The sequence below is a fragment of the Ostrea edulis genome, chromosome 5 (assembly GCF_947568905.1).
Source record: "Ostrea edulis chromosome 5, xbOstEdul1.1, whole genome shotgun sequence".
Classification (NCBI taxonomy): domain Eukaryota; kingdom Metazoa; phylum Mollusca; class Bivalvia; order Ostreida; family Ostreidae; genus Ostrea; species Ostrea edulis.
Window position 1 is genome coordinate 75,877,224 of NC_079168.1, and position 72,089 is coordinate 75,949,312.

General features: G+C 35.4%; 1 long non-coding RNA gene across 1 annotated transcript; it reads left to right on the forward strand.

Annotated features, from left to right (window-relative positions):
• The first annotated feature begins 34,855 nt into the window (after positions 1–34,855).
• On the forward strand, positions 34,856–37,337 carry LOC130054769 (uncharacterized). The gene is made up of 3 exons (XR_008803099.1): positions 34,856–35,101; positions 36,647–36,815; positions 37,113–37,337. It is a non-coding gene; the product is annotated as an uncharacterized LOC130054769 (long non-coding RNA).
• The last annotated feature ends 34,752 nt before the right edge of the window (positions 37,338–72,089 follow it).

A 72,089-nucleotide genomic window follows, 5' to 3' on the forward strand; every position in this document is an offset into this window, starting at 1 on the left:
CATTGTACACCATTATTATTTACAATGTACACAGTTATTACTTACATTGTACATCATTATTATTTATATTGTACACCATTATTATTTACATTATACACCATCATTATTTACATTGTACACTATTATTATTTACATTGTACACCATTATTATTTACATTATACACCATTATTATTTACATTGTACATCATTATTATTTACATTGTACACAGTTATTATTTACATTGTACACCATTATTATTTACATTGTACACCATTATTATTTACATGGTACACCATTATTATTTACATTGTACACCGTTATTATTTACATGGTACAGTTATTATTTACATTGTACACAGTTATTATTTACATTGTACACCATTATTATTTACAGTGTACAACGTTATTATTTACATTGTACACAATTATTATTTACATTGTACACAATTATTATTTACATTGTACACAATTATTATTTATATTGAACACATTTATTATTTACATTGTACACAATTATTATTTACATTGTACAACGTTATTATTTACATTTACAACGTTATTATTTACATTGTACAACGTTATTATTTGCACAATTATTATTTACATTGTACACCGTTAATATTTACTTTGTATACCATTATTATTTACATTGTACACCATTATTATTTACATTGTACACCATTATTATTTACATTGTATACCCCGGTTACGATGCGAACGCTCTACCACCGAGCAATGGCCTCCGTGGCCGAGTAGTTAAAGCATCGCGCTCAATATCACACGGCCTCTCACCTCTGTCGGCGCGGTTTCGAATCCCGCTCGCGCCGGTAAGTGAGAAAGTTTCCCCAGTTTACTTTCGGAAGGTCGGTGGTCTCTTCCCAGGTACATTGTATCTGGGTTCTCTCTTCCACCAATAAAATACTGGGCGCCACCAGATAACTGAAAAAATTTTGAGTGTGGCGGAAAACATCAATCAATCTACCACCGAGCTACCGCGACTTTAAATCGTTTGACCTTAAAGGGGGAAATAAAGAAAAAAGATAAATGTAATGAACTAGTATATCATCTTTAAACTTCTTAACCATGATAATACATTATTAGAAATACAACATACGAATAGAGGATTTTCGAGTTCTTCCGTTCTGTGCATATTTCGTGTTTTAGAATCTACCTAAGTTACGTTATTTGGCAATTGTTTTAAAGGCATGCTTTTTTCCGGTTTAGCTAACAATCAGATGATTTCGTTTATTTAATTTACTTACTGGTTTTGATACCGAATTCCAGAATTAGTGTCATTGGTGTGCGGCAGAGAGATGAATTACGGATTTGCGGAAGGGGGGGGGGCAGGCACCTAGCGTCGTTTTTGAGATAGAGAGAGAGAGAGAGAGGGGGGGGGGGAGTAGCCAGAGAAGATGTTTTCACAATATAAAAGCCTGGACAAGAATAAACATATATATCAAAACAAACAAAACCTAGCATGTTCTTTTGACTGATATTCAAAATCGTCCAAGTTCCAAATACATCGAGGAGGGTTAAGTAGTGACATACGACTCATTATACCTCATACATGTATATATTTTTCACATCTTTTAAAATTCAAGGGAGCGGGGTAGGGTGGTAGTAGCGTATCATATATATTGCCTCAGAAAATCCCCCAAACTTTGAATCGTGGGGGAGACCACATGAATTCACTTCATAACTTTGAAATTGCATTCACATCATTCACTTCTACGGCCATAAAAAGTCGGATGGGGTGATTGTGTCACGAAATATATCCTTATTTGTATATATGTATAAATAATAGAAAATGATTGTTGTTGAAAGGTGAACCATTCCCCCCCCCCTACCCTGATTCTACGTGTATGACTCGGAAGTACCCATATGTCCATTATCGGATTTGTAATGCCTAAGTCGCTGTTCATTCCAATGGTGCCCAATATTTGTAAAGATAAATCATGACATAATAATTTTCAACAGCTGGTATGTCTTGATTTTTTTTTACCACATTTTCATTGATGATTTCCAACAATTCAATAAGTTTTCTTTAACGATCGGCGATTGGACTTTCAAGAGCTTAAGATCAAAATTTTTGTATTTGTAGACTACACCAACATTTTTAGAAAGAATTTCTAAAATCATACATTACGCCGGTTTCGAGATAAATCCGAGTTATTTCCCTTTGGATAACTCTCGTATATAGTGAGGCGCGAAACAATTTGTTTACACGCGGGAGTGGGACTAATATTCATCACTGCGTAAGTGAATGTACTCAGTAAGTTTCTCATACACTGTTTGATCACCCGAATTCGACTGATACACAAACTAAGTTATCAGTATTTAGGGAATAATTAAATACATAGAATTCTTATCATATCACGTTATTTCGTTGGTCATAAGTACCATATCTGACTAAGATATTACTTGCAAATATGACATTGTTTTTATGTTTTCACTTTAGTAAAACATTTCTATCGATAGTAGTTTGTATTTCCCACATTTACATATCAAACGAGAAGATGCTTTTAATACATTTCATCGTCTTCCTCGCTGACTGTAGGTCCACTCTGTCCCACTTAGTCATTCAAAGTTCCACTAATTACACCTCCTACACAGAAGAGTTCGTATCTCGAAACTGGCGTATTGCAAACTTGCATAGCCTTTGTAGGCTAATTTTACGGGAAAAGGAACAAGAAACACTCATCTATAACAAAATTTTCTTCAATTCGATTCTTGCTTTGAATCATCGTCCATTTTAATAGACTATACACATGTGTATTTACGTTAACGACGATAAACCGGAAATGAATATGTCTTTAAAAAAATGACGTAATTGTGACTAAATGCAGAATAAACACGGACATAAAAGAACTCGAAAATCCCGTATTTGATACGTTTGGTTTTATCGTTCTTCACATACTGATTTTGATTACGGATTACTCCGCTTACCTGATCAAGATATAGGGCTCACGGCGACTGACCGGTCAACAGGGGAAGCTTACTCCTTCTAGGCACCTGATCCCACCTCTGGTGTGTCCAGGAGTCCGTGTTTGCCCTACTCTCTCTCTCTCTCTCTCTCTCTTTCTCTCTCTCTCTCTCTCTCTCTCTCTCTCTCTCTCTCTATGAGATTGATCACTGTTCGTTATATTCGCTTGTTCGTGTAAAGAATACTTGCACCATCCTGAACATTTTCTTTTTAAACAATCACAAAAACATTTACATGGTTTTTGTTTTAATGTAACGAAGAAGCGGTTCAAGGCATCATGTGAAAAACTGCTTACCTGACCTAGTTTGAAATATTGCAATTTATGTCTGAAATTACGCAGTATTGTATCTGAATAATGACAAAATCAATTTTCATAAGAAGCCATCATTGACACAAGCCATAAATGTCATCAAATATCATATGAAATATACTATTGAGATTCATGAAAAGAATTTCGTGTATTTTGCTAGCCTGAAAATACGGATGTGTATTTAATTGCTGTGATAAAATTTAGAAATTCATTTCAAAATTAAGGATTATCTCCCTCATGCAAAGCTCTTATCCTTAGACGAATTTGACTTCACTTTTTTGGCACTCTGTTTTTCCCTATAATAGCTCTAGCAAGTTTATCGTTATTTCGGATTTCAAACATTTCGGTTGAGCATCACTGAAGAGACATTATTTGTCGAAATGCGCATCTGGTGCATCAAAATTGGTACCGTATAAGTTTTACATTCTTATGATAAGAAGCACATATTTTCATAAAGAATGCATGTACATATACGACAGCAAAATGAAAAGTTTCCGGAATTGCATGATACGATGCAAGGTACCCTGGTATGACCATTTCGTCCTCAAGCTTTAATCAACATGATCCTGCAATGACGATTTCATCCTTTTCCTTCGACTCTTGATATGAAATAATTTCCATTGTTTATCGATATGGAGATGTTGGAGGGAAACAGATGTGTAGATGGACGCCATGCCACGTGTCGCTTTCGTCGAGGCTGTCTCCGACACTACTACTTAACGCAGTCTTTGTAGTCCTTACATTAACGAACTGCAAAAATTCCTCATTTTTAGTTTTATTTGATTAACTTGTTGTACATAATTATAATTGGTATCGTCTCCATAGATTTTAGAACAGTAGGCTCTCCCGTTTTATGTCATATTTTTATGTTTTTAGCACGCGCTGTGAGCCCTCCAGGAGGAGTTTGTTTGAGATGGGACCCGCTCCTCTAGTACTGCTTGTCAATAGAAATATCATATCATATGACATTTAATTTAAGACTTTCAATTAGAATCCAAACATATTGAAATTCGAAGCTGTAATTGATATTCTTTGAAAACTATAACCAATATTAAATATATAAAGGAACGCACTGCCGAAGGATAAAATAACGTAGTGTCTGCTTGTTTTAAAACATTAAATTAAAAGCATTTTTTTTCTGTTTCCAATATCGGATACTGGATTATGTAGATCGTAGAGGACTGCAGTACTGCTCTCCTAGGTAATTATATACATGTACTACCAATTAATAGCAAGCAATGCTGTAATCGATTGCTCAGAAACTCGTGGATGATATTAATTGTAAATGCTGTTTATTATCATTCGTGACGTTATGGATAAGAATACCAAACCATGTGTAGACAATTTTTATACAAAATGTCATTCTAATTTTATTTGTTAAATATACTTACATCATTGTTTTTCAGTAAGTAATAGTCGAGCACTCTTTCTTCATATGGATGCATGTAACAAGTATTCCAGTTTCCCATATTGGAAATTTAATGTTTAAAAACAATAATACAAGTATCAAGTATGTATAAAGTGAACACAGCAAGCTGTTTGAGAGTGGATGTATTAGAATAATTTCTAAAGCATATTAGTGAACCGCTCCCATCTGAGGTCCAGCTCTATCGAAATTTTAGCTGGATTAGATACTTTTGAGAGAAAAAAATTAGATACATTTAATGATTTCATATATAAGACCGAGCAATTCATATCGATTTCTTTTCATATGCAATTCTTCTAGTAAACGTTAAATATTAATAATTCGCTGTGTTGTTTGTTTTATTTTTCACACACGAATAAATAATCAAACGAAGTGCTCTTAAATTTACATCAGTTCTGACAGCGATTTAATGCATTTACTGAATACAGCGCATCCGGCGATGGCTGTTGCATAATTTGTGTACAAAACCGTTGTATCTATTTAACACCTTATGTGTTATTAAGAGGTACGCACCACCACACGATTACAAATACCACTACAAATATTTCATAAAAGTCAAGTGGCACCCTTGAGATTTTCCTTTGGTTAGAGAATAAACTAACAATTCGACTCTTCTCATTGAATGTCAGTCGTCCTTCAGAGCTTATTTTACGACAAGTTTTAGCAAATTACCGATCGCCTTGTAATGTCATCGCCCAATCTTTACCAACTACGTGTTTGCCTCCTGAAATAAAATATTTATCTTTCAATTACCTTAATTACTAAAGAGTCCGCTCAAAAAGGGGAGGTCACCCAATGGGACTTCAACCAATTTTAATCCATCAGAGTCTTTGGAAGGTAACTGAATTTTATCTGTTTTGTAGTTTATTAAGTATCCTCTTGCATCATTGAACAGTAATGAATCACTACCGCGCTGTTGATATAAGGGAATTAATTAAGATAATTACTCTTTCTAAATAGTTTTATCAATATATTTCACCAATGAAGGCGATGAAGGACAAATTTCGCGATGCGTTATTTCAGGAGATAATGGGCCATAGTAAAGCCCTTCCACAAATTTTACACTTGTATGGGTCTTTTTATTTTATAATAAAATTGGATAAATTGGTCTATATTCGAATGATTTTTTCATAAAGAAAAAAAGAAACAAACTTCTCACTTCAACAGTTTGAATAAAACACAAACTGCCTACAGTTTGCTCACAAATTAAGTCGGTTCTCGATTCATTTCCTAAAATTTGTAAGCTCAACAATCGCAGACGAACTAGTACAATAAATGGCGGTAAATGCCGCGATCACCATATGGTGACGCGAACTGTCTAATCAGCGCGCTTTAAGGTGCCTAATCCGCACGGATATCTCGTCTTTCATTACATGCATTACCATATAGTGGGCATGCAAATTATTTTCATTAAATGAAATGAGTTTCGGGTGATTAGATATTAAGTATAGATGGCATATAGGAATAAATCTCACCCCATATGAATATAGTTTCCTTTGTTTTATTGCGAGATTGTTATAACCATGTTGCTCACGACAATTTAAATCATGATATGAAAAGTACTTTACATTGGCTGACCTCGAGCAGTATCCATCATATAATTTTGAAAACTAAGAAAAGTAAAAATAATTTAATCTAAATGGATACTGTGTCGTCCGGCTATTAATGCAGAGAAAGAAAGAAGAAAAAAGAAGCATGGCATGATTGACCTGAATTTCCTCGAAGTTTGGTTTTGTTACGGAGTATTATTCTTTGCTTGGATCCTCAAAGGATTTTCTGAACTCTTCAGACCTTTTCTGTACCATTCAAATGATTTTTATCCAAGATGCTCATTTTAAAAAAGGATATGCAGCATTTATTTCATAGTTTATTTTATTTCAAAATAAAATTTCCACATTTTCTACTAAATTAAGGTATAATGACTTCAGTAAAGGCATTCGACAGTTCCAGTAGGCACTAGATGTCTAGATAGTTCCGGTAGGCACTAGATGTCTAGATAGTTCCGGTAGGCACTAGATGTCTAGATAGTTCCGGTAGGCACTAGATGTCTAGATAGTTCCGGTAGGCACTAGATGTTTAGATAGTTCCGGTAGGCACTAGGTGTCTAGATAGTTCCGGTAGGCACTAGATGTTTAGATAGTTCCGGTAGGCATTATATGTTTAGATAGTTCCAGTAGGCACTAGATGTCTAGATAGTTCCGGTAGGCACTAGATGTCTAGATAGTTCCGGTAGGCACTAGATGTTTAGATAGTTCCGGTAGGCACTAGATGTTTAGATAGTTCCGGTAGGCACTAGATGTCTAGATAGTTCCGGTAGGCACTAGATGTTTAGATAGTTCTGGTAGGCACTAGATGTTTAGATAGTTCCGGTAGGCACTAGATGTCTAGATAGTTCCGGTAGGCACTAGATGTTTAGATAGTTCCGGTAGGCACTAGATGTCTAGATAGTTCCGGTAGGCACTAGATGTTTAGATAGTTCCGGTAGGCATTATATGTTTAGATAGTTCCAGTAGGCACTAGATGTCTAGATAGTTCCGGTAGGCACTAGATGTCTAGATAGTTCCGGTAGGCACTAGATGTTTAGATAGTTCCGGTAGGCACTAGATGTTTAGATAGTTCCGGTAGGCACTAGATGTTTAGATAGTTCCGGTAGGCACTAGATGTCTAGATAGTTCCGGTAGGTACTAGATGTCTAGATAGTTCCGGTAGGCACTAGATGTCTAGATAGTTCCGGTAGGCACTAGATGTCTAGATAGTTCCGGTAGGCACTAGATGTCTAGATAGTTCCGGTAGGCACTAGATGTTTAGATAATTCCGGTAGGCACTAGATGTCTAAAGAGTTTAGTAGGTACGACTGGAGATGTGCAGAAGGCGTTTGATTTTTAGCGAGTTCAAGAAGGCACTACATTTACAGACAGCAGGCACTGGATGTCTAGACAGATCCATGAGGTAGTACTAGTAGATATCTAGACAGATCCATGAGGTAGTACTAGTAGATATCTAGACAGATCCATGAGGTAGTACTAGTAGATGTCTAGACAGATCCATGAGGTAGTACTAGTAAATGTCTAGACAGATCCATGAGGTAGTACTAGTAGATGTCTAGACAGATCCATGAGGTAGTACTAGTAGATGTCTAGACAGATCCCTGAGGTAGTACTAGTAGATGTCTAGACAGATCCATGAGGTAGTACTAGTAGATGTCTAGACAGATCCATGAGGTAGTACTAGTAAATGTCTAGACAGATCCATGAGGTAGTACTAGTAGATGTCTAGACAGATCCCTGAGGTAGTACTAGTAAATGTCTAGACAGATCCATGAGGTAGTACTAGTAGATGTCTAGACAGATCCCTGAGGTAGTACTAGTAAATGTCTAGACAGATCCATGAGGTAGTACTAGTAGATGTCTAGACAGATCCATGAGGTAGTACTAGTAGATGTCTAGACAGATCCATGAGGTAGTACTAGTAGATGTACAGACAATTCCGGTAGGCATACTAAACTTCAAGACAGTTCTAAATGGCAACGTAGACATCAAAACAATCTAGACACTTGAAGTCTATAGACAGTTCTGGTGGACACACTATATCTATAAAAGTTAAGTCGGCAAAAGAAGCGTCCTATCAGTTCCATCATAAAGTACCTGAAGCCATTGTATAGCTCCAGTAGTCAAACTTGACGTCAAGGCAGTTCCAATTGGCATGTGAAAAGGTGAAAATAACGATTGATTGATTGTATATTGTTTAACGTCGTCCCTCTCGAGAATTTTTTACTCATATGAAAACTTCACCATTGCCGGTGAAGGGCTACAAAATTTAGACCTATGTTCGGTACAATTCCGAACCATTCCGACCATTGAGCAGGGAGGAATCTTTATCGTGCCACACCTGCTGTGACACGGGACCTCATCCGAAGGACCGCCCCATTTAGTCGCCTCTTGCGAAAAGCAAAGGGTACTAATATAACGAACAGTGATCAATCTCATAACTCTTACCAAGAATACAATAGTAATAGTAAGATAAATACGGTCCCCTGGATACGAAAGGTGGGATTAGGTGCCAGGGAGGAGTAAGCATCCCCTGTCAACCGATCACACCCGTCACGAGCCCTATATCTCGATCTGGCAAACGGAGTAATCCATAGTCAATACCATTTGAAGTATCCGGATGGTTTCAGTAGCCACGTTTGTATAGTTGCAGTAGGCATAACAGGCACGAATCCAATAGATCTACACTGCCTTCAAAGGAGACGATACCTAAAGGTACATGTACATTGGACGTCCGGAATGCTTCTGTAGGCATACGAGATGTCCAGACAGCACCTGAAATGTCCACAGAGTTCCAGGTGACACACGAGAAGTCAAGGCAATCCTTATAGATACATGAGGTGTCAAAACATTTCCAATAGGCATACTGTACGTCAAGACCGTTCCAGTTGGCACATGAGGCATCAATGATACAGTAATCCCTCAGAGAGTTCCAGAGAGCGCGTTAGCTATCCAGAGGGTTCCAGAAGGCATATTAGATGTCGAGAGTTCCGACAGGCACAGCTGTCCAGAAAGTTCTAGAAGGTACAGCTGTCCCGAGAGTTCTAGAATATACATTAGCTAATTAGAGAGTTCTAGAAGGCATATTAGCTTTTCAGAGAGTTCCAGAAGGCATATTAGCTGTTCAAAGAGTTCCAGAAGGCACATTCGATGTACAGAGACTTCTAGATGGTAATTAGCTAACTAGAGAGTTCTATAATGCACATTAACTGTTCAGAGAGTTCCAGAAGGCACATTAGCTGTTCAGATAGTTCCAAAAGGCACGTTAGCTAATTAGAGAGTTCTAGAAGGCACATTAGCTGTCCAGAGAGTTCCAGAAGACACATTAGCTGTTCAGAGAGTTCCAAAAGGCGCATTAGCCGTTCAGATAGTTCCAGCAGACACTTGGAGCCGTTCTGAGAGTTCCAGCAGACACATTAGCCGTTCAGAGAGTTCTAAAATGCGCATTAGCCGTTCAGAGAGTTCCAGCAGACACATTAGCCGTTTAGAGAGTTCCAGCAGACACTTGGAGCCCCAGGGAGTTCAAGTAAGCACTCTAGACGTTGACATCACTCCAGTTGGCAGAGTCCATTCCAAGGCAGTGATTCCTTCTAAGGCATATATTTCTTACTTTGTTTAAAAAACATTAAAATGGTAAATATAATGTTAATTTCTGAATTTTAACTAGTAGAAAATATTTCTCTGTGTAGCATCTAACAATAAAAACTGATAGCATGACACCAAATGAATTTTCAATATAGCTGACATTTGAACGCACAGTGTAAGTATGACGACCAAACTAGAAACTTTCAACTTGGAGAAAATAGTTTGTAAGAAGGGAAAATAGACCATATTAATCAGCATACAGAGAGAAGATTCTGTTTCCAAGTTTTGATTGAAATACAAGAAACTTATGTGAATGTGATATCCATTTTTAAAACGGTATAGGCTTCTTAGCGAAATCACTGTACAATGTACCGAGGGTAGACACAACTTGGGTTTTGCCTGTTCATTTCATTAATTATGGATTCTATTATACTGTTTTACATTTTGTGTTGAAACAGCATGGTATATCTAAGAAGATATTAACAAATAATTTCAATCTCAAGATTATAGAAATTTCTCATCAGATTTAACGCTACATCTTTCTTCGAGCCATTGTCAGCCAGATTAGTACGGCAATGTATTCTTTTTAACACCAACCAAATCGATATATACTGACAAAAACAAAGATTATTCAATAACAACGAAGCACCACAGATACAAAATCCTGAAACATATTTTATTTTTCTTAATCAATCAACAATTAATTGAAGTAAGCCGCTTCCACTGCGATGTTATTAATTGCAACCGATCTGGAACTGTTGATGAAAGGTTCTAATCATATAGATGGGCGAGTAATAATGGACCGACACTAAGAATGTGGCTTAATTTACATCTAATTGTGTCGTTAATTGAAGCCGGCTTTCTTCCCGTGTAATCCGCTTTTCTAAAGTTGTCTGTCATTTCGCATTCGATTAGGGTTCGAATGAAAAGAAAAAAAGGTCCCACGTCATGGTAGAGAGGATTCAGACCCGCACTGTTGGGTTACCTGACAATAATTAGGCGTGCGAGTCCCAGGTAATCACAGCATGGTTTCGTGTAGAAAAAACTTTCTAATTAGCAAAATGTACCTGATGGGTGTTGACTTTAATTTTTTAGTAGAAAATCTTGAACAAAATGTTATTGAATACAAACTATGATTCTGGGGTAGTAAATCTTCAGCTTGAACAATATTCTTGCTGTGATAAGAAGAAAACCTTCCAGAGACAATGTCGAAGGGATGATTGCTAGCTATACAGCATATTTGCATGATTTGTATTCATCTTGACTTCAAAAATAAAATTCAATGCCAATTCGATATGACATATGAAGTGAATGCTGTCGCGGTCTGTCTTAATTAGCAGGGATAATTAAAGGGTACGATATTTGTAAACCCTGATGTGTCCAGGTACGCACTGTGGCAAACGTCACCCCGTCATTTCGTGTTACACCAACTGCGAAACTAATCGAACACCACCACAACATTTTAATTCGGTTTCACACAACAGCTCTAAATGAAACAGAAGTTGGTGTATAGATTTAAAAAATCCTACGTTAAATTCTTTCTTTACAAAATAATTTTGAAAAGACAAAGCTCTGTTATAACAATCAAAGAGGACCAGGGAAAAGCAATCGTCAAGGAAAAGTAAAATTGGATTAAAAAATCAAGTCAAGATCGCTCACTTTAAGAACATCCATAATTTCAAGGATCATCTTGACAAAAGCTTAACACTAAATACCTTTTGACCCAGTTCATAATAAAAATTCAATATTGTCGATCGACTTTTATCGATATTGTAAAAAACACAACATTCAGTAGATGTTTTTCACATTGATGCATTTTTTGCCTGCGTCATCGACATCGACATTGTGCTGTCTACGATGTAAATACGACATTGTGCTGTCTGACGATGTAAATACGACATTGTGCTGTCTACGATGTAAATACGACATTGTGCTGTGTACGATGTAAATACGACATTGTGCTGTCCACGATGTAAATACGACATTGTGCTGTCTACGATGTAAAGACGACATTGTGCTGTCTACGATGTAAATACGACATTGTGCTGTCTACGTGTAAATACGACATTGTGCTGTCTACGTGTAAATACGACATTGTGCTGTCTACGATGTAAATACGACATTGTGCTGTCTACGATGTAAATACGACATTGTGCTGTCTACGTGTAAATACGACATTGTGCTGTCTACGATGTAAATACGACATTGTGCTGTCTACGTGTAAATACGACATTGTGCTGTCTACGTGTAAATACGACATTGCGTTAACGTTTCTCCATCGTTTATCTTGTGAAGATACCATGTAGTGATTTTACAATGTAAAGCGATATTGTGTTTTACATTACACAGTGCTGGTTTAAGAAATATTCGTTTTTAAAAATGCATGAAGCCATGAGCTGCGGCGCTTTGTGTCAGCATACTTTATGAAGCGCGTTAGTGCCTCATGAACAGTATACCGACGTGAAGTGTTGTAGTTCTAAAAATATCCTCATGTAATTCAATTTTTTTTAAATATGTACATTCTACTTTCATTTCAGTTGGAAATCCCAGCTGTTAAAATAAATGCACTATATTCATCAAGATTCAAATACGCACGATGTTCATATTTACATCACATTCTTGAGGAAATGGCTATCATTTCAATTAGTAAAAATACCGAAGGCAAATAAAAACAAAAAACAATGGATATGTAAACATATTTGCGATGTAGAAACGATATTGTGTTAATGCTGTATTCTAGGTCTCCATATCACGTGGACTGCAATATAACAGACTGAATAATACATGCGATATCGACATCATTCTACCTGTCTATTGCAAGTTTAAAATTTTACCATGTGAACGATGGCTTCACTGTACAGGACATAGTGTTGACGCGATGATTTTGTCACGATAACAAATGAATGTAATATCGATTAAACAGGGTATAACATACATTGTACCTATGTACTGTGGTTTCAAAATTTGTCGTTGAACACTGGTACTAATTTTCGTTGTTTAGGGGGGTGGGTGGGTGGGTGGGGGTTGTATCTGACTTTGAAATCACGTGTGTAACGAAATACATGTATGATATCTCCTAATAATGAGAGAATGTACGGTAGCTTTGCATGAAATCACTTAGAAATGAGACTGCGCTATGTAGGCAAATCAACAAAATTGGATAGCTACATTCAAGGTATTGTACAAATCCAAATGTGGTTAAATTTTCTGAAATAATGTCAACTACAAGTGTAAAAAAAAATTGAGAAACCCATGTTTGATTATAACAAAAATATACGATTTAGTATATCCTTCATAACTCATACATACATGTATAATCTATTTTGTTGTGTGTTTTTTCTCTCTCGCTTCCTTCTTTTCTGTCCTGCCCTTATGTGAACATGATTATGTTTGTGTCTCTCTTCCCCGTATCTCTTTTCCCATTGGAATGTATCACATGTACTTGACCTCATGTACCACGTATTGTTGGTTGGAGTGAATAAAGAACCTACAGTATTTTCTTATTTACAAGGAATTATTTGACAAAATTTCCTGACCATTATCATGAATTTATGGTTTTGTTAATGTCTTTTGAATGCTTATATATACACAAGATCCTATTTCTATTTTGTCAACATTCCTTGTTTTCAACGTGTTATTATTATAATTATTATTATTATTGTACATTTTATTAAGACAATTGCCCTAAAGCACTTTACATGTAAAACAATGAAAACAAACTAAAACAAAGAACAATGAATACATAGAAAAGGGCATAAAATAATACCAAAATGAGGTTAACATAAAGACTATGAAAAGGCAAAACTACATAAGTTTTTTTTGGGGGGGGGGGGGGGTGTTTTAAAAATAACTGTATTCAGGAATACCGAATTACAGATGAAATGCAAGTTTAAAAAGATACGTTTTAAGTTTGTTTTTAAAAAATAATAACATGCGGTATACAAACGACAGTACGGCCATGCTTATCGCAATTCACCTTTGACTTAGATCGCTTTACCCGATATGGTATTGCGTTGTGTGACGACACAATTGAATGAGACGATTGAACCGTTTGAATGACATGTTTGATGTAATACAACAAGAGTTTTCATTGGCCGATTACAGCCCGCGCACTTTCTCGAGGAGATTCAGGTGATCAGATAAGATGGACGTACTAGAAAATTGCTAGGTGGAGAACTGTAGCTCTCTGAAAAAATATTGTGACGGAACAGAGAGCTACAGATCCATCTCTTATAAAAACCTCCGATTTACGGGGCACAAAAAGCTGTGCACGGTTAAGGCCTAATATCGGTGTATTTTAATTGTGTTGCTGTCTCATAAATTCAACATAAAACAATCTTAACATATTTTCCTACTATACTTGTGTCCAAACATACCTTCAAATATTCATTAAAGCCACACACAACCCGAAAACTCGCAGCTTCAAATGATTTCGTTTGTTGACGTAGGTCTGGATTTGAAGGTCTAAAAATGTCTTTGTCAAAATCAAATGCCAAATCAGCTCAATGATACCAAAACTGCTCAAATCAAAACCACAACCAATCTGACCAAAAACTCTTAAAGCTGTATGACCCGATGTTCATGTATTATTTTTGTACATAATCACTTTAAAGAAGATTAATTACTTTATAAAGTTATTAACTTTACCTTAATTACATGCTTGAAAACATCTGCATGTCAAAGAAAACAGTGCGAATATTATTTAGAAAGTAAATATAGTGGCTACATATATAAATCATCCCATAATAGACGTCTATAAATAGACCCACGCGCGTCAGGGGAATCCCAACGTGTTATATCAACTCATGCGCAACTGTCTAGTTTTAAGGCTGAAAGAGCGTAAAACAACGAATTACTAAGAGGTATTCGATATTTCTATTAAACTTATGGTACGGCACTGTTATAACAAAATACACAGCTTTACACAGAGAAGACCACCGATGACCTGAAAGTTTGAACTGGTCACGTGACTGTCACTTGAAATGGCAGAGTGACGCGGTTATTTGTAAACATCGATTTAAAATCAAATTCTTTGGGTTAAATCAGGGGAAATAATTTATGATATGTCGTACAGTCTCATAACTACATACGTGCGATGATTTAATAGTGTTTTTACGAGATGGAAAAAAATGTGTAATTCGGACCATGCAAGGTGAAGATAACGAACAGTGATCAATCTCATAACTCCTACAAGAAATACAAAATAGATAGTTGGGCAAACACGGACCCCTGGACACACCAGAGGTGGGATCAGGTGCCTAGGAGGAGTAAGCATCCCCTGTTGACCGGTCACACCCGCCGTGAGCCCCATATCCTGATCAGGTAAACGGAGTTATCCGCAGTCAAAATCAGTGTGCCAAGAACGGCTTAACAATCGGTATGAAACACGTCAGACAGCATTTGACCCATACAGCTTTAAGATTCTAACTGAATAAAACTCAGTTCTACAGCCAATGAAATAGCAAGACCTGTGAACTTTTTCACTCACCTATTACACTAAGTAAATATGGGGTAGATCTGGGAATTTGACTTAAATCATAAAATGTGCTTTTAATTTCATATGAACTATTCATGTTTATTAAAATATGGTATCATATAATATATACAAGTTAAAAGTTAAAACACACTGCTACATTTTCAATGTCTGTGAAAGAGTTCCTCAACTTCGTCTCAGTCATATTTTCACATTGGTTTTAGATAACTTTTTTCACAAGTCCCGCGGATAACCGGGTTAGAATAGGTTCTCAGTACCCCTTGCTTGTCGTAAGAGGCGATTAAATGGGGCGGTCATTCGGATGAGACTGCAAATACCTGTGTCACAGCAGGTGTGGCACGTTAAAGATCCGTCCTTGCTCTAAGGCCGTAGGCCTAAATTTTGCAGCCCTTCACCGGCAACGATGACATCTCCATGTGAGCAAAAATTATCTAGAGGGACGACTTTAAACAATATTTAATCAAACAAGAACAATATTCTACAAGAACAACAAGATCTAACAAACAGTTGTTGGTTGTTTGTTTGTTTTTTGTTCCCAGAGTTGCAAGACCTTGAGTGAGACACCTTTTATTACAGTGGTAAAAGGATTGTCGCTCACTTCCGGATGAAATTAAATGCACCAATAACAAGTTTCAATACAAAAAGGAAGTAAAAAACGCACTTGTTGACAAAACTCAGATCTGTGACTGATAATGGATCTTTATACTAATAGTTGTTTAGCATGTTTATTATGCATATTCATTTATTATACATATCCATTCTTTTTCGATTTTGAAAGTTTTACTAATACCATTACCTGAATAAACAAACAAAAACATGTTGTTACTTGGATCGATGTTGTATTCGCGAACATTGGAGAATGAATAGTGTTTAAAAAGGAGTTCCTCAGTGAAGTGTACAGTCACTCGTGAGCGCTATTAATCAAACGTACTAATCAAAAACTGAAAGAATACCCGAGAGAATCCAAAACCTGCTTTGTTCAATTGTGGAGAATCGAGATTTTAAAGCTGAATTTGTATCGATTTGTCTCTGCTTTTTTATCCACGAGGAGAATGGGTACCTTGACGGATGTTAAAAGGAATCCCATACACTTTCTTTTACCTTCAATATTTGAACTTTATCGACTTTGAAATTTTTTGAGGGAGTATATATATATATATATATATATATATATATATATATATATATATATATATATATATATATAAAGCACTAAAATGACCAACGACACGAACAACCAGATTGTCAAATTTTCGGGACGACCCGTCCCTTTCTCAGGACGTACGAAAAGAATTACATAATGTGGCCAATATCAACAGAAAATAATAACAAAAACTACATTTAAATACATCTAGCACTACAACTACACTAATTTACAAACGTATTTACAATGCAGACTACATGTTTGTTTGGTTTTGTTTGGTTTTTAGGCTTGCCAACCAATGTTAAAAGCGGAGCGAATAAGGACATGCCTTATTCGTCCAAAGAGCTGATCCAAAATCATCTCCGAGGACCCGTGACATTCACACCTGATGCCGAGCGTTTGGCGATGGAACGGTCACTACCTGTTTTAACAACTTAGGTCTGACGCGGTCGGGATTCGAATATCGGCCGTCCGCATGCGGGGCGAATGCTCTACATCTAGACCACCGCGGTGGTTCAAAATGTTATGGAAAGATTTTTAATGTATACATGTAGGTAATACGAATGTTTGTTATATTACATAGCAAGCAAACTTATTTCACAGGTGACTGACAATTTCCTTACAATGAACGAAAAACATTGTTATATATTTTTCAATTCAAATTTAAAGCTATATTAGTTGTCATTTTGATGTTGGATATTTTTTGTTGTAAATTTATGATGACAGAAAAAAGTAAGTTTTAGAGACTGTTTTATTCAAAATATTTGTGTTAGCAAAATTACATTATTTTCTTCTAGTACAAAAATGATTTCTATAGAATGCAATATGTTATAATCAATAAAACTGAAATCTTTATTTTGATAAAATCTTAATGCCCCATAAATGCCCCATTAGCTGTCATTTTGTCACCAAAAATTGAATTCAATGAAAATTGCTCTACATTATATATTTCAGTAATAACACCAGTATTTAATTATTTCAAACACTTTTTAACCTCAAAGCAGACACATGAATATGTAATTTTGGTGATCAAATAATATTTGTCTAGCAAGGCAATACTTCTTCCTTACATATTTCTTCATACTGAAAGCGGTTATCTTAAGCAGTTTTATTAGGTTTCTTTTGTTTTTGTACAAAAATAATGTTTTTATTAGTTATTAATATATATTCCTAAACCATTGAGAGATTTTGAGAGAAAAAAGGTCGCCATCACTTTCACAGCCAATACTCCTTTAAACTTTGTTTTGATTTCATTAATGATAGTATTGTTAAAGTTACATACACAACTATCATAATAGCACATTTTTACAACAAAATAAAATTTACAGATTTGGAGCTAATATTGCTTTGAATTCATTGGGAATGCATGAAATGAAACATTGATGTCTTTATGAAAAAATACCATATCGAATTGTACAACTATACATATAATTCAACATGGATATATAACTGACCAATGTTAGAATATGTAAATTGCACGTGTGTGAATTAGATTCATGCGTTATGTCAGTAGTAAATATATATAATAATATTGTATAGATAGATATATGGATAGATAAAACAAATATAATCCGCATATCACATTGAAAAGCTGGTGACGAGTCAAACATGCGATTGAAAACAAAATAGAAACAAACACATTGATAGTTTGTTTCTTTTAACACACTCCATACAATCATAAACATACACCTTTATAGCCCTCATATCGCGGGTTAGGCATAGAAACACCCCCTTTTTCTTTCAATTTTCAGATTTATTTGCTTTGTCCTTACTGAGTGATGGGACATGAAGTTTTTTCAATAAGATAATGGCACATTCTAACCTGAGATTAGTTTTAAAAGATTTTTATAGAATTTTAATGAATGCTCGGATTACTATGGTAATTACTCTGTCTGTCTGTCCGTCCGTCCGTCGGTGTTTTCTACGGCACGCGTTAACTTAAGTTTCCTTGGGAAGATTTTAATAAATTTTATACATAATACTTAGATTAGGCAGAAGAAAACCCCTTTCGATTTTCAGATTTATCAAGGACCTTTTCTGATTTGTCAATTTTCTAATTTAATTATCTTAGATAAAAGTAAAAAAAAAAAAATAATAAAATAAAGAAAGGCAAGAACCTATAACAGAATACACCAATGATAGACCAGTTCATGTTTACTTCGACGTTAAATGTCATCGATATTTATGTATGCAGACATCGAATGATATATTAGGTTGAATTAGTCCTTCCGTTCTTGAATTATCTGTTTTGGCAAAATATCTTATTTTGCTTTCCACCTTTAACCTTTAACAAATTACCGAATTATAATGAAAACCAAAAGCGAAAAGGAAACTTTATCAGAGAGTATAAGATTTCACGATAGAATTCTTTACATACATGTACATTCCTTCAAATTGAGCGTGCTGTTGAAGGCAAGTAATGAGTTTATCATTTACTGATAGGTATCCCAAACTCTCCGGACATTCTCGAATATTTTACACGCACATACCTATTTAGAGCAGTGAGTCTAGAGATCGTACTCAGTTATGTAATTGATGAAGGGACAGTCTGTGTCGTGAGGTTATTCATGAATTGTTTTCATCAACAACTTAGACTATAAATGTACATGTATAAGTAAACATTTGTTTTCATTTTTGTTCGTTGTGCAAATCAATATTGGGTTTCAATCACTGACAAGAGAAGTAACTCCTTCTGATGTTTTCTATATTACGAACTGTCACCAAGTAATAAGACTTTCCAAGAATGTCTTATGGTGGCTCACTACACTCTGAAATAGTTTTTAAATCAGTAGTACGAATTGATTTAATCATAAAAGATATGATGATATACATGTATAATAAGTATATACATGTATGCTAAAAAGGCAGAAAACGTGCAAATTTAGATAAAAACATGAATTTCAAAAAAATAAATATTTCAACAAATATGAACAAAAGACTCTGGCGGATTTGAACTCGAGATCTGCGGTTGACCAGCATAAGGTTTCAACCAATGAGCTACGATGATAGACAAATAAATCGATCGATACAAATGACTTCACAAAACATTTAAATCGCCATCTTGTGACGTAGTGTCATAAAGAGTATAAGCTTCAGTGTAGCTGTAGGTACTCTATATCGTCATAATGGCTGACTTCCTTTTGAAACATGGGTGAAAATATAAATATCAGCAGTATTTGTCTATTCATTTAAAACATCATTGCCTAGCTAAGTAGCTCAGTGGGTTAGCACGTTGACTGCTGAACTGTAGATCGCGGCTCGAGTCCAGTTGGGGTTTAAATTTTTTTCAGATTGCTTTCAACTAAAACTGCATTTTTTGACTAATTAAAGTAAATTTGAAAGTTTTCACATTCAAAATATTGTTGAACATATCCCCCACTTTTCATCCATATCAAATTTCGCTGGTGTAGCATTCCTCATTAAGATTCCACGACAATACGAGAGACCCACGGGGATTTCAAAGGTTTAATTACACCTACTTTCGACATTCGTTTCAACTCCTTTGAAACGTCATATTTCTGAGAAAGAGGTAAATGAGTCCTTGGACTTGCTTTATGGGACGGGCTTGGCCAATATTTATTTTATGACAAACAGTGTCCGTTTCATGTCCCAAAAGCATGTTTAGAAGCTGCAAATACTCAGAATTGTTTCGCATGTTTACGTATCTCCAAAATTAAGTGCATAAACACCAAATATTATTTGCATTTAAACTTGTAAACTTCATGAATGTAAGTTTAAATCTTTAAGCATCCTCAGTGGCGGATTTAGAGGGGAGCGCAGCCGGCGCCCCCCCCCCCCCCCCCCTAATATTTTCAAATTTAAGGTAAATCGTGGTATCTTGTTTCGGAAAATGTCCTAAATGATAAAAGAAGCAATAATTTCTTCCACTTCTGGAGGAATAAATGACAGAATCCTTTGATTTCTTGAATTACTTTATTGGGAGGTCTTAATTTTTTCCAAAAACCCCTTCAAATTTGGGTCATTTTATCAATTTCACCTTATTAAAATGATAGAAAATAGTACAAATGACTTAAAAGGAGAAATATTTCAAGCCTCATAAAATCTGTAAAATCCAGGAGCTTCCGGGGGCTTCTCCCCCTTAACCCCCACCAGGGCTTCGCCTTGCACCCACTACCTCATAAAATGGCGCCCCCCCCCCCCCCCCCCCCCGTAACCACAATTCCTGGATCCGCCCCTGATCCTCCCATGACTAGTAAAGCCAAGGTTAGTTATGTTAATCTATAAGCAGCCTCAGGTAGTGCAGATACCAATGTATTCAAGTCATGGTCCTGGAGGATAGGGTGGGGCTACTAAAGGAGATAAAATCTTTACATCAGAATACGAAAAGGTGAAGATAACAAATAGTGTATCAATCTTATAACTCCTATAAAGAATACAAAATTAAGAGTAGGGCAAACACGGACCCCTGGACACACCAGAGGTGGGATCAGGTGCCTAGAAGGAGTAAGCATTCCCTGTCGATCGATCACACAGCCGCGAGCCCTATATCTTGATCAGGTAAACGGAGTTATTCGTAGTCAAAATCAGTGTGTCATAAACGGCCTAACAATCGGTATGAAACACGTCATACAGCATTTGACCCAATGACAGGTTATATTTGCAAACTAGATCGTTATAACGACCACAGAATTTGCGAAATGTTGATTTTACACGAGACTGTTGAAACCCCTGTACCATAAACTTGATTGCCAGTAGCTTGCCTCGATTTACAAAATGACCATACGCAGAACAAGCTCCTGCGTATCGAGTCAGTTGAGATATAAACACCATATGCAGGTGATAATGGAGTATTGCTACATAAATAAATATATATATATATATATATATATATAAAGCACAGAAACAGCAATGAACTCTTAAATGAACATAACTGCCCTAAGTGAACAAATATTTAATATAAAGCACAGAAAATTTCACTTTATTTGGATACCCACTTCCGTCTAGGCCTACCCGGGGTTGAACTCACGACCTACGGAACCAAATCTCCTAGAAGCATGTAACCAGCGCGCTAGACCGCTCGACCATCTAGGCAAGTCACACATATATATATATATATATGATTAGTCGTATCTGTACTGAAGCATTTTATTGTAGTGCAGATTTATATTTGACTAGGGTTCGGCTTGAATAGGACTTTTCAGTTTTACATAAGAATATAATGGAGTTTTTAAAAGGAATCAGTTAAAAAGTAGAAGGGCAACACTAAATCATAACTGATTCCACCTCGACAGGGGATGCTTAAGGCACCTAGTCCCACCTCTGGTGTGTCCAGGAGTCCATTTATCCCACCTCTGGTGTGTCCAGGAGTCCATTTATCCCACCTCTGGTGTGTCCAGGAGTCCATCTATCCCACCTCTGGTGTGTCCAGGAGTCCATCTATCCCACCTCTGGTGTGTCCAGGAGTCCATCTATCCCACCTCTGTTGTGTCCAGGAGTCCATCTATCCCACCTCTGGTGTGTCCAGGAGTCCATTTATCCCACCTCTGGTGTGTCCAGGAGTCCATTTATCCCACCTCTGGTGTGTCCAGGAGTCCATCTATCCCACCTCTGGTGTGTCCAGGAGTCCATTTATCCCTGGTGTGTCCAGGAGTCCATTTATCCCACCTCTGGTGTGTCCAGGAGTCCATTTATCCCACCTCTGGTGTGTCCAGGAGTCCATTTATCCCACCTCTGGTGTGTCCAGGAGTCCATTTATCCCACCTCTGGTGTGTCCAGGAGTCCATTTGCTTATGGTAGTTATGAGATTGATTACTATTCGTTATCTTCACCTTTCATCCGTATGCAAACTCTCTCAAGATGTATAAATTCAAGTTGGGCTTTTTCATTGACCCTTGGGTTAGGATGGGACTAAAATTAGGGATTAAATACATAGTATATATGAATATATGGGTTATCATTTTCTTCTTCTAAATGTTCTCCAGAACAGCAAGACCATGTTAATTATATTTATACGTAAGCATCCCCAAGTTGTGTGGATTCAAGTCATAACCCCATGGGAATAGTTTGGAGATATAAAATGGGGTCAGAATAAAGAGGGTAAATATCGTTTTTAATTCTGAAGAACGTCAGGACCAAAGTGACTCTGGCGAGCGCTTTTACCCATGGGTCGCTTGCCCTGTGTTCGTTACGCCTTACTTGTATACATTAAAACCAATCTCCCTAATCGATTTCACCAATAAAGATATTTCATTTCGAACATTTTAAACGTATTGAAAAATGTTTTTCCTTTACGGTTTTTTAATATTTCCTATTGAAAGTGCACTGAAATGAAATTTTTGCAAAGTAGAATACTGTAAATGCAGTCAATGTATTATGAATATACAATAAATTGATATTGATGGATAGTCATTGGAAAGTTAAGAAAATAGAAAATTGTGATAATGGTTTCTCTCGATATTGTCATTTGTTCACTTATCAAGAAATGAGAATAGGTAAAGATTTAGAAAACACAATCAAACAGACAAAGCCGTAATACATCGACATTTAATCAATTCAATACCTGAAATGAATTGATTGAAAGGTCGAATTTCAATAAATAGTAATGCAGTGATTCCTTAAGCCATCTACTCACCCCAGTTCTCTGTAAGTAGCTTATCTAGTTTGCAATCTCCTGGTTGATGCTGGCAAAATATAGGATTAAAAAATAACTTGGAATTTCACAACTTTCTAAACCATGGAAGTGTAAAAGATATAGCGAAAAGAAAAGACACACTGAGAATTACAGTGGACAAAAAGACAACAGGCACATCTAGTTAATCAAGGATAACTATCTGGGTATCTTGTAAAGGGTCGACAGCATGAAAAGGTGACGATAACGAACAGTGACCAATCTCATAACTCCTGTAAAGAATACACAGTTAATAGGTGGGCAAAGACGGACCCCTGGGCATACTAGAGGTGGGATAAGACACCTAGGAGGAGTAGGCATAAGCTGTTGAACGGTCACATCTGCAGTGTAGTCTAATTCAGTGTCAATTGCATGAAATATGTCAAACAGCATTTGACCCAAATGACAGGTTGTATTGGTTATAACGACCATAAAATTCGCGAAATGCTGACTTTGTTGGAACCCCTGTAACATCAACTTGTTGGTCAGTAGCCTGCCTTGATTTCAAAATGACCATACGCAGAACAAGCTCTTGCGTATCGAATCAGTTGAGATGCATAAACAACATATGCAGGTGATAACATATATATAAAATGACAGGTGAAAAAATGTATTAGCAAATACATGCAGTGCTAGACAAGCGTCTGGAATTGGTAGGTGTCAATATGGATATAAATCATAAAAACTGTACTTCTGAACATTCTTTCACGATGTAAAGAAACGTTCATTCAGCTGAAGATTCTATATGAAAATTACGTTTGAACTGTAATTTTTATGTATGCTCACAAAGATTGATTGATGTTTTCCGCCACACTCAACAATTTTTCAGTTATATGGTGGCGCGCAGTTTTTATTGGTGGAAGAGAGAACCCAGATACAATGTACCTAGATACAGTGTACCTGGGAAGAGACCACCGACCTTCCGAAAGTAAACTGGGAAACTTTCTCACTTACCAGCGCGACAGAGGTGAGAGGCCGTGTGATTTTGAGCGCGATGCTCTAACCACTCGGCCACGGAGGCCCCTGCTCACAAAGACTTGAAGAAAGTCTAAACTTCATTTGATGTGGAAGCCATCAAATTTCTTATCACTGTTAAAAATATATAAGGTAGAAGTGAAAACATTGATTGATTGCTGAGATGTGCATATATATGACACAGTTTATCATGTGGGGTTCTGAACGAAACGGAGAAATCATCTGAATTGTTAAAAAAAACCATATCAAACAAGGGTGCTGCTAAGTACATACGCACGCTTTTCAGCATTCTTGAAAATTCCTCCGGTGACTGAATTTTAACGTTTTAACAATGAAATTGGAACGAACAAGCATAATTATATTTCAAAATGAAAACCACCCTCCTTGTAAGTTTAGAACAAGAAATTCAAGTTAATCTTTCTACGCAAATGAACACACAATAATTATATTATATTTGGATGTTATTTTTGTGAGAGGATAATGATATTGAAATACATAATTCTACAACCGTAACCTCACAATGCTTTGTTCTGATGAAGATTTAAGATGTGCATGATGATGCTTACTCCTCCTAGGCACCTGATCCCACCTCTGGTGTGTCCAGGGGTCCGTGTTTGCCCAACTATCTATTTTGTATTGCTTGTAGGAGTTATGAGATTGATCACTGTTCGTTATCTTCACCTTGCATGTGTACGCTTCCTGATTACTAATTTATGCAAGGTGAAGATAACGATTAGTGATCAATCTCATAACTCCTACAAGCAATACAAAATAGATCTAATTTATCTAAAAAATATCTATAGCTATAACAATATCAATTTCAAAGTAATTTCGACATTATTCGTCAAGGAAACAAACTTATTCTCTATTTTTGATGAATAACCACGGGTTGACTGGAATTTCAATGTGAAATGAAGTTAAGCTTTACTCAGTTCATTACCACTATACACCTTTGAGAAAATATGATCATTGTTAACAAATGTTACAATGTTAAAGACCAACTCCATAAATCTAAACGCATTTTACTGGATTTAGTTGTCAGTATATTTCGCCAAATTATACAAGTGACTTTCTAGAGTTCGTCATATTTCCCTTTAGTAAGGTGAGAATTGTGAGTAATTTTTACTTACTTCCGTATTTTCTTCTCATTTATACCATTAGAAATATGAATATGGTAGTAATAAAAGATATCGAACAACAATATATAGATTTTTGGTATTTTTCAGGAAAAGATAGATAAGAAATACATCTTAGAGAAGACAAACGCTTGTATTATTTCCTACATATTCAAACTTCTTCATTTCTACACTATGCAAGGCGGCAATCATAACACCAGTATCTGTATCAAACACTCCTTTGATGTCCTCAGACGAGTTGTTTTCATACATTACCTTCAAACAGGAAGAAAAAAAATTCTTTCGTCAGTTTCAACAAGTGAACGGCTCGTTCGTTTTACGATGATTTTTATATCCATTTTGTTTTACGATGATCTTTATATCCATTTGATTAAAAACACATTTTCATAATCCCGACAAACGGAATAGCTGATTAATTGATGAATTTAGATTTTTTGCTATAAGAGATTTTTTGATATATGTTTATATATAGCTTAAAGAAAGGAAAAATCGCTTTGTGTTCATGTCATGGCGCAGTGCAGGTGTACCAGGCACCTGATAACAACACTAGTGTTTTCAGGGGTACCTGATTTTTGCACTCTTTATAGAATTTTGAGATTGACCACTGTTCATTATCTTCCTATCTGAAATCAATAAAGTAGAATTTTTGAAATCGATTTTAGCAATTTCACGTTTTCATTGCACATTTGTGCTACTTTTAATATTAATACAAATAAATCTTGGTTTTTTAAAAATTATTTCGGATACAAATGCATTGAAATTAACTTTGTAAATCGAAAGTAGATTTTAAAATAGAATAAAGTAATGGACTTGGTTGGTTTACCATCTTAAATTCAAATCTGGAATGTAGTGTTTTTTAGTACGGAGCCCGTCGTCATCAAAAACTAAATGAATTTTTAAATTTGTATCGTTTACTAGAAGTCAGTAAGTAGACAAATCTATAGACATGTATTTGACATTTCTTTAAAAATTCTCAACTTTCACATTCTGCAAACGAAGTACACATGTATGTACCTTTTATTCATGTTCATAATGTAAACTTTTATGGTCCCTGAAAAATTTCGTCGGAGCATATCGATATATTCGCCGTCATGTCTGTTCGTCCGTCCGTCCGAGCTCACATCTCCTAAACCTTTCAGCAGAAATTGATCATAATTTATCACAAATATTCCTTGAAACAGGGACTTTTGGTCAAAGGTCATTTTGTAAAGGTCAAGGTCACCCAGAACATATACCTTATATAAGTAAAAAGTTCTTCTTTATTTCAACAGTTTTTGAAAAGGGATTGATCATATATCACACAAATAAGTAATAGGCAAATGTAAAGGTCATGGTCACATAGAACATACACCTTATATATGAAAAATACTTCATTTTTACAATATTTCAATAATTGTGGTTAGGTGAATTTCGGGGAGCATCCATCAGGTTTACCGATATTCTTGTTTGGGATAGGGAATTTCCTTGTTATCGTCCATCACTAGCAGATATGTAACCAAGTGATGTATAAAAAGTGAAAATAGCAAACAGTGATAAATCTCATAAACTTTATAAAGAATAGAAAATTGGGAGCAGAAGAAACACAAACCATTCGAAACACCAGGAGTGGGATAAGGTGTCTAGGGGGATTAAGCATCCCATGTTGACCGGTCATACACCCGCCGTAAACCCTATATCTTGATAAGGTAAACGAAGTAATCCGTAGTAAAAATCAGTATATGAAAAACAATGGGTATGTAACTAAGTGATGTATAAAAAGTGAAAATATCTAAATATGAAGTAGATATGGAAAACTTTGAAGTGTCTCTTATCTCAAATTCGCAGGGATATATCGAATTGATAAATGAAAGTGAATATTGTTAATAGATGAAACGTCGTTGATGTACAGTGTATCTATATTTCGAGCTAAAGGCTACAACAATATATTTTTTTCTTCTTGTGTAGAAGCTTTTGAATAAATTCTGCTTCATAAGAATACTATATCAGGTCAGCTAATAAAGGAGCACAATTTGTATCCATGGAAATTCCAACAGACTGTTATTAATCATAGTTGTTTGAAGAAGAAGCAAAAGTAGGATATCAAAAATTATAATAACACCATTCTTGTATTCATAACCACAGCCATTAAATAATAGTGTCATATTGGGGTGAACAGTCAAATCATCTTAATGCATCCCCACGACGATGTACTAGCTATTTGTTAATTTTGTGTATCTGATGAGATCTTTGATCAAACATTACCGGTCGGTATATATTTTGATGAGGCGCGAGTTATAATTGGTTCAGAGGTCTTTAGCGGTTCAGGCTGTGTGTTGATGTAACTCATTAACAGTCTTTGTTACTCTTTGCTTCTTCATTCGTCCTTCATTGTATTAAATAAATGTCTATTCGGAATATACACACTTACTAACATAGATACCAAGAATAACCCATGATAGCTCGAAAGCTTATTTCCATTGGGGTCCTTTGATGCACGGATGTTTGCGCTAGGGGGTCATTTATGTAGGAGGAAACCGAAGTACCCAGAAGAAACCCACGTGTCCGAGCGGGCGACCGTCATACCATCTCACATACAACCAATGCCGATCACGGGAATCGAACTCGGGTCGCAACGGTGAGAAGCGTGATCGCTACCTCTGCGCTATCCGGACATCGTCACATGTTTCCAAACGTTTTGATTTTTTTTCAACAAAATTAATTCATTTCATGCCTAAAGCTACTTTACATGTGTTTTAAATGCAACACTTTGCGTAGTTTTCGAGTTTGAAAGCGGTGAAATTCAAATCTTGCGATATGCATATTTTGTTCGATATTCTACGCGCCATTATCTGTGACGTCATATGCGACCTCGAGCGAGAAGGTTTGAAAACAGTTGTTAGTCTTTTCATAAAGAGATTAGATTTAACTGACAAACAACCAATCATCACATGAACGGCTTTTAAATAACACTGCATTAGAGTGTTTTGTGCCGTTTAAGGAGTACTCTACATTGTCATGATGGCTGACTTCCTTTTAAAACATGGATGAAAATATGAGTATCAGCAATATTTGTCTATTCATTTTAAAAAAGTATCACCTAGCCGAGTAGCTCAGTAGTTAGCACGTCGACTGCTGAACTGTAGATTGCGTGTTCGAATTCAACAGGGGTTTTAATTTTTTAATTTTTGACTAAATAAAGTAAATTTGAAAGTTTTCAATTCCAAAATATTGTTGTACACTTTTCATCCATATCAAATTTCACTGGTGTAGCATACCACCTTAACGGTAAGCATGATACATGTACGTTCAGTATACTACTATCTCTTCACGGTCCTCTGTTTAGAACGTTTCCTGTGTAAAACACTACCCATGTCTCATCCTTCGAAATCCTTTTCTTAAAAAACAACATGACTACAATTTGTGTTAATGATGTACAAAACTTTTCATCCATGCAGATTCAATATTGTTTTATCAATCGTCCCGTTGAACAGTGGCACGAAATGGGGAACATTATTAGGACTGCGTATTGTCATTAATTTTCATATCGCTATGTATCTCAAAATATACTGCAATATTTCCACTGATAAAATAAATCATATCTCGTGGGGATCCGCGTTAAAATAGGTCCTCAGTACCCTTCCTTGTCGTAAGAGGCGCCTAAATGGGGCGGTTCTTCGGATGAGATCGCAAAAACCGAGGTCCCGAGTCACAGCATGTGTGGCACGATAAAGCTCCCTCCCTGCTCAAAGGCTGTAAGCGCTGAGCCTAGACCTAAATTTTGCATCCCTTCACCAGCAATGGTGACGTCTCCATATGAGTGAAAAATGCTCGAGTAGTACGTTAAACAATATACAATCAACAAAATAAATGAAATTTTACAGAGATCTCCGTGTATGCGAAAATATGAACCTAATGACAGGTTTTATTTCCAAATGCATATGTTTAATTTTTTATCGCATCAGGCTTCTGACAAGTAAATTGATGTTACAGGGGTTTCAACAGTCGAATTCAAAATTTGCATTTGGCAAATCCTACAGTTGTTATAGTGGGTTAATTTCCAAATACGTTAAACGCACTAATTTCGTACAATTTGTCATAAGGACGAATGTTTCATACTGATTACCTGATCAGATAGGACTCACGGCGAGTGTGAGCAGACAACAGGGAATGCTTCATCATTCTACGCCTCTGATCCCACATTTCGTGTGTCTGAGTCTGTGTTTGCCTTGCTCTCCATTTGTTATTCTTCATAAGATTTATGGCATCTCCATTTTGTTCATTATTATGGCGACCATAGAATTTAGGAAATGTTGACTTTAAACTAGATTGGTGAAACTTTTGTACCATCAATTTCTTTGTCAACAACCTGCCTTGATTAGAAATTTAAAGCTATCGTTTGCTAACACTTGGGACAAGCGAGATAACTGGCATTGTTACAATAAACCTGTATAGAACAGCCTCAGTATTGAGATATTGATATCAGCATATCATTGTGTGTATGAAAGATGAAGATAACGAACAGTGATCAATGTCATAACTCCTATAAGCAATACAAAATAGAGAGTTGGGCAAATGCAAGGTGAAGATAACGAACAGTGATCAATCTCATAACTCCTACAAGCAATACAAAATAGATAGTTGGGCAAACACGGACCCCTGGACACACCAGAGGTGGGATCAGGTGCCTAGGAGGAGTAAGCATCCCCTGTTGACCGGTCACACCCGCCATGAGCGCCATATCCTGATCAGGTAAACAGAGTTATCCGCAGTCAAAATCAGTGTGCCAAGAACGGCTTAACAATCGGTATGAAACACGTCAGACAGCATTTGACACAATGCGAGGTTGTATTGACGAACTAGATCGTTATAACGACCATAGAATTTGCGAAATGCTGACTTCAATCGAGACTGTTGAAATCCCTGTACCATCAACTTGGTTGTCAGTAGCTTACCTCGATTTAAAAACTGACTATACCCAGAACAAGCTCTTGCATATCGAATCAGTTGAGATATATAAACACCATATGCAGGTGATAATGGAATATTGCTACATAAATGTGGGAAGTTGGATATACCATAGGTGGGATCAGGTGCCTAGGAGGAGTAAGCATCCCCTGTCGACCGGTCACACCCGTCGTGAGCCCTATATCTTGATCAAGTAAACAGGGTTATCCGTAGTGAAAATCAGTGTGCCAAGAACGGCCTAACAATCGGTATGAGACACGTCAGACAGCATTTGACTCAAAAATAGGTTGTATTTGCAAACTATACCCTTATAACGACCATAGAATTTGCGAAATGCTGACTTTAAACGAGACTGTTGAAACCCCTGCAACATCAACTTGTGTGTCAGTAGCCTGCTTCGATTTAAAACTGATCAGACGCAGAACAAGCTCTTGCGTATCGAATGAATTGAGATATATACACACCATATGCAGGTGATAATTGAATTTTTCTGCATATGATATGGGAAGTTGACGATGGAGAAGCTGAAATCTTCCCGTTTGTCATATAGTTGAGTTGTTAGTTTGCCGTTAATATCTATTTTCAATAGAATATCTAAGATGAAGCAAAAGTGGACAACTCAACATTGGTGTCCTTTATTTCGAGTTCACTGGGATATATCGAATCGACATATGAATGAAAATGATTATTGTTAATAGATAAAACGTCGTCAATATGTCTAAATGTCGAGTTGAAGGCAACAGTAAGTATAATCTTCCACAAGATCCATAGAATAGATGACTCAGAATTTAGGACTTTTGAAAATGAGTGACTTCAGGTGTATTGACGTCACCATTAATGAATTATGCGTCAACAAGTTCCTCTCTTCTAGAATGTAACACAAAAATAAAATGGGCTTTCGATTTCATTTAAAAAGAATTAAGGTTTCGGTTTTTAAGAAATCTCGCATGTTACTGAATAAGAATACATACCATGGAAAAACACATTTTCTTTTACTCCTTTTTATGTCAATAAATCAATAAATGTAAAAAAAAAAAAAAAAATTAATAATAATTGAAAATTAATTGATGAATGCTTGAAAAAAGTAACCTAAACTAATGTATTTTTTCTTGTATAGAACAGAATTGCCAGAAAATGAAGACTAATTGTTTCAATTGAATATTTTAGTTTAATTTTAAATCATATTCATTTGTTTTGCTCTTCTCTGATAAAAATGGGGATCCGGGTTAGAATAGATCCTCAGTATCCCTTGCTTGTCGAAAGAGGCGATCAAATGGGGCGGTCCTTCGGATGAGACCGCAAAAACCGAGGCCCCGTGTCGCTGCAGATGTGGCACGATAAAGATCCTTCCCTGCTCAAAGTCCTAAAAGCGCCGAGCATAGGCCTTAATTTTGCAGCCCTTCACCGGCAATGGTGACGTCTCCATACGAGTGAAAAATTCTCAATATACAATCAATCTCTGATAATATTTAATGCTCCTAATATTTCATAGGAAGGCGGGAGACTCTAATATCTTATGCGTGAAAAAACTATTACACGGTATTCGACATGTACTTAATAACAACATGGATATATTTGTTAGCATACCTGAATAGGGTACGTGTGAATTACATGCGTTTATACTTTAATGGTAAAATGAAATATAAACAACATATTATCTGTATCATCCATATTGGAAACCTGGTAACAAATAACAAAAATGTGACGTAAAACAACATGCACTGATTGTTTGCATGAATATTGTTTTAAATAAAAGCTATCGTTAAATAAACAAATTATAATCAATGTACTTAGTTAAAAATCATCGATATCTTGATAGCGGGCATCGATTGATCTATTACATGTAGGTTGAATAAGACAATCTCTGCTTGAATTATGTGTTCAATTCCCAACTATAACATTTTACAAAATACTAATCATATAACGAAACTGATACTTTGTTTTAAATTAAACATTTTAGTAACACCAGTACTTAATTTTTGTACAAATTGAATGAAGCCAAAAAGGCAAGTTAAGTGTTAAAGCTAGTATTATGGACATATTATGGATAACCTAGCCTTTCCGGACCTACCCAATGAATTAAATGGGTATGTGCATATTTATATCTGTAAATTTACTAATCTATTCATGTAATTGATTATGTAAAATTCTATGTCTTACGATTATTTATGAAATTTTAATCCGATAACTTCGACTAAAAATGTATAAATAAACATTTATTTTTAATTCTTGCATAAATACACAGATCAATTTTGGGAAAAGTTAACTTGTTTGTGTTTTATTTTGTTTAAATATCTATCAGCTGTTCAAAACGAAACTAGGTACACGTAATACATGACAAGAGAAGTAACTCCTTCTGGCAGCATTGTCTGTTTTGCTGTTTTCTGCCTCACTCAACAATTTTTCAGTTATCTGGTGGCGCCCAGTTAGCACATACACCAGTCGTGGGATAACACGGAAACACAGAATACAAACTGTTACCCAGTACAGATAGTTTCCAACACGGTCGTGAGGCATCCCATGCCGAACTTCAGTAACGCGGGTCCAGTTTTACTAGCTGCAATAATGCAGCCCTATATCCGTTTTTGTTGTTGAGGTTTTCGGGATAGGGCTAGTATTCCATAGGATCTCTATAATGGTGTAAAATGATTTTATGAATAACCGATAAGCTCTGTGTATTAGTCCCAAATGTTGTTTACATCAAAAGGAGTACCAACGTTGTGCTTGAGCATGTCTAATAAAGGTGTTTTTCATTTTAAAAACATCATGTACAGCATGCAAAAATTCTTCGTCTGCTCCGCCATGCTTGTTAATGCAAGATCTTCGACAGGACCTGATGAACCTTGCGAAATGTGACCTTAATTTGATCCCAAAGACATCTAAGCAATCCATAGGATTCCATCAAAAACCCCAAAATCTTCGAGATAACCCCTTCATTGTGCGCTTTGCATCTGCTGAAGTGAAACAAAAGATAATGAGACAGAAGAAAAACCCGAAGAACAGTGTTCGATTCGCAGATGACGTTACAAAACGAAATCTGGATCTGATGAAGAACATTCGTGAAAATGAAAAGATGGAGTCGGCATGGTATTACAGCACCTGCGTGTATGGGAGAACAAAATCAGGACTCCAGTTGAAAATCGATCTATTCGACAACGTTGAACAACGCATTCAGGAGGAATTAAATAAGAGGAGAAGGCAATGTGCTTCTAAACATGTGAACTAAACAAACTTTTTATACAGTAACATTACACCTTCTGCGTGGCTCTTTGAGAAGCGACCACATATACATGTATGCACAAAGACTCCCTATTTAATAATATATATATATATATATATATATATATATATATATATATATATATATATACAGTATATATATATATATATATATATATATATATATATATATGGACACAGAAACTGATGAAAAACTTTGTAATATTGTAGTGGAGTGCAGAATCATATATGAATATGTTAATACATGAGCAGTGCAGTTAATTGCTTAGGATTATCCTTAACCCCTTCTCTACCGTACCGGTCAATTTGACCGGTGCCGCGTAAAAACAGGGCAACACAAAAGGAGTGCCTCTAAATCTTTGAATCTACGGTCATAAGATATATGATCTATATATCACATTTTTGGAAATTTCCTCTATTTTTTGACTATGTAAAAATCAATAAAGTAAGTAAAGCCATTAAATCTAAAAAAGCATTTAAAGTGAAGGATGGCTTCGTCTAAATATGACGCAACGCTTTTTCGCAAGGTCTTTTTCCCCCTCGATATGATTTTTTTTATTTTCCTTATGAATTCAATATTTTTTTTATATTTTTGAAAAGCATATATTCCCTGCTTTCAGAAGATATAAAAATTATTTTTAATGCCTGGCAAAGTTATAAGAAAATAGCAATTTTATGCACATGTACGTTTTCTTACGATTTTATTTCTCAATGTTTTAACATATCGGCGTTTTACCTATATTTATATATGGAAATAGGGAAAAGTAAATAAGCCTGTAAAAGTAGAGTAAATTTCCATTTTGAAGGGCCCTTATTCGTGTTATAATTCTCGTTAGTTTTTATATTACGATAAAATGAAATTGGGACATGCTGCGCGGTTTTCTTTAAAATTAGCGACAATACGTCGTCTCTAAAAGCGATCGACGCGCATCGCACAATAAAGTGGTGAAAACTATAAAATTTGTATTGTCCTCATTTAGTAAATTCAGTACGTTTTGATACATTCAAACAATATACACATATGTATGATATAATCAGCCAAGTATTCTCTGCTTTTTAAAAAAAAGCATATAACGAATATTGGTATATAACAGCTAGTTACACCACAGGCACCTGAAGTATGGATATTACTACCCCCCCCCCTTTTTCATAATTTTTTTTTGGTGGCAATAATTTCTCTGAAATGTATGAATTCCCAGTCTATCTCATCCCTCTTTCGATTCATGTAATCGTTTCACGCTTTTTGTAAGCTTTAAAGATTGGCCTTCTACCGGTATAATAAAATATTTTACACAACCTACAAGTAACTTCATAAAACACCTATTGAGAATGTTACATCGGCAGAGTAAATTTAAAAAAAAAAGATAAATAAAATACTTCAAATTCAAATATAAACGTTATATCTGTTCGGAATAGTAATAATCCCCCCCCCCCCCCCCGTATCAAACAAATAAAACTAAAAAGAAGTTCGCATATAGCCTATAGTTTTATTTTTCCGTGATCGGGATCGCGGGCCCTGCGGGGTTTTCTGAAAGTGTGCACGGGGAACACACGTGTTTCCGTTTCAACGAAAACAACACAGCTTCACTGTCACAGCGAAGGCTTGTATTTTACATCTTTAAAACGATCTGATCTCAGAAGAAGATGCCCTGGAATTCCTGTTGCAGGATGACCGAAACGATCATGCATTCAGTATAAACATGTATATGTAAGTTGATGTAGCCACATAGGTCGACTAGAAAAAAATTTGCAGTTTTGTAATGTTATGAAAAATTCACGATTAATCAACGCGATTTGTCGTTTCATGAAAGAAAATATTTATATTTTATGATATCTAAACCAAGTGAATAACACCCAATTGTTTATTAAGAGCTGACATCATTTAATTTGTCCTGGTCCGGTATTAATCCGTCTGATTAACACCCCCCTTTTTCCTGAATTGTCTGCTTACCTGACGCGCGAGTGTAAGAAGTGGGTGGATTTAGTGTACAATGAGAAGGGAGATGGTGTGGTTTTAATCAGACTGGGCATTCATGGCCGCTCATGGGAGGGCTATTTTCCAGGATTTTTCCATGTTTATTAAAAATTATCTTTCTATGAAAAGAAAACACAATCTGTTAGGAAAACACATATGTCATTGTAATGATAGAATTTATTATCATAATTTGAATTATTTTCTTCATATTGTAACAGAAATATAAACGAAATGTGTGTTTGGGCCGAAATGGGTGGTGGGGGTGGGGGGTGGGGTACGTAACATCAAAGTCTGATTATGACAGGCTAATGAAAAATCATATAGATTTCTCTTATATCCAAATGCATGTATTTTATATACACTGAGTAGCTTATGACCATGAATTACATGTGATCCATACATGCTGGTACTGGTATCACTATGCTATGATTTTGCCTAGATTTTCTCTAATTTCGACTAAATCCATACCCCATCAGTACCATGCAAGGGGATTTAGACAATGTGTACCATGAAGAACCAATTCAATTTTACTTTTATATCTGGGGTCACATACTTTCCCTCAGAGTATTTTCGCTGGACCCTGTAGATTTTAACCTGAATTTCTTCAGTAACCAATAAGGACATGCATAAGGACTACCAACTTTTCAATAAACGAACAAATAAAATGTTTGTTCTTATAAACCAATCGAAATACACGACAACCTTCACATTGGATTATGCTAATTAGCCATGTGCTTGGTACGGCCACCGGTTGCGGTTCAGCATGATTAATAACAAAATGGCGGGTATTTTGGGTGTATAATTGTATTATTATCAATCCTTCCTGTTTGCTTCCCATATTTCACTCATTGTAAAAATATGGATGCTCTCTTTAATTATTTTCAAAAATCAGCTCCTCATGACGTAATATTTAGGCATGGGCCCCACCAATGACAACAAACAAAATGGCGCACGACTACTGGGCACGCACGACTTTAGGACCTTCAGCCATATGCTAGGCATAATGCTGACACCTACATCATGAATATCTTCTTCTTTTTTTTTCATTACGCACTCTGCTACACTTGCAATGTATAATTAAATATTCCATTCATTTCTAACACATGTACGTACGCAATCCCATACCAAATGTCACTTCAAATACAGGACATCTCTATCTTTAAATAAATTTGAGCTGTACTTAAGTACGAAACTGTCCCTTGCTACCATGAAACTTTTATTTTGCTTTAAAACATAAACCAACAATTCTTAATTGCATTTCTTTTCATCTTTAAAAAGGGTATTGACATCCCAATATTTAGTGAGAAGTTCCCAGGTATCGTCCGCTAGTGACAGTCTGCTGGCAAATCCAGGCATGCGATGGAAGGATGCTGATATGAAGGACACAGGGACACCTGATCCAAGAACTGTGGCATTTCATTCAGAGTGACAACCTGACATTCAGTTGGTATGACTCTTTGAGGTTGAATATAAGGTTAAATCTGTATACATTTGGTTAACAATAAATAATAATAAATAAATCCAGATAATACATTCACAAATAGAATCATGGCGTCATGATACACTGAAATGCGTTTTTTTACTGCATTACTAGGTATCACATACATACAAAAAGAGACAACAAAAAAACAAAAAAACGGAAAATCATTATTCTGTTTCTAATTATAAGGTATGACAAGTTTTCAAAATTTTGACAAAAAAGGTATGGTGGCCAATACTGATTTTATTTGCAATTTCCTTTCAGATATGGGACCCGATTATTCAGAGAACTGCAGATTTTAGGAAGCTGTTTTTGACAGAAGATTTGGTTTTCTCCATCTGTATTGCCACCAACCATTATGCTGAGATGGTCATATCAAGGGGGAAGGATTGTCATTATGCTTCCCAAGGAAGTTCGCATCCTCTCACTGGCATCCTCTCACTGAAGAGGAATTGTACAGGTATTACTAGTTTTAAAGTACCGATATTGTAACAGTGATTTTTCAGTTTAAAACGAATGATAAAATGCATAATAAAAAGATTATCTTTACCAAAATTAATCTTGCTGTGCGTCTAACACATTTATTAGATGTATACTACAATTACCTCTGATAAAATTTCATAAGTAATTAATGCATAGTAGTAATTTTCAGAGGGCCTTGACTATAGAAACCATTTACAGAGCCAATTGAGCATTCAAAAGCTCTGACGATACATTAGTATTTAGGGCTAAGTATTAAGAAATTCTTCCCCCCCCCCCCCCCCCCCCAGATTTTTGTGCATTATCTGATACATGTTTGCTGTGAAGTTCCAGCCAATAGACAGATATTGGTTAATGCATGCCCCTATCGGAACAACCCAGTACAGTGTATCAGGAATGATGTCTAGAAATAAGTTTTAAGAACATTTTTGTTAAATATGATGCAAGTACATTTAAATCTAGTGATTGAAAGTAAGTACTTGAACATTCGTATACGTTGAACTTGCAGAGGAAAAACGGGTAGTACTTTTTGATAACATTTGATAAGGTGCTGTAACTGCTGTTGCTTAGCAACCAAATATATTTGAAAGCAAAAATTTTAATTATTTTAGATTCACAATAAAGATCTTTATTTTACTGTTGCAATATTTATTCTATTTAGTGGAACATAATGGCAAAACGTCATATTATTAGAAAATGATGGATATGTACAATGTATATTAAGTACAAAGTTTCCATTTTATGACCTTTGACCTTAATTCTCTTCATCATATTTTTTGTTTAAAACCTTTTAAAATGATTAAGATTTATTTAAAGATTATATTTTTAAAATAATGTGACATTTACTAATCATCATTCAATGTAATTGTGTTTAAATTGTGTCAAATGTATGTAGAAAGCCAAATTATGGTCAAAATTGTACTACGAGTGTTGTTACTTAGCAACCAAAAATATTTGTTTGTCAATAAAATTGACTAATTTGATTGTGATGCGTTTGTAGTATTTTCAAAGGCACATCAGCTCATACATTTAGAATTTCCTATTTTTGACTCTAATCTAGTGAGAGGGATCGTAATATATATATTTCGGAGAAAAAAATTGCAAAAATGTGCACATATATGACCTTTGACCCCGTAGATCTCTTTGAGGTCATGGGATACCTTGACAAATTTTATAAGAAATTATTCCCTGTCCAATTCCTAACAAAATTATATGTCATATGCCTATCCCAAATCGTGATACATGCAGATTTTATTCGATGTAAAAATATTGTCATTTAGTCTTTAAAAACTTCTAAAATGTGCCGGTAGAGAAAGTCGTATTTAGTGGCCTCGGAGACTGAGAACGTCATATCTGGCCGGGGTCCGTGTTACAACTGGTTGCAGGGTGCCTCGGATACTCGAATGACCAGTGCTCATATATTGCTCACAGGGTCAGTAATCTGACCGTTGCTTTGTATTAAAATACACAAGTAATATAGAGTTATAGCCTGTTTCTGAAAACCCCCGATATATTTAGCTATACTACAGTATTGATTTTCACTACAGTGGCACGAAATAGGGAACATTATTAGAACTGCGTATTGTCATTAATTTTCATATCACTATATATTTCAAAGTATACTGCAATATTTCCACTGATAAAATAAATTATATCCCGTGGGGATCCGGGTTAGAATAGGTCCTCAGTACCCAATGCTTGTCGTAAGAGGCGCCTAAATGGGGCAGTCCTTCGGATGAGATCGCAAAAACCGAGTTACAGCAGGTGTGGCACGATAAAGATCCCTCTCTGCTCAAAGACCTTAAACGCCGAGCATAGGCCTAAATTTTGCAGCCCTTCATCGGCATTGGTGATGTCTCCATATGAGTGAAAAATGCTCGAGTAGTACGTTAAACAATATACGATCAATCAACAAAATAAATGAAATTTTACAAAGATCTCCGTGTATATAAATGATCATTAAAAATCGACCAAGAACAAAGAGCATTTTAATGATGAAAGATAAAATTAAGTTTTAAATTTGTGTTCATTGAATTTTTTTCATACTGGTATTTAAGGATGGATTGTTGTCGTCAGTCAGACAAATTAGAAAATATACGCCATATACACGTGTATCTAATTCAGTTGTGAATCATATGTATGCGAAAATATGAACCTAATGACAGGTTTTATTTCCAAATGCATATGTTTAATTTTTTTTATCGCATCAGGCTTCTGACAAGTAAATTGATATTACAGGGGTTTCAACAGTCGAATTTAAAATTTGCATTTGGCAAATCCTACAGTTGTTATAGTGGTTTAATTTCCAACTACGTTAAATGCACTAATTTCGTACAATTTGTCATAAGGGCAAATGTTTCATACTGATTACCTGATCATGGTGTGGGGCTCACGGCGGGTGTGACCAGTCAACAGGGAATGCTTCATCATTCTACGCCTCTGATCCCACATTTCGTGTGTCTATGAGTCTGTATTTGCCTTGCTCTCCATTTGTTATTCTTCATAAGATTATGGCATCTCCATTTTGTTCATTATTATGGCGACCATAGAATTTAGGAAATATTGACTTGAAACTAGATTGGTGAAACTTTTGTACCATCATCTTCCTTGTCAACAACCTGCCTCGATTAAAAATTTAAAGCTATCGTTTGCTAACACTTGGGACAAGCGAGATAACTGTCATTGTTGATTGATACAATAAACCTGTATATAACAGCCTCAGTATTGAGAAATTGATACCAGCATGTCATTGTGTGTACTAAAGGTGAAAATAACGATAAGTGATCAATGTCATAACTCCTATAAGCAATACAAAATAGCGAGTTGGGCAAATATGGACCCCTGGATAAACCAGAGGTGGGATCAGGTGCCTGGGAGGAGTAAGCATCCCCTGTCGACCGGTCACACCCGCCATGAGCCCTATATCTTGATCAAGTAAACAGGGTTATCCGTAGTGAAAATCAGTGTGCCAAGAACGGCCTAACAATCGGTATGAGACACGTCAGACAGCATTTGATCCAAAAATAGGTTGTATTGCAACTTAAATCGTTACAACGACCATAGAATTTGCGAAATGCTGACTTTAAACGAGACTGTTGAAACCCCTGCAACATCAACTTGTGTGTCAGTAGCCTGCTTCGATTTAAAAACTGATCAGACGCAGAACAAGCTCTTGCGTATCGAATGAATTGAGATATATACACACCATATACAGGTGATAATTGAATATTGCTACATATGATATATGAAGTTGACGATGGAGAAGCTGAAATCTTCCCGTTTGTCATATAGTTGAGTTGTTAGTTTGCCGTTAATATCTATTTTCAATAGAATATCTAAGATGAAGCAAAAGTGGATAACTCAGCACTGGTGTCCTTTATTTCGAGTTCACTGGGATATATCGAATCACCATATGAATGAAAATGACTATTGTTAATAGATAAAACGTCCTCAATATGTCTAAATGTCGAGTTGAAGGCAACAGTAAGTATAATCTTACAAAAAATTCATAGAATAGATGACTCAGAATTTAGGACTTTTGAAAATGAGTGACTTCAGGTGTATTGACGTCATTATGCGTCAACAAGTTCCTCGCTTCTAAAATGTAACACAAAATTAATAGTTAGAATTTGCAGCTGGGCATTTGTTTTCATTTAAAAAGAATTAAGGTTTCGGTTTTTAAGAAATCTCGCACGTTATAAAATAAGAATGGAACCATGGAAAAACACATTTTCTTTTAATTCTTTTTATATTAATAAATCAACAATTTTATATTTTAAAAAAAAATAATAATTGAAAATTAATCGATGAATGCATAAAAATGGTAACTTAAACTAATGTATTTATTCCTATATAGAATAGAATTGCCAGCAAATGAAGACTAATTGCTTCAATTGAATATTTTACTTTCATTTTAAACCATATTTAATTGTTTTCTCTTCTCTGATAATATTGGGGATCCGGGTTAGAAATGGAGAACATTATTAGGACTGCGTATTGTCATTAATTTTCATACCGCTATGTATTTCAAAGTATACTGCAATATTTCCACTGATAAAATAAATTATATCCCGTGGGGACCCAGGTTAGAATAGATCCTCAGTACCCCTTGCTTGTCGTAATAGGCGACTAAATGGGGCGGTCCTTTGGATGAGACCGCAAAAGCCGAGATCCCACGTCACAGGAGGTGTGGCACGATAAAGATCCCTCCTTGTTCAAAGGCCATAAGCGCCAGGCATTGTCCTTAATTTTACAGCCCTTCATCGGCAATGGTGACGTCTCCATGAGTGAACAATTCTCGAGTGGGACGTCAAACAATATACAATCAATCACTGATAATATTTAATGCTCCTAAATATTTCATTAGAAGGCGGGACATCTTCTGCATGGAAAAAAAATATTATACGGAATTCGACATGTACTTATTAACAACATGGATTTATTTCGAATTTCCAAAATTTCGACTTGAGCATCACTGAAGAGACATTATATGTCGAAATGCGCATCTGGTGCATCAACATTGGTACTGTATAAGTTTTACAGGGATATATTATCTTGCTAATGTTAGCATACCTGAATAGGGTACGTGTGAATTACATGCGTTTATACTTTAGTGGTAAAATGAAATACAAACAACATATTTCGCTTATCGTATTATCTGTATCATCCATATTGGAAACCTGGTAACAAAATAACAAAAATGTGACGTAAAACAACATGCACTGATTGTTTACATGGATATTGTTTTAAATAAAAGCTATGAAGACAAAAACCAATCGCTAAATAAACAAATTATAATCAATGTACTTTGTTAAAAATCATCGATATCTTGATAGCGGGCATCGATTGATCTATTACATGTAGGTTGAATAATACAATCTCTGCTTGAATTATGTGTTCAATTCCCAACTATAACATTTTACAAAAGGTAAGTCAAGTGTCAAAGCTAGTATTACGGTCATAGAATAACCTAGCCTTTCCGGACCTACCCAGTAATTTCAATGGATACGTGCATACTTTATATCTGTAAATTTAATTATCTTTTTATGTAATTGATTATGTAAAATTCTCTGTCTTGCGATTATTTATGAAATTTTAATCCAATAACTTCGACTAAAAATGTATACATAAACATTCATTTTTAATTCTTGCATAAATATACATACCAATTTTGAGAGAAGTTAACTTGTTTGTGTTTTATTTTGTTTAAATATCTATCAGCTGTTCAAAACGAAACTAGGTACACGTAATACATGACAAGAGAAGTAACTCCTTCTGACGGATTTGCTGTATTCCGCCTCAACAATTTTTCTGTTATCTGGTGGCGCCCAGTTAGCACATACACCAGTCGTGGGATAACACCGAAACACAGAATACAAACTGTTACCCAGTACAAATAGTTTCCAACACGGCCGTGAGGCATCCCATGCCGAACTTCAGTAACGCGGGTCCAGTTTTACTAGCTGCAATAATGTAGCCCTATCCTATTTTTTTTTAATTTTGACGTTTTCGGGATAGGGCTAGTATTCCATAGGATCTCTGTAATAGTGTAAAATAATTTTATGAATAACCGATAAGCTCCGTGTATTAGTCCCAAATGTTGTTTACATCAAAAGGAGTACCAACGTTGTGCTTGAGCATGTCTAATAAAGGTGTTTTTCATTTTAAAAACATCATGTACAACATGCAAAATTCTTCGTCTGCTCCGCCATGCTTGTTATCGCAAGATCTCGTAGGTGGATCTACTGAAAAACCTTAACGTTGAGGTGGCCGGGGACAGTTTCTTTGGTTTTGAAACATGTGGGTTGGGGGTATACGTCAAAGTCAGATTATGACAGACTTATGAAAAATCATGTTTCCCTTTTATGTCAATACTTGTATTTCATATTGGTGTAGTTAATAAATTATGACCCTAAATTACATGTAATCTGTAAATACTGGTGCTGGTGCACAAAACATGCTCTGAGCAGGTGTCCTTTTTTTGCTTTGATTTTCTCTCATTTGGGGTAATCCGCATTATTCATTTTACATGCAAGAATCATCGAGATCGGCATCCCACCAATGTCGTCCTGTACTCGAGTCTCGACTGATTTATTCCATTATGATTATGATAACAATACCTTGAAAGTAAGATAGTGGTTTAAAAAGAAAAAGTAAATATTATTGTTTATATTGTCGATGATTTAATTGCTAGTATGAATAAATGCGAATCATGAGCACATTACCAGTCTAATTCTAAACAAAGCTGTGACTCGAATTTCCTCTATTGTGTTTTTTAATATAGAAAAGCAATTACCTTTTTCATATCAACTATGTCAATGAAGTATTTTTATATAGGTGTTGAAATGCTTAAGTATTTAGTTTTAATTTTTTGCGCAAGTAGTTATGAATTTACAGCAGATTTTCGACATAGTTTGTGGTCAGAATAATCTATGCCCCATGACTAATTTTCATTTGTAATTAAATGAGCACAAAGCACAACTAGCCAATCCAATAAACTTATCATAGTTATGTAACACTAACCTGACTAAGAAGATAGGTGCTTGTTTTTGACAGACTCAGGTTTACATTTCTAGGTAAACATCATATCTATATATATCTACTATCTAGTGTTTTTCAATGATGATATCAGACATTCAGTATTCGAAAATGTGGATAATTTATGATGAATTAATGTTAAGAATGGAGATGTGGAGTTCATACTCCATTAAAGTAATTTACTTCACGTAGTTCAATACACGTGAAATTAGTTTAAATTCATTTCTTTGTAAACATGCTAGAAAAAAGGTATACTAATGCAATAATCAGTTATATTTGGAATGAACAATATGAATTATTTACCCTGTGAAAAACGAATAGAAAACATCCAATATATTGGACATTCTCGAGCCTACATTAAAAATGTGCATAATCATTTGCATGAGATTTTTTTATGGTAGAGCCCTGATATTTAGAGGTCAAAGGGCAAGTATTATGACATCATTTACTGATCCTTTTAATTCTTTCTGCATTGATTTTGTGAATTCTCCAAAACATCCCAATTTCCCTCATTGTCATACATTTTAATCTGTGATCCGTTTCAATCAGTCTGTTGATTTTTTGTTGGATTTGAATTATACATTTTTTTCGAAGAAATCTTTAGAGTAACATAATTTCATGTGAATTTGCAATCCTTGAGCTACGTCTGTTCTATTATAACATCAGGTTGCACTCAAATACAGTGGCAGATCTATACCTTACTGTAGGATAGTGGGGGGGGGGGTAACCCATTTAAAAAGAATGATTTAAAATGATGCATTTTAATGCATTTTAGACTGAAATTCTTGTTCGTTCTTCCCTTCATTTGTAGTCACCACATCTTTTATATGTTTGGGTGTGGTAAAACAAAAAAGAAGACCACCCTCCCCCACTGAAATATGCTGGTGTCAGTATATTTTCCTGAATTATAGTAACAGAAAAGCAGTGTTCGAAATTGGTTTAAAACCTAGTACAGACTGGGATGAACTCGGACTGAAAATCCTGAAAAAGAAAGAATGCTGGAGATGATTTTTCAACCTGGAAAGAAAAGGGTGAATTATCAATGAGGATGGTTGGCTGTGTTGGCAATTCATCAATGGCTAGCCGAAGGTCCGAGTTTGGCAAATCAAATTAATTGATTAGTATGCAGGGTATGGCCTTGAAACATAACACGGTTGACATCAACTGCAGACCAAGGGCAAATATTTGTTACTGAGGCATACAATACAGATGTGTATGCCATTGAACTGCACTGTGACCCAGCAGCTGGATCAGCTGACAAAATATGAAACGGTCATTCTGAAGTACGACTCCAGTCACCGACGCTCATAATTAATTCAAAATGATTATTTTTCCCATTTTTTTATCTCCCGAATTCTGAAAGTACACTTAGATTATCTAGTTCAAATCAAACCGCCACCTATTTGCACCTTTTTCAGACCATACACTAGTCAGTTCTGACAAAATATGAAACTGTTATTCTTAAGTGCGACTCCAGTCCCCGACACTTATAATTAATTCAAAATAATTATTTCCCCCATTTTTTTCCTCCGTATTTCTGAAACTACACTTACATTATCTAGTTCAAATCAAACCACCACCTATTTGCACCTTTTACAACTTTTACAGACCATACACTAGTCAGTTCTGACAAAATATGAAAACTACAAATCAATTTTTTCTTTCGCTGACGAAATTAAGAAGAAATACCACAAATTTTGCGCTATCGCGCATGTTTGGCATATCGGAAACAGTAGTTCAAAATATCATAATTACGTGGATTAATTTCTTATCACATCAATGGCGACAAGTAAATATCTAGCCCATACAAGAACTAGTTCGCCATTTTACCCCGGATTTAAAAGGTTGTACCCTAAAACTAGAGTTCTAATCGACGGGACAGAATGTCCTATCAAAAAACCAACAAATTCGAAAGCACAACAGTTAACTTTTTCTTCTTACAAAAATCGTAACACGTCCAAAGTTCTTGTTGGTGCAACACCTGGTGGACTAGTTTTCTTTGTGTCAAGTGCATATGGAGGTAGTACAAGCGACAGACAGACAGATTACTGAACGCAGCTCTTTGCTCCACAATTGTGATCCATATGATAGTATTATGGCTGATAAGGGATTTAATGTCCAAGACATTTTCGCACCAAGAAATAATTATAACCATAAATGTCCCTACTTTTTAAAAAAAGAAAAACCGCCTCTGATCAAAAATCACCATTGTGACTTTTTGTCCTGCGACTTTTTGTCCTACCGATTTTGTGGCTTTTTGTCTTGTGACTTTCCGTCCGTATACCTAGGGGATGTGCTTCCTTTTCTCCAAGCATATTTTGCAAATTATGCTTTTAATTTAAAAATGAAAATGTTCCTTGAGAGACTGGTTCCCCAACCCTCCCACTTTTTGTCGCTGAGCAGTCAAATACTCATGTCGTAATGTATAATAGAATTCTTTTTTTTTTTTCATTTCAGAAAAGTCGGAACTTAACCCCCCCCCCTCCAAAAAATTAAACCGAAAGCGAATTTTCGTGTTCATGAAATTCTTTTTATTGGCTTGTCAGCTATATTTTAGATAAGAGTTGTGAATTATATTTCTGCCAACCCTCCCTTTCAAAACCCATCCTAAGTGTCTGTGAAATACTGATTGTGATTATTGTATCATCTGCACTCCTGCACTACGCCTTACTGTATATACCTTATTTATGAAATTGTATACAATAAGATATAAGTCCTACGTAACAAAGTGCATTGATGCCCTTTAAATGTAATTGTATCATATTTTAATTATGCTAACATTTATATTATGGTGCGTGTTTTGCGATATAGTGAAACAAATGGTTTACTTCGTGATATGATTATGGAACGCTTGAATTATGGTATTGATCGCTGTAGACATGCTCTTGGAAATATTTTGTAAACCATTTGCAATAGGATATGTTTTTATTTTCTTCAATAACATTTCGACTTTGGCTATTTTTTTTTAAAGATACGCCAATTTTATATATATATTTCGGGCCATAAGACTGAAAACAAATGATTTGTGGATTTTTATGTGTTTGATAGAAAGTTCGGTGAGGCTGTATGCTGGTAATTAGGGAGTATATATGTTTCGAATCTTAAGAAGATTTCGTCTCTCTGAATGTATGTTATTTGAGGCATCTTTTCGAAATATTTCTGTGGCCCTTAAAAAGGGCCGGTTTTCTTCTCGAGCTTTACTCCGTCAGAAGAGCTCTCCTTATCTTTGCGCCATATTTCCATAGGTTTCCCTGGGAAATATGAATACCATCAGCCGCAAAGTCCTGGGGATATTTCAGCCGAAGTAAGATAAATCTTTTTCCGAGCTTTGCTCGCAGAATTGTGTTGATCCTGTTCCTCTTCCTCCTGAAGATATCGCTTGTCAGACCAGGGCTCTTCTTGAAATTACCACCCCTGTCTAGAATCTGTCCCACGAGAACAGTTCCAACTCCGCTGTCTTCTAGGACGTGCACCAGTTGTAGCACGTTTACAGTCACCTTCCTAGGTTTTCCTTCAACGATGATGTCGTTTCCATCGAGATGAACGAAAACTCGATCACGGGAAAACTGAAGCAGGTTTTGCAGGCAGGTTTGATTTGGCTCCTTTGCTGTCATGCCACCAACTCCAAAATATTTTATTCTCGGGTCTGCTTCAGTAGATCTTCCGAGACACGAGACAAAAGACGATCCAAAGACGGCAGCTTTCAGGATGATATTAAACATTGTACATATTCGTGAAGCCAGTCCTATCATATTATTGGCTGACTGCAAAGAGTAAGATTCACTCAAAGTACTGCACATTTTTACGTAATTCCTTGTCATGAATTTGATATAAGAAAATTGTAATTTTATGATATAAAAAATGATTCAAATAAATGTTCCTAATTAGAACCAGGATCATGAAAATATTTCAACTTTTAAAATCATAATTAATATATACATTGTGCTGAAATTATGTACCTTTCAAACCATTTACATCTTTACAAATTACAAAAAGTCACGGCCAATATGACCATGGGCAAAAAGTTACAATAAGAAATTTTATGAAAGTAGGACAAAATGTCACAGGACAAAAAGTCACAGTTTATAAGAAAATAAGAAACTATTGATTTTTGATATATATTTGAAAACATATCTGTTCTTTTTGTAACGTTTAAGAAAATAGGTATGCAAAATTTATATTTTCTATGAGATTTTGATAATAATTATAAAATTGTTATTCCTTTTATCATATTTATTGTAAAATATCATTTTGATTTTTAAAAAGAGAGATTTCTTATTTAGATAAAATAAAAAATAAGCTTGGTGATCATTTGGTTTAGTATACTACATATTACATGTAATGATTGTCAAAATAAAATATGATGGCAGAATTATGGTTGGCTTCCTTTCACTCCAGATTATTGTCAAAACAAGAAGTAAGTGAACTATCATATAATAATTGCTATATAAACAAGTTAATGATCTTTCCTTTCTTATTATCTAATAATGAACATCTAATAATGAACTGAAAGTGCTAAATGTGGCAAAACAAACACCAATAATGATGACATGTATTCCCTTCTACCTCCTATCCACTGTGAAATGGCTGGTGTCTGAACAACAGCTTTAGTGAGCATTTGGATACCACCTGTTATTATTATCTTAAAAGTATATATGGGGTCTCATTTGCTAAGTCCTTTTTGTGACTTTTCCTACATATTTTGTGACTTTCTCTCCAGTGACGTTTATCCATTCCTGTGACTTTTTGTCCGTATACCAATATGAATGCTATTTTGACTAATTTCGTGAAACTGAAACATGTTCTTTGTAAGCAATTATAGTTGGGGCATAACCGAACAGATATACGTTGACCTTGAAAATAAATAAATAGATAGTAGGTAAATAAAGAAGAAGAAAGCCGCCAGACGTTAGTTTTGTTGTCTTATGGTTTTTATTGGGAATAAGAAGGATGGCACGATCCCTCATGCCTGCTGGTTCCTATACACGACCCTGCTATATGTTTAACAGAGAGCTTAAAAGTAAATATAACACATATCGTGTAGCCTTAAACCAGTTCAATCATTACAAAAACAAAGAAAATCACTTGAATTTAATTGAAGCAAAAAAGAATTATAAACATTTAGAAGCTAAACTCAGGCGTCAGTATCTACGAAAGGAGGGTGATTTACTCGAGGATCTCCGTAAACAAAACCCAAAAGTATTCTACAAACATTTCCGAAAAAGAAAGCCAAAAAATACTCCAATAGACTTAGAATCGTTCCACACTCATTTTAAAGATTTAGCTACATTGTTCCCACTGAATATTATTGTGATGTTGAAGACGCAAGACCCACAGTTTTTAATGAACTAGATATGGAAATTACCGAGAAAGAAATACCCGAAGCTATTGATCAATTAAAACGGGGAAAATCCCATGGTTTGGACTATATTTTGAATGAGTATTTCATGGAATTTAGAGAAATTTTTGTACCATATTTGCATATTAATTTTAATCGAATCTTATCATCAGGATTTTTTCCAACACAATGGTCTGACGCTGTTATTGTGCCTGTTTTCAAAAAATGTGATCCTTCTGATCCAAATAATTACAGAGGAATAAGTCTTGTTAGTTGTTTCTGCAAATTGTTTACTTCCATACTTAAACAGAATACTCGTCTCATGGGCAGCCTCGTCTGATATTATTTCAGATGCACAATTTGGTTTTCAACCCAAGCTAGGTACTACGGAGGCAATTTTCGCGCTTCATTGTCTTATAACACAATCACTCCAATCCAAAAAACGATTATATTGTTGCTTCGTGGATTATAAGAAGGCATTCGATTCAGTTAACAGGGGAAAATTGTATAGAAAATTAAAACACTACAGTATACAAGGGAAGCTGCTTACTATATTGTTCGCTCCATGTATAGTAGGATTAGAACCTGTGTAAAATCCTCTGGTCACATTTCACAATTTTTTGAAAATCCCATTGGTCTATTACAAGGAGAAGAGTTGTCTCCCCTATTTTTTGTATTGTATGTGAATGACCTTGAAATTGAATTTATCAAAAAAAGTCTTCCACTATTGTACAAAAACACCCAAAGTAAACCTCCGAGTTGTATACAGTAGATGTGTGGTTGTTCGCATATGGGAGATAATTTGAATTCAGATAATCAGAAAATATATTTGAAATAAAAGAGGGTGAGAGAAGAAAAATACTATGCAAAATAAATAAATGAATAATAAAACAATGTTGAATTTTGTTCGTATGTTGGGCGAGTGGTACTTGTAGTTATACGATTACGAAGGTTCGTCACGGTAGAATAACCTGGTGTTATTTTATTTACAGGTAATTGTTTACACCTGCACGTTAATCCAAGTTTAAGACGTCAAGCTGTGCCTTGTTCACACTTGCTTCATGTGATTAAAATATAAAAGATGACTTAGGAATTGTTATGGAGATAACACTATTGTAAATATGCTTTGAATAGAAAGCCATTGTTTTCAAGTTCTTTATTCGTTATTAGATATCTTAGACATAATTCAGAAATCTTATGCATTAAAATATCAATTTTGGAGTTGGATAATACAAGTTAATTTGTATCTTTCAAGTTATGATGTGCATACGAAACAAAAAACTGAGAAGGGGGTTTATTATTACTATGGATTTAAAACCAATGGGGCACCGTTTCGAGTTAAACACCACGCATGCGCAGAAGCCCCTGATTCGAGTAGTTCTTTTCCCTATATATTCCCTGGGTCGAGGCCTCTGCTGGTGGACTGTTAGTCCCCGAGGGTCTCTACAGCCCAGTAGCTAAGTACTTCGTTACTAGTTTGAAAATACGGATGTATATTTAATTGCTGTTACAAAATTTAGAAATTCATTTCAAAATTAAGGATTATCTCCCTCATGCATAGCTCTTATCCTTGGACGAATTTGGCTCCACTTTTTTGGCACGCTGTTTTTGGCTATATTTAGCTCTAAAACTTCATAGTTATTTCGGATTTCAAAGATTTCGGTTGAGCATCACTGAAGAGACATTATTTGTCGAAATGCGCATCTGGTGCATCAAAATTGGTACCGTATAAGTTTTACATTCTATTAAGGTATCACACCGGTAATTATTTTCACTATATATTACTGTAGAGGAAAAAAATCATTAAAAATCAGTTTACAAAATTGATGCCGAATAACGCAGTCGGACACATTCTATGTTACCTATCTCGTCTGCCAACACCAGAAAAACAACACCCTACGAGGCATTTTCGAAAATAAATTACCCGCAAACAAGGCTACCCTCAAATCCACGTGTTTTCCACATGTGTGTAAACAGCCGGAGTGCACCTCAGGAAGTAGCCTCAGCTACCAATAGCAAATAGTTCCTTTGTATACACTTGGTTATTTCTACAAATTACACAAAATTTCCTAATCAGGGGTACAAAAAGAAAAAAGGGGTACAAAAAGAGAAAAGAAGAAGAGGAAATGAGAAAAATCACGCAAGGAAAAGAAATATTTCTTTAAATATATCCACTGAGATTAGAAAAGTGAATATAACGAACAGTGATCAAGCTCATTAATACTTTAAAGAATACAAAATTAAGACAAGCCAACACGGACCCCTAGATATACCAGAGGTGTGGTCAGATACAAAAAGCAATAAGCGTACCCTGCGCACCGGGCACACCCGCTCAGGTAGACGGAGTTATCCGTAGTCAAAATCTGTGCAAAGAATGGTCTAACAATTGGTATAAAACACGTCAGACAGCATCTGACCCAATGACAGGATGTATTGGCAAATTAGATCGTTATATAACAACATAGAATTTTCGACATGCTGACTTTAAACGAGATTATGGAAAGCCCTGTAACATCAACTTTCTTGTCAGTAGCCTGCCCCGATTTAAAAACTGATCACATGCAGAACAAGCTTTTGTGTATCGAATCAGTTTAGAGACATAAACACCATATGCAGACGATAATGGAATATTGGTTCATAAATATGGGAAGCTGACGATGGAGAAGCTGAAATCAATCCGTTTGTCATAAAGTTGAGTTGTTAGTTTGCCGTTGATATCTACTTTCAATAAAATAGCTCAGTACGAAGCAGATGTTGAGGACTCTGTGGTGTCTTTTATTTTGCGTTCACAGAGATATATCGAATTGACATATTTTCATCTATATCTCCTCACATTACACCATCGCTTCCAGTTCATCTATAAACAAATTGCTGTCAACATTTTTCATAGACCTGATATTGAGCTTATTATCACTGTTAAATATTCCCTTGGGTGTTTTTCGAGTACAGTGTATAGTGTTGTGATCGCGGGATAATTGTGTCAGTTATATTTCACAGTATGTGTTGTTCTTACAATATAGACATTGCGAGTTATTACTTTTCACGCTTCTAATTAATGACAAATAACCTTTCAGAACTAAAAAATTACAGACTTTTCACACATCATAAAGAATCTCAGAATATAGTGCCAGTACAGGTCACTAAACTCTAGTAGTGGTAGAGTTACTGTTTTAGGTATTTATATATATCATGCGTACAACGTATCATATATTAACTGAATTTCTTTCATATAACCATTTAGATTCTCTCTTTATTACTTTGAGCAATATGCCCATAAGTTACATAGCATATGTACAAAATTCAAGGCACAATATTTAGCGTACACAATATACCTGTGCAAAAACTTGAACATTTTCCATTACCTTAAATGTATATATATACAAGTTACATTCACATATACCTGTGTACAGTCATAAGTAATGAAATATTACGTAGGTGATCTTTGGTTATTAAGGATGTGTGCTACACCAGAGAAATTTGATTTGGATGAAAAGTGGAGGATATGTACAACAATATTTTGAAGTTGAAAATTTTCAAATTTACTTAATTTTGTTAAAAAATACAGTTTTAGTAGAAAGTAATCTGGGAAAAAATGAAAAACCCTGCTTGACTCGAACCTGCGACCTACAGTTCAGGAGTCGGTATTCAAACCTACTGAGCTACTCGGCTAGGTATTGAAATTGAAAAGGAAAAGTCAAATATCGCTGATATCGATTTTTTCATCCATGTTTTTACAGGAAGTCAGCCATCATGACGATGTAGAGTACTACCTTAAATTTTGTATGTAGTGTTATATTATGTAATAATAGAGAATTCACTTGGGTATTCAATTCAAGGCACAGGGGAATAAAAAGGTAAGTCATGTGATGAAGTTAGTATGTTTGAATGATAGGATAACCTAACCTCTCCGGACCTACCCAGTTATAAAGGTTTACCTATAAGTATATATACCGGTGAACTCATAGTTGATTGTTTGAACGATGTATTTTTAAAGAACTTTGTATCATAAAATTATTCGTGAAAGTTTATGAAGATTTATGACAAAAATATATATTGATAAACATTCATTTTCAGTTCTTGTAACGACCACGCGGTCTGCTTATATGCCATTAGATCTGAATATCATAAAAATTCAAAACGAAAGTAGATATCTTTATTTGTAAGTATTTAGTCATTCAAATAAGGTGAATGATACGTCAAAAGGATCGTATTTTTAAAAAATCTAACATGAAAGTGTTTATATAAGAATTTCAAGCTGCAATTCTATTTCATTTGATCAAATCAAAAAAGAAACAATGAAGATCTCAGTTCTAAAAAAAATACAGCAATTCAAATATTGAAAAATTGATGACACACAGATAAAAGCTGACATGCATTAGAAGGAATATCATATCAAACTAATTCCCAACATGCATTTCGTGTCCAGAAAGCAAAACAATATCATGTAAGTCGTAATTCTCCCGGACCTGCGATTTTTGTTCATTGTGCAATTTTTAAAGCAGTCGCTTTAAATAAATTCATCTAAACTCTTGTGAACAAATTTTTTTTAAATATGTAATTCATATGTTCGATTTCTCAATACATTAGAATACAATAGGGAGTGAAATAATGAATCCTCTCGTCTAGGAGGATAGATCCGCGAAATAAAGTTGTAAGAGGTAGGTAAAGCAGCGACATCAGCTGGTGTCACTGAATTCCCACTTTTCAATATGGAGTCCGCTTTGACTCTCCCCCGCACATGTCACAATATAAGAGTCAGAGGAATCTCGGATTACTAAAGAATATGCCTCATTTTGAAAAAAGATGAGGTGAAAAATTGAGGATGTATGAAAATGTTCTTTCATGAAAATATTGGTAGTTAAAGCAAAGTTAGAGACATATTCAACATTGGTGAAATATTGTTTCGAAACCAAAATTCTTACTTTGTTGAAATTTTCAGACATTTTAATTTTGAAATAGACAAATCTGACTAATGCCCAACAACAGTAGGAGTCTTATTTACCGAGAATATCACGATTTAGCTAGGAAAGGGCTAGTTGTAGTCGTGCATATAAACAGAGAATTAATGCGAAAATGTACAATTGTGAATACAGTTTATTTCACAGCACCTTGGCACAGACAAATAAATTATGCACTTAGAACTTCATTAAACTTTTATCAAAATCTTTCTAACGATGCATTTCTCGATAAACCCTTGCTGCGTACCATCTAATCACGTGTTCCATGAAGGAGCTTTTCAGTTATGCTGTTGGTAAATGTAGTACGTTTGATATTCGAAATTAGCGTTTGATTTATGATGAAAACTTTTGAATAGGAAAATAATTTTTCTGACCACATTTCCTCCTCACTGATATCCATTCAGGTCTTCTCTACTCTTTACACTATGTACAGAAGTATCCATCTCTAGTGTATAACGGATAGAGAAGGTCTGATTTTGATTTTAACCGCTCGATATATTGTCCAAGTTGAATTTGTTTTGTTCATTAGATCACAACAGTACATACAGTGTGGGGAAACACAGCTCTTAATAACCTTAATTAATACATTATCATGCATGAACTATCTAACTCGTTTGAACACACCTTGGGGTTGTCAGCTTTTCAATCCAAAGTATATACATAAAGGGTTACAGGTCAAGTTTCAGTTTGGACTTTGTTGACCTAATTTTGAAAGAGTTAAGGACCTTCAACTTAAAACAAATAATGCCACAAAGCTGGAGCCAAATTTTACGTTAAAATAAATTGTACAACCATGTCCCATTATAAAGTGTTACCTATATCAACTCCCAATAATTTTGTTTGCTTTACAAATTCGATTTGAATACCGTCAAAAGCGATATTCAAATTTCATTGACATAGTAATATTTGCCATACCAATAAACATAAACAATGCTTTGTTTCATCCATTTATTCTGTCGAGATCGAGGTCTTCATGTAATTTTTCCTTCAATCACTTCAACAGATATATCGTTAATATCTTGCATAAATTTGTAACAGTGAAGTGTTTAAGAGAGTAGCAAAATTGTTTATGTACCGGGATAAAAGAGAGAATAAGAATGTGTTTGTGAAATACTGATGACCCCGTATGGCAGCAAAGTTATAATGGTACCAACAGAAAGGTCTTGTCACAAGGAATATACATGTGCAATATGAAAACTAGGCTTTCGAAAGTAGTGATCAAGGCTAAAGCTTTCAAAATTAGGTCAAATTGCATGGTTAACTTCATGAAGTCAAACATTTAAGCACCAACAGAAAAGTCTTGTCACAAGGAATACATATATGAAATATGAAACTCACACCATCCATTCAAACGTCATGAGCAAGGTTAAAGTTTTTGCGGATAAACAGACCGGAAGACGTAAAACTATATACCCCCGAATCTCGAGGACATACAAAATAACCATCCTGATATTAATCTCTGAGGAACAACTATTGATGCTTATTTACATCTCTCACTAGTACAATTGCTTTTGATTTAAAAGGTAAGATTGAAACCAAAAAAATGTATCGTAAAATTCCAAAAGTCCCGAGGTAATGCAACTAAACTGCTCGCAAGACCGATACGATCAACCGAAAATCTTCCGTAAAGTTAATCCATATTTCAACCATTTGCCAGTAAGGCCATTGAAAGCCGCTTTACAAAAATGTTTTGACCGAAATACCGATTGACTCAAATTGCTCGGTAAGTTTTACTGAGAATTGGTGAAATAGACACAAGTCGCAAGATCAGGATTTTGAAATAAGTGACTTCAGGTTCTCATTTCCCCACTTTATTGATATCACCAATGATGCCATCACCAGCTGGACGATATTTGAAAGAACGAGAACATGTGAGTGGATTATGTGGAAGATAATGTATAAAGTTTCAGTTTGTAATAAAAATTGTGGATGCGACAGTAGAGGTATATTTTTAGGAAATGCAGAGTGTAGACCCGAACTAGAAAAATCAATTTATATCTTATAGATTAAGTATCGTCTGGGATACTCCGAGAGACCCTTAAGCATGGTACAGCATACGTGATAGTACTGGTATAGATACATTTTTATCAATGAAAATCTACGATACATTCATTTTTCAGTATAAATGTACTTCTGACATGTTGTAGGGAGTTGGAAGCTGCAGAAATGGAGCTTTCTCAGGGGGAAAATTGAGTATCAATTCATACCCTTTGTTTCTTCAGAAAGCTACAATGCGGAAAGTTTGTCTCAGGAGGTTTTTTTTTATTGAACTAATTTTCAACATGCATGTCATGTCCAGAAAGCAAAATAAAAAATTGTAAGTCGTAAGTTGGAGTCTGGAAATAGGTAACCCATTCTCCCGGACCTACGACTTTATCTGTTCCTTGTGCAATATATAAAGCAGTCGCTTTAAATTCATCAAAACTCTTGTCAACAAGATTTGTTTCTTGTGTAATTCATTTGTTAGATTTACCAATAAGGTAGAAGGAAATGTAATTAGTTTTAACAATTTACAATTTTCACTGTTCATTAATATTACTTGTAATATTGATATAGGTAAATTTTATTCCCATTCATTCCTATCCGATATAAATGCAATGAAATAATCTACCTTTGTAAATCGAAAGTAGAATTTAAATAGGCATTAAAGACTCCATAATGTTGTTCATAGGAAATAAGAGTTTTATAAAATGGTTTAGTTCGTGCTTTAGAAAAGAAATCCAGGGTTTCATATTTTCTCGATTCATTGAAAGTTAATAAAAAGCCAAATCTATATTTCATATTCCTACCTCCTGAACAATTATTGCTTTCCTTATTCTATCTCTTAGATATGCGAACGTTTTACATAAAATGTCCACTACTTTATTTCAAGTCTTCTACCTACGAATATACATGTATGTATGTAAATATTCAAGAAATAAAAGTATGGACAATATGGTCATCTTTTAATTATGTTTATGATTAAAACCTATTTTTAGGTTAGGGATTTCCCAGGCAACATCTACAACTAGCAGACAGGTAAACAGGGGTTATATATCTGATAATGATTGATAGAAACAAATCAAAGGTACGACGTCAGAGAGAAAAATAACAAGAATTTGGTTCATAACAATATCTATTAAAAGATGAACTCCACGTCGGCGAACACAGATTATCTCAATACATCCTTTTGATTATGTTCTAGCTATTTGTTAATTTTGTGTATTTGATGAGATCTTTGACTAAATATTGGGTATATATTTTGATGAGGTGCACATTATACTCGGTTCAGAGGTCCGAACAGGCTGTGTGCTTCTGTAACTCAATAGCAGTCTCTCATTTGACTTTCTGTTCCTTTTTGCTTCTGTAATTGTCCTTGATTGAATAAAGTATTTGTACAGTCCCAAAATCCATTCAACATTAACGTATTATCTGTCTGGGGTTATCTATATTAATATATCTCATTTAGCTCACCTGAGCTAAGAGATAGAACAACATATTTCCCATCTCATGGAATCACGGTGGTGCATAGGGGAATCTTCTCAACCCTTTCTTTGAAAACCATATGGCTACATACACATTGGGAAGCATTTTTCTTATGTCTGGGTATTCTTGGATCCACCGCGCCTTTAAGCCCCGCCCAATGTTAGTCTGTGGTCGCTACTCATCAAACAACATAACAATATCGCGGGTCGATTCTGCACCGATAATTGATCCAATCATTAAAGTTCTGTCATGAAATTTCCGTAATATTTCTTCCCCGAAGTGAAGAGAACGAAAGAGCCTAAAAGGTTTTAATCAAATTTACTCAGAGCTGGACTCGCGATATTCGTGTTCTTTAATCCGAAAATTCATGTTCATGTGTTGACCAGTAAACTCGGAATATTTACATGTACACCTTCTGGGCACCTAATCCTATCCTCTGTCTGGGAAAAGGAAACTTTATCAGAGAGTATAAGATTTCACGATAGAATTCTTTACATACATGTACATTCCTTCAAATTGAGCGTGCTGTTGAAGGCAAGTAATGAGTTTATCATTTACTGATAGGTATCCTAAACTCTCCGGACATTCTCGAATATTTTACACGCACATACCTATTTAGAGCAGTGAGTCTAGAGATCGTACTCAGTTATGTAATTGATGAAGGGACAGTCTGTGTCGTGAGGTTATTCATGAATTGTTTTCATCAACAACTTAGACTATAAATGTACATGTATAAGTAAACATTTGTTTTCATTTTTGTTCGTTGTGCAAATCAATATTGGGTTTCAATCATTGACAAGAGAAGTAACTCCTTCTGATGTTTTCTATATTACGAACTGTCACCAAGTAATAAGACTTTCCAAGAATGTCTTATGGTGGCTCACTACACCCTGAAATAGTTTTTAAATCAGTAGTACGAATTGATTTAATCATAAAAGATATGATGATATACATGTATAATAAGTATATACATGTATGCTAAAAAGGCAGAAAACGTGCAAATTTAGATAAAAACATGAATTTCAAAAAAATAAATATTTCAACAAATATGAACAAAAGACTCTGGCGGATTTGAACTCGAGATCTGCGGTTGACCAGCATAATGTTTCAACCAATGAGCTACGATGATAGACAAATAAATCGATCGATACAAATGACTTCACAAAACATTTAAATCGCCATCTTGTGACGTAGTGTCATAAAGAGTATAAGCTTCAGTGTAGCTGTAGGTACTCTATATCGTCATAATGGCTGACTTCCTTTTGAAACATGGGTGAAAATATAAATATCAGCAGTATTTGTCTATTCATTTAAAACATCATTGCCTAGCTAAGTAGCTCAGTGGGTTAGCACGTTGACTGCTGAACTGTAGATCGCGGCTCGAGTCCAGTTGGGGTTTAAATTTTTTTCAGATTGCTTTCAACTAAAACTGCATTTTTTGACTAATTAAAGTAAATTTGAAAGTTTTCACATTCAAAATATTGTTGAACATATCCCCCACTTTTCATCCATATCAAATTTCGTTGGTGTAGCATTCCTCATTAAGATTCCACGACAATACGAGAGACCCACGGGGATTTCAAAGGTTTATTACACCTACTTTCGACATTCGTTTCAACTCCTTTGAAACGTCATATTTCTGAGAAAGAGGTAAATGAGTCCTTGGACTTGCTTTATGGGACGGGCTTGGCCAATATTTATTTTATGACAAACAGTGTCCGTTTCATGTCCCAAAGCATGTTTAGAAGCTGCAAATACTCAGAATTGTTTCGCATGTTTACGTATCTCCAAAATTAAGTGCATAAACACCAAATATTATTTGCATTTAAACTTGTAAACTTCATGAATGTAAGTTTAAATCTTTAAGCATCCTCAGTGGCGGATTTAGAGGGGAGCGCAGTCGGCGCCCCCCCCCCCCCTAATATTTTCAAATTTAAGGTAAATCATGGTATCTTGTTTCGGAAAATGTCCTAAATGATAAAAGAAGCAATAATTTCTTCCACTTCCGGAGGAATAAATGACAGAATCCTTTGATTTCTTGAATTACTTTATTGGGAGGTCTTATTTTTTTCCAAAAACCCCTTCAAATTTGGGTCATTTTATCAATTTCACCTTATTAAAATGATAGAAAATAGTACAAATGACTTAAAAGGAGAAATATTTCAAGCCCCATAAAATCTGTAAAATCCAGGAGCTTCCGGGGGCTTCTCCCCCTGAACCCCCACCAGGGCTTCGCCTTGCACCCACTACCTCATAAAATGGCGGCGCCCCCCCCGTAACCACAATTCCTGGATCCGCCCCTGATCCTCCCATGACTAGTAAAGCCAAGGTTAGTTATGTTAATCTATAAGCAGCCTCAGGTAGTGCAGATACCAATGTATTCAAGTCATGGTCCTGGAGGATAGGGTGGGGCTACTAAAGGAGATAAAATCTTTACATCAGAATACGAAAAGGTGAAGATAACAAATAGTGTATCAATCTTATAACTCCTATAAAGAATACAAAATTAAGAGTAGGGCAAACACGGACCCCTGGACACACCAGAGGTGGGATCAGGGCACCTATTCACAAAATATCTTACGACTAAGATCAAAATTTACAAACACTGTAATTTCCTTATTTTACATTCCTTGTAGACTTTCTTAATTAATATGTAAAGTACATCCATGGTTTATAATAGTTGAATACATACTTATAACCTTGTGATCAGTATTTCATTATCAGACAGAATTCTTTTTTCCATCTTAGTCGTAAGATATTTTGTGAATAAGTGCCCAGGTGCCTAGAAGGAGTAAGCATTCCCTGTCGATCGATCACACAGCCGCGAGCCCTATATCTTGATCAGGTAAACGGAGTTATCCGTAGTCAAAATCAGTGTGTCATAAACGGCCTAACAATCGGTATGAAACACGTCATACAGCATTTGACCCAATGACAGGTTATATTTGCAAACTAGATCGTTATAACGACCATAGAATTTGCGAAATGTTGATTTTACACGAGACTGTTGAAACCCCTGTACCATAAACTTGATTGCCAGTAGCTTGCCTCGATTTACAAAATGACCATACGCAGAACAAGCTCCTGCGTATCGAGTCAGTTGAGATATAAACACCATATGCAGGTGATAATGGAGTATTGCTACATAAATAAATATATATATATATATATATATATATATATATATATATATATATTTATAAAGCACAGAAACAGCAATGAACTCTTAAATGAACATAACTGCCCTAAGTGAACAAATATTTAATATAAAAACACAGAAAATTTCACTTTATTTGGATACCCACTTCCGTCTAGGCCTACCCGGGGTTGAACTCACGACCTACGGAACCAAATCTCCTAGAAGCATGTAACCAGCGCGCTAGACCGCTCGACCATCTAGGCAAGTCACACACATATATATATATATATATATATATATATATATATTTTATATATATATATATATATGATTAGTCGTATCTGTACTGAAGCATTTTAGTGTAGTGCAGATTTATATTTGACTAGGGTTCGGCTTGAATAGGACTTTTCAGTTTTACATAAGAATATAATGGAGTTTTTAAAAGGAATCAGTTAAAAAGTAGAAGGGCAACACTAAATCATAAATGATTCCACCTCGACAGGGGATGCTTAAGGCACCTAGTCCCACCTCTGGTGTGTCCAGGAGTCCATTTATGCCACCTCTGGTATGTCCAGGAGTCCATTTATCCCACCTCTGGTGTGTCCAGGAGTCCATTTATCCCACCTCTGGTATGTCCAGGAGTCCATCAATCCCACCTCTGGTGTGTCCAGGAGTCCATCTATCCCACCTCTGGTGTGTCCAGGAGTCCATCTATCCCACCTCTGGTGTGTCCAGGAGTCCATCTATCCCACCTCTGGTGTGTCCAGGAGTCCATCTATCCCACCTCTGGTGTGTCCAGGAGTCCATTTATCCCACCTCTGGTGTGTCCAGGAGTCCATTTATCCCACCTCTGGTGTGTCCAGGAGTCCATTTATCCCACCCCTGGTGTGTCCAGGAGTCCATTTATCCCACCTCTGGTGTGTCCAGGAGTCCATTTATCCCACCTCTGGTGTGTCCAGGAGTCCATTTGCTTATGGTAGTTATGAGATTGATTACTATTCGTTATCTTCACCTTTCATCCGTATGCAAACTCTCTCAAGATGTATAAATTCAAGTTGGGCTTTTTCATTGACCCTTGGGTTAGGATGGGACTAAAATTAGGGATTAAATACATAGTATATATGAATATATGGGTTATCATTTTCTTCTTCTAAATGTTCTCCAGAACAGCAAGACCATGTTAATTATATTTATACGTAAGGATCCCCAAGTTGTGTGGATTCAAGTCATAACCCCATGGGAATAGTTTGGAGATATAAAATGGGGTCAGAATAAAGAGGGTAAATATCTTTTTTAATTCTGAAGAACGTCAGGACCAAAGTGACTCTGGCGAGCGCTTTTACCCATGGGTCGCTTGCCCTGTGTTCGTTACGCCTTACTTGTATACATTAAAACCAATCTCCCTAATCGATTTCACCAATAAAGATATTTCATTTCGAACATTTTAAACGTATTGAAAAATGTTTTTCCTTTACGGTTTTTTAATATTTCCTATTGAAAGTGCACTGAAATGAAATTTTTGCAAAGTAGAATACTGTAAATGCAGTCAATGTATTATGAATATACAATAAATTGATATTGATGGATAGTCATTGGAAAGTTAAGAAAATAGAAAATTGTGATAATGGTTTCTCTCGATATTGTCATTTGTTCACTTATCAAGAAATGAGAATAGGTAAAGATTTAGAAAACACAATCAAACAGACAAAGCCGTAATACATCGACATTTAATCAATTCAATACCTGAAATGAATTGATTGAAAGGTCGAATTTCAATAAATAGTAATGCAGTGATTCCTTAAGCCATCTACTCACCCCAGTTCTCTGTAAGTAGCTTATCTAGTTTGCAATCTCCTGGTTGATGCTGGCAAAATATAGGATTAAAAAATAACTTGGAATTTCACAACTTTCTAAACCATGGAAGTGTAAAAGATATAGCGAAAAGAAAAGACACACTGAGAATTACAGTGGACAAAAAGACAACAGGCACATCTAGTTAATCAAGGATAACTATCTGGGTATCTTGTAAAGGGTCGACAGCATGAAAAGGTGACGATAACGAACAGTGACCAATCTCATAACTCCTGTAAAGAATGCACAGTTAATAGGTGGGCAAAGACGGACCCCTGGGCATACTAGAGGTGGGATAAGACACCTAGGAGGAGTAGGCATAAGCTGTTGAACAGTCACATCTGCAGTGTAGTCTAATTCAGTGTCAATTGCATGAAACATGTCAAACAGCATTTGACCCAAATGACAGGTTGTATTGGTTATAACGACCATAAAATTCGCGAAATGCTGACTTTGTTGGAACCCCTGTAACATCAACTTGTTGGTCAGTAGCCTGCCTTGATTTCAAAATGACCATACGCAGAACAAGCTCTTGCGTATCGAATCAGTTGAGATGCATAAACAACATATGCAGGTGATAACATATATATAAAATGACAGGTGAAAAAATGTATTAGCGAATACATGCAGTGCTAGACAAGCGTCTGGAATTGGTAGGTGTCAATATGGATATAAATCATAAAAACTGTACTTCTGAACATTCTTTCACGATGTAAAGAAACGTTCATTCAGCTGAAGATTCTATATGAAAATTACGTTTGAACTGTAATTTTTATGTATGCTCACAAAGATTGATTGATGTTTTCCGCCACACTCAACAATTTTTCACTTATATGGTGGCGCGCAGTTTTTATTGGTGGAAGAGAGAACCCAGATACAATGTACCTAGATACAGTGTACCTGGGAAGAGACCACCGACCTTCCGAAAGTAAACTGGGAAACTTTCTCACTTACCAGCGCGACAGAGGTGAGAGGCCGTGTGATTTTGAGCGCGATGCTCTAACCACTCGGCCACGGAGGCCCCTGCTCACAAAGACTTGAAGAAAGTCTAAACTTCATCTGATGTGGAAGCCATCAAATTTCTTATCACTGTTAAAAATATATAAGGTAGAAGTGAAAACATTGATTGATTGCTGAGATGTTCATATATATGACACAGTTTATCATGTGGGGTTCTGAACGAAACGGAGAAATCATCTGAATTGTTAAAAAAAACAACATATATCAAACAAGGACAAGGGTGCTGCTAAGTACATATACACGCTTTTCAGCATTCTTGAAAATTCCTCCGGGGACTGAATTTTAACGTTTTAACAATGAAATTGGAACGAACAAGCGTAATTATATTTCAAAATGAAAACCACCCTCCTTGTAAGTTTAGAACAAGAAATTCAAGTTAATCTTTCTACGCAAATGAACACACAATAATTATATTATATTTGGATGTTATTTTTGTGAGAGGATAATGATATTGAAATACATAATTCTACAACCGTAACCTCACAATGCTTTGTTCTGATGAAGATTTAAGATGTGCATGATGATGTTTACTCCTCCTAGGCAACTGATCCCACCTCTGGTGTGTCCAGGGGTCCGTGTTTGCCCAACTATCTATTTTGTATTGCTTGTAGGAGTTATGAGATTGATCACTGTTCGTTATCTTCACCTTGCATGTGTACGCTTCCTGATTTCTAATTTATGCAAGGTGAAGATAACGATTAGTGATCAATCTCATAACTCCTACAAGCAATACAAAATAGATCTAATTTATCTAAAAAATATCTATAGCTATAACAATATCAATTTCAAAGTAATTTCGACATTATTCGTCAAGGAAACAAACTTATTCTCTATTTTTGATGAATAACCACGGGTTGACTGGAATTTCAATGTGAAATGAAGTTAAGCTTTACTCAGTTCATTACCACTATACACCTTTGAGAAAATATGATCATTGTTAACAAATGTTACAATGTTAAAGACCAACTCCATAAATCTAGACGCATTTTACTGGATTTAGTTGTCAGTATATTTCGCCAAATTATACAAGTGACTTTCTAGAGTTCGTCATATTTCCCTTTAGTAAGGTGAGAATTGTGAGTAATTTTTACTTACTTCCGTATTTTCTTCTCATTTATACCATTAGAAATATGAATATGGTAGTAATAAAAGATATCGAACAACAATATATAGATTTTTGGTATTTTTCAGGAAAAGATAGATAAGAAATACATCTTAGAGAAGACAAACGCTTGTATTATTTCCTACATATTCAAACTTCTTCATTTCTACACTATGCAAGGCGGCAATCATAACACCAGTATCTGTATCAAACACTCCTTTGATGTCCTCAGACGAGTTGTTTTCATACATTACCTTCAAACAGGAAGAAAAAAAATTCTTTCGTCAGTTTCAACAAGTGAACGGCTCGTTCGTTTTACGATGATTTTTATATCCATTTTGTTTTACGATGATCTTTATATCCATTTGATTAAAAACACATTTTCATAATCCCGACAAACGGAATAGCTGATTAATTGATGAATTTAGATTTTTTGCTATAAGAGATTTTTTGATATATGTTTATATATAGCTTAAAGAAAGGAAAAATCGCTTTGTGTTCATGTCATGGCGCAGTGCAGGTGTACCAGGCACCTGATAACAACACTAGTGTTTTCAGGGGTACCTGATTTTTGCACTCTTTATAGAATTTTGAGATTGACCACTGTTCATTATCTTCCTATCTGAAATCAATAAAGTAGAATTTTTGAAATCGATTTTAACAATTTCACGTTTTCATTGCACATTTGTGCTACTTTTAATATTAATACAAATAAATCTTGGTTTTTTAAAAATTATTTCGGATACAAATGCATTGAAATTAACTTTGTAAATCGAAAGTAGATTTTAAAATAGAATAAAGTAATGGACTTGGTTGGTTTACCATCTTAAATTCAAATCTGGAATGTAGTGTTTTTTAGTACGGAGTCCGTCGTCATCAAAAACTAAATGAATTTTTAAATTTGTATCGTTTACTAGAAGTCAGTAAGTAGACAAATCTATAGACATGTATTTGACATTTCTTTAAAAATTCTCAACTTTCACATTCTGCAAACGAAGTACACATGTATGTACCTTTTATTCATGTTCATAATGTAAACTTTTATGGTCCCTGAAAAATTTCGTCGGAGCATATCGATATATTCGCCGTCATGTCTGTTCGTCCGTCCGTCCGAGCTCACATCTCCTAAACCTTTCAGCAGAAATTGATCATAATTTATCACAAATATTCCTTGAAACAGGGACTTTTGGTCAAAGGTCATTTTGTAAAGGTCAAGGTCACCCAGAACATATACCTTATATAAGTAAAAAGTTCTTCTTTATTTCAACAGTTTTTGAAAAGGGATTGATCATATATCACACAAATAAGTAATAGGCAAATGTAAAGGTCATGGTCACATAGAACATACACCTTATATATGAAAAATACTTCATTTTTACAATATTTCAATAATTGTGGTTAGGTGAATTTCGGGGAGCATCCATCAGGTTTACCGATATTCTTGTTTGGGATAGGGAATTTCCTTGTTATCGTCCATCACTAGCAGATATGTAACCAAGTGATGTATAAAAAGTGAAAATAGCAAACAGTGATAAATCTCATAAACTTTATAAAGAATAGAAAATTGGGAGCAGAAGAAACACAAACCATTCGAAACACCAGGAGTGGGATAAGGTGTCTAGGGGGATTAAGCATCCCATGTTGACCGGTCATACACCCGCCGTAAACCCTATATCTTGATAAGGTAAACGAAGTAATCCGTAGTAAAAATCAGTATATGAAAAACAATGGGTATGTAACTAAGTGATGTATAAAAAGTGAAAATATCTAAATATGAAGTAGATATGGAAAACTTTGAAGTGTCTCTTATCTCAAATTCGCAGGGATATATCGAATTGATAAATGAAAGTGAATATTGTTAATAGATGAAACGTCGTTGATGTACAGTGTATCTATATTTCGAGCTAAAGGCTACAACAATATATTTTTTTCTTCTTGTGTAGAAGCTTTTGAATAAATTCTGCTTCATAAGAATACTATATCAGGTCAGCTAATAAAGGAGCACAATTTGTATCCATGGAAATTCCAACAGACTGTTATTAATCATAGTTGTTTGAAGAAGAAGCAAAGGTAGGATATCAAAAATTATAATAACACAATTCTTGTATTCATAACCACAGCCATTAAATAATAGTGTCATATTGGGGTGAACAGTCAAATCATCTTAATGCATCCCCACGACGATGTACTAGCTATTTGTTAATTTTGTGTATCTGATGAGATCTTTGATCAAACATTACCGGTCGGTATATATTTTGATGAGGCGCGAGTTATAATTGGTTCAGAGGTCTTTAGCGGTTCAGGCTGTGTGTTGATGTAACTCATTAACAGTCTTTGTTACTCTTTGCTTCTTCATTCGTCCTTCATTGTATTAAATAAATGTCTATTCGGAATATACACACTTACTAACATAGATACCAAGGATAACCCATGATAGCTCGAAAGCTTATTTCCATTGGGGTCCTTTGATGCACGGATGTTTGCGCTAGGGGGTCATTTATGTAGGAGGAAACCGAAGTACCCAGAAGAAACCCACGTGTCCGAGCGGGCGACCGTCATACCATCTCACATACAACCAATGCCGATCACGGGAATCGAACTCGGGTCGCAACGGTGAGAAGCGTGATCGCTACCTCTGCGCTATCCGGACATCGTCACATGTTTCCAAACGTTTTGATTTTTTTTCAACAAAATTAATTCATTTCATGCCTAAAGCTACTTTACATGTGTTTTAAATGCAACACTTTGCGTAGTTTTCGAGTTTGAAAGCGGTGAAATTCAAATCTTGCGATATGCATATTTTCTTCGATATTCTACGCGCCATTATCTGTGACGTCATATGCGACCTCGAGCGAGAAGGTTTGAAAACAGTTGTTAGTCTTTTCATAAAGAGATTAGATTTAACTGACAAACAACCAATCATCACATGAACGGCTTTTAAATAACACTGCATTAGAGTGTTTTGTGCCGTTTAAGGAGTACTCTACATTGTCATGATGGCTGACTTCCTTTTAAAACATGGATGAAAATATGAGTATCAGCAATATTTGTCTATTCATTTTAAAAAAGTATCACCTAGCCGAGTAGCTCAGTAGTTAGCACGTCGACTGCTGAACTGTAGATTGCGTGTTCGAATCCAACATGGGTTTTAATTTTTTAATTTTTGACTAAATAAAGTAAATTTGAAAGTTTTCAATTCCAAAATATTGTTGTACACTTTTCATCCATATCAAATTTCACTGGTGTAGCATACCACCTTAACGGTAAGCATGATACATGTACGTTCAGTATACTACTATCTCTTCACGGTCCTCTGTTTAGAACGTTTCCTGTGTAAAACACTACCCATGTCTCATCCTTCGAAATCCTTTTCTTAAAAAACAACATGACTACAATTTGTGTTAATGATGTACAAAACTTTTCATCCATGCAAATTCAATATTGTTTTATCAATCGTCCCGTTGAACAGTGGCACGAAATGGGGAACATTATTAGGACTGCGTATTGTCATTAATTTTCATATCGCTATGTATCTCAAAATATACTGCAATATTTCCACTGATAAAATAAATCATATCTCGTGGGGATCCGCGTTAGAATAGGTCCTCAGTACCCTTCCTTGTCGTAAGAGGCGCCTAAATGGGGCGGTTCTTCGGATGAGATCGCAAAAACCGAGGTCCCGAGTCACAGCATGTGTGGCACGATAAAGCTCCCTCCCTGCTCAAAGGCTGTAAGCGCTGAGCCTAGACCTAAATTTTGCATCCCTTCACCAGCAATGGTGACGTCTCCATATGAGTGAAAAATGCTCGAGTAGTACGTTAAACAATATACAATCAACAAAATAAATGAAATTTTACAGAGATCTCCGTGTATGCGAAAATATGAACCTAATGACAGGTTTTATTTCCAAATGCATATGTTTAATTTTTTATCGCATCAGGCTTCTGACAAGTAAATTGATGTTACAGGGGTTTCAACAGTCGAATTCAAAATTTACATTTGGCAAATCCTACAGTTGTTATAGTGGGTTAATTTCCAAATACGTTAAACGCACTAATTTCGTACAATTTGTCATAAGGACGAATGTTTCATACTGATTACCTGATCAGATAGGACTCACGGCGAGTGTGAGCAGACAACAGGGAATGCTTCATCATTCTACGCCTCTGATCCCACATTTCGTGTGTCTGAGTCTGTGTTTGCCTTGCTCTCCATTTGTTTTTCTTCATAAGATTTATGGCATCTCCATTTTGTTCATTATTATGGCGACCATAGAATTTAGGAAATGTTGACTTTAAACTAGATTGGTGAAACTTTTGTACCATCAATTTCTTTGTCAACAACCTGCCTTGATTAGAAATTTAAAGCTATCGTTTGCTAACACTTGGGACAAGCGAGATAACTGGCATTGTTACAATAAACCTGTATAGAACAGCCTCAGTATTGAGATATTGATATCAGCATATCATTGTGTGTATGAAAGATGAAGATAACGAACAGTGATCAATGTCATAACTCCTATAAGCAATACAAAATAGAGAGTTGGGCAAATGCAAGGTGAAGATAACGAACAGTGATCAATCTCATAACTCCTACAAGCAATACAAAATAGATAGTTGGGCAAACACGGACCCCTGGACACACCAGAGGTGGGATCAGGTGCCTAGGAGGAGTAAGCATCCCCTGTTGACCGGTCACACCCGCCATGAGCCCCATATCCTGATCAGGTAAACAGAGTTATCCGCAGTCAAAATCAGTGTGCCAAGAACGGCTTAACGGTATGAAACACGTCAGACAGCATTTGACACAATGCGAGGTTGTATTGACGAACTAGATCGTTATAACGACCATAGAATTTGCGAAATGCTGACTTCAATCGAGACTGTTGAAATCCCTGTACCATCAACTTGGTTGTCAGTAGCTTACCTCGATTTAAAAACTGACTATACCCAGAACAAACTCTTGCATATCGAATCAGTTGAGATATATAAACACCATATGCAGGTGATAATGGAATATTGCTACATAAATGTGGGAAGTTGGATATACCATAGGTGGGATCAGGTGCCTAGGAGGAGTAAGCATCCCCTGTCGACCGGTCACACCCGTCGTGAGCCCTATATCTTGATCAAGTAAACAGGGTTATCCGTAGTGAAAATCAGTGTGCCAAGAACGGCCTAACAATCGGTATGAGACACGTCAGACAGCATTTGATTCAAAAATAGGTTGTATTTGCAAACTATACCCTTATAACGACCATAGAATTTGCGACATGCTGACTTTAAACGAGACTGTTGAAACCCCTGCAACATCAACTTGTGTGTCAGTAGCCTGCTTCGATTTAAAACTGATCAGACGCAGAACAAGCTCTTGCGTATCGAATGAATTGAGATATATACACACCATATGCAGGTGATAATTGAATTTTTCTGCATATGATATGGGAAGTTGACGATGGAGAAGCTGAAATCTTCCCGTTTGTCATATAGTTGAGTTGTTAGTTTGCCGTTAATATCTATTTTCAATAGAATATCTAAGATGAAGCAAAAGTGGACAACTCAACATTGGTGTCCTTTATTTCGAGTTCACTGGGATATATCGAATCGACATATGAATGAAAATGATTATTGTTAATAGATAAAACGTCGTCAATATGTCTAAATGTCGAGTTGAAGGCAACAGTAAATATAATCTTCCACAAGATCCATAGAATAGATGACTCAGAATTTAGGACTTTTGAAAATGAGTGACTTCAGGTGTATTGACGTCACCATTAATGAATTATGCGTCAACAAGTTCCTCTCTTCTAGAATGTAACACAAAAATAAAATGGGCTTTCGATTTCATTTAAAAAGAATTAAGGTTTCGGTTTTTAAGAAATCTCGCATGTTACTGAATAAGAATACATACCATGGAAAAACACATTTTCTTTTACTCCTTTTTATGTCAATAAATCAATAAATGTAAAAAAAATAAATTAATAATAATTGAAAATTAATTGATGAATGCTTGAAAAAAGTAACCTAAACTAATGTATTTTTCCTTGTATAGAACAGAATTGCCAGAAAATGAAGACTAATTGTTTCAATTGAATATTTTAGTTTCATTTTAAATCATATTCATTTGTTTTGCTCTTCTCTGATAAAAATGGGGATCCGGGTTAGAATAGATCCTCAGTATCCCTTGCTTGTCGAAAGAGGCGACCAAATGGGGCGGTCCTTCGGATGAGACCGCAAAAACCGAGGCCCCGTGTCGCTACAGATGTGGCACGATAAAGATCCTTCCCTGCTCAAAGTCCTAAAAGCGCCGAGCATAGGCCTTAATTTTGCAGCCCTTCACCGGCAATGGTGACGTCTCCATACGAGTGAAAAATTCTCAATATACAATCAATCTCTGATAATATTTAATGCTCCTAATATTTCATAGGAAGGCGGGAGACTCTAATATCTTATGCGTGAAAAAACTATTACACGGTATTCGACATGTACTTAATAACAACATGGATATATTTGTTAGCATACCTGAATAGGGTACGTGTGAATTACATGCGTTTATACTTTAATGGTAAAATGAAATATAAACAACATATTATCTGTATCATCCATATTGGAAACCTGGTAACAAATAACAAAAATGTGACGTAAAACAACATGCACTGATTGTTTGCATGAATATTGTTTTAAATAAAAGCTATCGTTAAATAAACAAATTATAATCAATGTACTTAGTTAAAAATCATCGATATCTTGATAGCGGGCATCGATTGATCTATTACATGTAGGTTGAATAAGACAATCTCTGCTTGAATTATGTGTTCAATTCCCAACTATAACATTTTACAAAATACTAATCATATAACGAAACTGATACTTTGTTTTAAATTAAAGATTTTGTGCAAATTGAATGAAGCCAAAAAGGCAAGTCAAGAGATACAGCTAGTATAATGGAGATCATAAGTCAAGAGATACAGCTATTATAGTGGTGATCATAAGTCAAGAGATACAGCTAGTGTAATGACATATTATGGTTATCCTAGCCTTTCCGGACCTACCCAATGTTCTAAATGGGTATGTCATATTTATATCTGTAAATTTCCTAATCTATTCATGTAATTGATTATGTAAAATTCTATATTTTACGATTATTTATGAAATTTTAATCCGATAACTTCGACTAAAAATGTATAAATAAACATTTATTTTTAATTCTTGCATAAATACACAGATCAATTTTGGGAAAAGTTAACTTGTTTGTGTTTTATTTTGTTTAAATATCTATCAGCTATTCAAAACGAAACTAGGTACACGTAATACATGACAAGAGAAGTAACTCCTTCTGGCAGCATTGTCTG